This window comes from Paramisgurnus dabryanus, chromosome 5 (genome assembly GCF_030506205.2).
Source record: "Paramisgurnus dabryanus chromosome 5, PD_genome_1.1, whole genome shotgun sequence".
In the NCBI taxonomy this organism is placed as follows: Eukaryota; Metazoa; Chordata; class Actinopteri; order Cypriniformes; family Cobitidae; genus Paramisgurnus; species Paramisgurnus dabryanus.
Window position 1 is genome coordinate 51,009,046 of NC_133341.1, and position 72,089 is coordinate 51,081,134.

The window sequence follows — 72,089 nt, forward strand, 5'->3', positions numbered from 1 at the left end:
ACTAGTGGATGCCATTTTTTTCCCTAGCAACCAAATACAGTACCCTAGCAACAGAGTATACAAAGCCTTATATCTCCGCATCAGAACATCGTAGAGACACGGGGGTTGGACCATTTTACTTGTGACTCGGCATGTAATCACTAGTGGGTGCCATTTTTTCCCCTAGCAACCAAATACAGTACCCTAGCAACAGAGTAAACAAAGCCTTATATCTCCACATCAGAACATCATAGAGACACAGGGTTTGGACCGTTTGACTCGTGACTCGGAGGGTAATCACTAGTGGATGCCATTTTTTCCCCTAGCAACCAAATACAGTACCCTAGCAACAGAGTAAACAAATCCTTATATCTCTGCTTCAGAACATCGTAGAGACACGGGGGTTGGACCATTTTACTTTTGGCTTGGAGTATAATCATAAATTGTCCCCTGAAATTTGCCACGGCAAGCACCACTCACATTTTCTTCAGGAAATGTACCTATCTAGTTATTATTATTCTTTTTCTGGACACTTTTTCGGCGCGTAACTCGTCCCGCACGCTTTGTCGTAGACCCATAAATTAGGGCTCAAATCGACCGGCTTATTGATGAGAAGTCTGCTATGACTTTTATAAGCGATCGGGTGCAGGATTTCCGAAAGGGGGGCGAAAAACCACCCAAAAAATCCCATTGACTTAACATTGCGCCCAACTTTGACGAGTCATAGCTCCGCTCGAGGATTTTGTAGAAACATGTGGGTTATAACATTTGAAGAGGGTGGTAGGCTCTGTAAGAACATGGATCACAATGGGGTGTAAGTTGTACCCCTGGGGTGTAAGAGGTGCCCAAAAGTGCCCCAATGAAAAGTCAATGGGGCAAAATCCCATAGACTTACCATTGCAAAAATTTTGACGGGTCATAGGTCCGAGCCAGGATTTCATAGAAACATGTGGGTTACTACATTTGAAGAGGGTGCTAGACTCTGTCAGGACGTCCCCCACAATGGGGTGTAAGGTTACCATAGCAACCATTTTGGGCACCCTAGCAACCTATACCATAGACTGCCATTATAAAATGCCCGGATGGATATCTTTGCACCACAGTGTCATAGAGACATGGGGGTGGGCTCATTTTACTCAGGCATCCAATCAGTCTCTCAGGATCCTTACAGACTTACTAAGCCACGCCCCTAGCAACCACTTTTGAGCACCCTAGCAACATAAAATACAAACAGTTATATCTCGGCATCAGAACATCGTAGAGACACGGGGGTTGGACCGTTTAACTTGTGACTAGGGGTGTAACAATTGGGCACATCATTGGCCACTCCCAAGCCACTCCCCTAGCAACCAAATTTGAGCACCCTAGCAACCGAATAAACAAAGCCTTATATCTCCGCATCAGAACATCGTAGAGACACGGGGTTTGGACCGTTTTACTTGTGACTCGGAGTGTAATCACTGGACACATCATTGGCCACTCACAAGCCACGCCCCTAGCAACCAAATACAGTACCCTAGCAACAGAGTAAACAAAGCCTTATATCTCCGCATCAGAACATCGTAGAGACACGGGGGTTGGACTGTTTTACTTGTGACTCGGGGTGTAATCACTGGGCACATAATTGGCCACTCCCAAGCCACGCCCCTAGCAACCAAATACAGTACCCTAGCAACAGAGTAAACAAAGCCTTATATCTCCGCATCAGAACATCGTAGAGACACGGGGGTTGGACCGTTTTACTTGTGACTCGGAGTGTAATCACTGGGCACATCATTGGCCACTCCCAAGCCACGCCCCTAGCAACCAAATACAGTACCCTAGCAACAGAGTAAACAAAGCCTTATATCTCCACATCAGAACATCGTAGACACATGGGGGTTGGACCGTTTGACTCATGACTCGGAGGGTAATCACTAGTGGATGCAATTTTTTTCCCTAGCAACCAAATACAGTACCCTAGCAACAGAGTAAACAAAGCCTTATATATCTGCATCAGAACATCGTAGAGACACGGGGGTTGGACCGTTTGACTCGTGACTCGGAGGGTAATCACTAGTGGATGCCATTTTTTTCCCTAGCAACCAAATACAGTACCCTAGCAACAGAGTAAACAAAGCCTTATATCTCCGCATCAGAACATCGTAGAGACACGGGGTTTGGACCGTTTGACTCGTGACTCGGAGGGTAATCACTAGTGGATGCCATTTTTTCCCTAGCAACCAAATACAGTACCTTAGCAACAGAGTAAACAAAGCCTTATATCTCCGCATCAGAACATCGTAGAGACACGGGGGTTGGATCGTTTGACTCGTGACTCGGAGGGTAATCACTAGTGGATGCCAATTTTCTCCCTAGCAACCAAATACAGTACCCTAGCAACCGAATAAACAAAGCCTTATATCTTCGCATCAGAATATCGTAGAGACATGTGGGTTGAATTGTTTTACTTTTGGCTTGGAGTATAATCATATATTGTCCCCCGAAATTTGCCACGGCAAGCACCACTTCACATTTTCTTCAGGAAATGTACCTATCTAGTTATTATTAGTGGTGCTTGCATTTATGCAAAGCATCACTATTATTATTGCTCAAAGATATTATTATTATTCTTCTTTTTCTGGACACTTTTTCGGCGCGTAACTCGTCCCGCATGCTTTGTCGTAGACCCATAAATTAGGGCTCAAATCGACCGGCTTATTGAGGAGAGGTGTGCTATGACTTTTATAAGCGATCGGGTGCAGGATTTCCGAAAGGGGGGCGAAAAACCACCCAAAAAATCCCATTGACTTAACATTGCGCCCAACTTTGACGAGTCATAGCTCCGCTCGAGGATTTTGTAGAAACATGTGGGTTACAACATTTGAAGAGGGTGGTAGGCTCTGTAAGAACATGGATCACAATGGGGTGTAAGTTGTACCCCTGGGGTGTAAGAGGTGCCCAAAAGTGCCCCAATGAAAAGTCAATGGGGCAAAATCCCATAGACTTACATTGCAAAAATTTTGACGGGTCATAGGTCCGAGCCAGGATTTCATAGAAACATGTGGGTTACTAAATTTGAAGAGGGTGCTAGACTCTGTCAGGACGTCCCCCACAATGGGGTGTAAGGTTACCATAGCAACCATTTTGGGCAACCTATACCATAGACTGCCATTATAAAATGCCCGGATGGATATCTTTGCACCACAGTGTCATAGAGACATGGGGGTGGGCTCATTTTACTCAGGCATCCAATCAGTCTCTCAGGATCCTTACAGACTTACTAAGCCACGCCCCTAGCAACCACTTTTGAGCACCCTAGCAACATAAAATACAAACAGTTATATCTCGGCATCAGAACATCGTAGAGACACGGGGGTTGGACCGTTTTACTTGTGACTAGGGGTGTAACAATTGGGCACATCATTGGCCACTCCCAAGCCACGCCCCTAGCAACCAAATTTGAGCACCCTAGCAACCGAATAAACAAAGCCTTATATCTCCGCATCAGAACATCGTAGAGACACGGGGTTTGGACCGTTTTACTTGTGACTCGGAGTGTAATCACTGGGCACATAATTGGCCACTCCCAAGCCACGCCCCTAGCAACCAAATACAGTACCCTAGCAACAGAGTAAACAAAGCCTTATATCTCCGCATCAGAACATCGTAGAGACACGGGGGTTGGACCGTTTTACTTGTGACTCGGAGTGTAATCACTGGGCACATCATTGGCCACTCCCAAGCCACGCCCCTAGCAACCAAATACAGTACCTTAGCAACAGAGTAAACAAAGCCTTATATCTCCACATCAGAACATCGTAGTGACACGGGGGTTGGACCGTTTGACTCATGACTCGGAGGGTAATCACTAGTGGATGCAATTTTTTTCCCTAGCAACCAAATACAGTACCCTAGCAACAGAGTAAACAAAGCCTTATATCTCCGCATCAGAACATCGTAGAGACACGGGGGTTGGACCGTTTGACTCGTGACTCGGAGGGTAATCACTAGTGGATGCCATTTTTTTCCCTAGCAACCAAATACAGTACCCTAGCAACAGAGTAAACAAAGCCTTATATCTCCGCATCAGAACATCGTAGAGACACGGGGTTTGGACCGTTTGACTCGTGACTCGGAGGGTAATCACTAGTGGATGCCATTTTTTTCCCTAGCAACCAAATACAGTACCCTAGCAACAGAGTAAACAAAGCCTTATATCTCCGCATCAGAACATCGTAGAGACATGGGGGTTGGACCGTTTGACTCGTGACTCGGAGTGTAATCATTATGGGATGCCAATTTTTCCCTAGCAACCAAATACAGTACCCTAGCAACAGAGTAAACAAAGCCTTATATCTCCGCATCAGAACATCGTAGAGACATGGGGGTTGGACCGTTTGACTCGTGACTCAGAGTGTAATCATTATGGGATGCCAATTTTTTCCCTAGCAACCAAATATAGTACCCTAGCAACAGAGTAAACAAAGCCTTATATCTCAGCATCAGAACATCGTAGAGACACGGGGGTTGGACCGTTTGACTCGTTACTCAGATTGTAATCATTATGGGATGCCAATTTTTTCCCTAGCAACCAAATATAGTACCCTAGCAACAGAGTAAACAAAGCCTTATATCTCAGCATCAGAACATCGTAGAGACATGGGGGTTGGACCGTTTGACTCGTGACTCAGAGTGTAATCATTATGGGATGCCAATTTTTTCCCTAGCAACCAAATACAGTACCCTAGCAACAGGGTAAACAAAGCCTTATATCTCCGCATCAGAACATCGTAGAGACACGGGGGTTGGACCGTTTGACTCGTGACTCAGAGTGTAATCATTATGGGATGTCAAAATTTTCCCTAGCAACCAAATACAGTACCCTAGCAACCGAATAAACAAAGCCTTATATCTCTGCACCAGAACATCGTTGAGACACGGGGGTTGGACCGTATGACTCGTGACTCAGAGTGTAATCATTATGGGATGCCAAATTTTTCCCTAGCAACCAAATACAGTACCCTAGCAACCGGATAAACACAGCCTTATATCTCCACATCAGAACATCGTACAGACACGGGAGTTGGATCGTTTAACTTTTGGCTTGGAGTATAATCATATATGGTCCCCAGAATTTTGCCACGGCAAGCACCACTCACATTTTCTTCAGGAAATGTACCTATCTAGTTATTATTATTCTTTTTCTGGACACTTTTTCGGCGCGTAACTCGTCCCGCACGCTTTGTCGTAGACCCATAAATTAGGGCTCAAATCGACCGGCTTATTGAGGAGAAGTCTGCTATGACTTTTATAAGCGATCGGGTGCAGGATTTCCGAAAGGGGGGCGAAAAACCACCCAAAAAATCCCATTGACTTAACATTGCGCCCAACTTTGACGACACATAGCTCCGCTCGAGGATTTTGTAGAAACATGTGGGTTATAACATTTGAAGAGGGTGGTAGGCTCTGTAAGAACATGGATCACAATGGGGTGTAAGTTGTACCCCTGGGGTGTAAGAGGTGCCCAAAAGTGCCCCAATGAAAAGTCAATGGGGCAAAATCCCATAGACTTACCATTGCAAAAATTTTGACGGGTCATAGGTCCGAGCCAGGATTTCATAGAAACATGTGGGTTACTACATTTGAAGAGGGTGCTAGACTCTGTCAGGACGTCCCCCACAATGTGGTGTAAGGTTACCATAGCAACCATTTTGGGCACCCTAGCAACCTATACCATAGACTGCCATTATAAAATGCCCGGATGGATATCTTTGCACCACAGTGTCATAGAGACATGGGGGTGGGCTCATTTTACTCAGGCATCCAATCAGTCTCTCAGGATCCTTACAGACTTACTAAGCCACGCCCCTAGCAACCACTTTTGAGCACCCTAGCAACATAAAATACAAACAGTTATATCTCGGCATCAGAACATCGTAGAGACACGGGGGTTGGACCGTTTTACTTGTGACTCGGGGTGTAATCACTGGGCACATAATTGGCCACTCCCAAGCCACGCCCCTAGCAACCAAATACAGTACCCTAGCAACAGAGTAAACAAAGCCTTATATCTCCGCATCAGAACATCGTAGAGACACGGGGGTTGGACCGTTTTACTTGTGACTCGGAGTGTAATCACTGGGCACATAATTGGCCACTCCCAAGCCACGCCCCTAGCAACCAAATACAGTACCCTAGCAACAGAGTAAACAAAGCCTTATATCTCCGCATCAGAACATCGTAGAGACACGGGGGTTGGACCGTTTTACTTGTGACTCGGAGTGTAATCACTGGGCACATCATTGGCCACTCCCAAGCCACGCCCCTAGCAACCAAATACAGTACCCTAGCAACAGAGTAAACAAAGCCTTATATCTCCGCATCAGAACATCGTAGAGACACGGGGGTTGGACCGTTTGACTCGTGACTCGGAGGGTAATCACTAGTGGATGCCATTTTTTCCCCTAGCAACCAAATACAGTACCCTAGCAACAGAGTAAACAAAGCCTTATATCTCCGCATCAGAACATCGTAGAGACACGGGGGTTGGACCGTTTGACTCGTGACTCGGAGGGTAATCACTAGTGGATGCAATTTTTTTCCCTAGCAACCAAATACAGTACCCTAGCAACAGAGTAAACAAAGCCTTATATCTCCGCATCAGAACATCGTAGAGACACGGGGGTTGGACCGTTTGACTCATGACTCGGAGGGTAATCACTAGTGGATGCCATTTTTTCCCCTAGCAACCAAATACAGTACCCTAGCAACAGAGTAAACAAAGCCTTATATCTCCGCATCAGAACATCGTAGAGACACGGGGTTTGGACCGTTTGACTCGTGACTCAGAGAGTAATCACTAGTGGATGCCATTTTTTTCCCTAGCAACCAAATACAGTACCCTAGCAACAGAGTAAACAAAGCCTTATATCTCCGCACCAGAATATCGTAGAGACATGGGGGTTGGACCGTTTGACTAGTGACTCAAAGTGTAATCATTATGGGATGCCAATTTTTTTCCCTAGCAACCAAATACAGTACCCTAGCAACAGAGTAAACAAAGCCTTATATCTCTGCATCAGAACATCGTAGAGACACGGGGGTTGGACCGTTTGACTCGTGACTCAGAGTGTAATCATTATGGGATGCCAATTTTTTCCCTAGCAACCAAATACAGTACCCTAGCAACAGAGTAAACAAAGCCTTATATCTCCGCATCAGAACATCGTAGAGACACGGGGGTTGGACCGTTTGACTCGTGACTCAGTGTGTAATCATTATGGGATGCCATTTTTTCCCTAGCAACCAAATACAGTACCCTAGCAACAGAGTAAACAAAGCCTTATATCTCCGCATCAGAACATCGTAGAGACACGGGGGTTGGACCATTTTACTTTTGGGTTGGAGTATAATCATATATTGTCCCGGGAATTTTGCCACGGCAAGCACCACTTCACATTTTCTTCAGGAAATGTACCTATCTAGTTATTATTATTCTTCTTCTTTTTCTGGACACTTTTTCGGCGCGTAACTCGTCCCGCACGCTTTGTCGTAGACCCATAAATTAGGGCTCAAATCGACCGGCTTATTGAGGAGAGGTCTGCTATGACTTTTATAAGCGATCGGGTGCAGGATTTCCGAAAGGGGGGCGAAAAACCACCCAAAAAATCCCATTGACTTAACATTGCGCCCAACTTTGACGAGTCATAGCTCCGCTCGAGGATTTTGTAGAAACATGTGGGTTATAACATTTGAAGAGGGTGGTAGGCTCTGTAAGAACATGGATCACAATGGGGTGTAAGTTGTACCCCTGGGGTGTAAGAGGTGCCCAAAAGTGCCCCAATGAAAAGTCAATGGGGCAAAATCCCATAGACTTACCATTGCAAAAATTTTGACGGGTCATAGGTCCGAGCCCGGATTTCATAGAAACATGTGGGTTACTAAATTTGAAGAGGGTGCTAGACTCTGTCAGGACGTCCCCCAGAATGGGGTGTAAGGTTACCATAGCAACCATTTTGGGCACCCTAGCAACCTATACCATAGACTGCCATTATAAAATGCCCGGATGGATATCTTTGCACCACAGTGTCATAGAGACATGGGGGTGGGCTCATTTTACTCAGGCATCCAATCAGTCTCTCAGGATCCTTACAGACTTACTAAGCCACGCCCCTAGCAACCACTTTTGAGCACCCTAGCAACATAAAATACAAACAGTTATATCTCGGCATCAGAACATCGTAGAGACACGGGGGTTGGACCGTTTTACTTATGACTAGGGGTGTAACAATTGGGCACATCATTGGCCACTCCCAAGCCACGCCCCTAGCAACCAAATTTGAGCACCCTAGCAACCGAATAAACAAAGCCTTATATCTCCGCAACAGAACATCGTAGAAACACGGGGTTTGGACCGTTTTACTTGTGACTCGGAGTGTAATCACTGGGCACATCATTGGCCACTCCCAAGCCACGCCCCTAGCAACCAAATACAGTACCCTAGCAACAGAGTAAACAAAGCCTTATATCTCCACATCAGAACATCGTAGAGACACGGGGGTTGGACCGTTTTACTTGTGACTCGGAGTGTAATCACTGGGCACATAATTGGCCACTCCCAAGCCACGCCCCTAGCAACCAAATACAGTACCCTAGCAACAGAGTAAACAAAGCCTTATATCTCCGCATCAGAACATCGTAGAGACACGGGGGTTGGACCGTTTTACTTGTGACTCGGAGTGTAATCACTGGGCACATCATTGGCCACTCCCAAGCCACGCCCCTAGCAACCAAATACAGTACCCTAGCAACAGAGTAAACAAAGCCTTATATCTCCACATCAGAACATCGTAGAGACATGGGGGTTGGACCGTTTGACTCGTGACTCGGAGGGTAATCACTAGTGGATGCCATTTTTTCCCTAGCAACCAAATACAGTACCCTAGCAACAGAGTAAACAAAGCCTTATATCTCCGCATCAGAACATCGTAGAGACATGGGGTTTGGACCGTTTGACTCGTGACTCGGAGGGTAATCACTAGTGGATGCCATTTTTTTCCCTAGCAACCAAATACAGTACCCTAGCAACAGAGTAAACAAAGCCTTATATCTCCGCATCAGAACATCGTAGAGACACGGGGTTTGGACCATTTGACTCGTGACTCGGAGGGTAATCACTAGTGGATGCCATTTTTTCCCCTAGCAACCAAATACAGTACCCTAGCAACAGAGTAAACAAAGCCTTATATCTCCGCATCAGAACATCGTAGAGACACGGGGGTTGGATCGTTTGACTCGTGACTCGGAGGGTAATCACTAGTGGATGCCATTTTTTTCCTTAGCAACCAAATACAGTACCCTAGCAACAGAGTAAACAAAGCCTTATATCTCCGCATCAGAACATCGTAGAGACACGGGGGTTGGACTGTTGACTCATGACTCGGAGGGTAATCACTAGTGGATGCCATTTTTTCCCTAGCAACCAAATACAGTACCCTAGCAACAGAGTAAACAAACCCTTATATCTCCGCATCAGAACATCGTAGAGACACGGGGTTTGGACCGTTTGACTCGTGACTCGGAGTGTAATCACTAGTGGATGCCAATTTTCTCCCTAGCAACCAAATACATTACCCTAGCAACAGGGTAAACAAAGCCTTTTATCTCCACATCAGAACATCGCAGAGACACGGGGGTTGGACCGTTTGACTCGTATCTCGGAGTGTAATCACTAGTGGATGCCAATTTTTTCCCTAGCAACCAAATACAGTACCCTAGCAACAGAGTAAACAAAGCCTTATATCTCCGCATCAGAACATCGTAGAGACACGGGGGTTTGACAGTTTGACTCGTGACTCGGAGTGTAATCACTAGTGGATGCCAATTTTCTCCCTAGCAACCAAATACATTACCCTAGCAACAGAGTAAACAAAGCCTTTTATCTCCACATCAGAACATCGCAGAGACACGGGGGTTGGACCGTTTGACTCGTATCTCGGAGTGTAATCACTAGTGGATGCCAATTTTTTCCCTAGCAACCAAATACAGTACCCTAGCAACAGAGTAAACAAAGCCTTATATCTCCGCATCAGAACATTGTAGAGACACGGGGGTTTGACCGTTTGACTCGTGACTCGGAGTGTAATCACTAGTGGATGCCAATTTTCTCCCTAGCAACCAAATACAGTACCCTAGCAACCGAATAAACAAAGCCTTATATCTTCGCATCAGAATATCGTAGAGACATGTGGGTTGAATTGTTTTACTTTTGGCTCGGAGTATAATCATATATTGTCCCCCGAAATTTGCCACGGCAAGCACCACTTCACATTTTCTTCAGGAAATGTACCTATCTAGTCTTATTATTATTATTCTTCTTCTGATCCCTACTTTTTCTGACTGTAACTCCTCCTAGAGCTTTCAAGCTACACCCACAAAACTTTACAAAACTTTTAAGACTGGTCCGTAGATTTATGCTATGACTTTTCTAACTGATGGGACCTTCCGAATTCCTAAACGGGGGGCTCAAACACCCCAAAATTTCCATTGACTTAACATTGAGACAAACTTTGACGAGTCATAGCTGCGAGTGAGAAACTTGTAGAAACTTGTGGGTTACCACATTTAAGGAGGCTGACAGGCTCTGTAAGAACATACATCACAATGGGGTGTAAGCTGTACCCCTGGGGTGTAAGAGGCCCCCAAAATTTCCCATTGACTTATAATGGGGCAGGAAACATGCCCATATAAAGGAATAAAAGCGTCCCAGATGGAATATCTTCACTTTAGAGTGTCATAGAGACACGGGGGTTGGACCGTTTTACTTGTGGCTTGAAGGTTGATCATTATGGGATGCCATTTTTCTCCCTAGCAACCAAACTTAGTACCCTAGCAACGGAATAAACAAAGCCTTATTTCTCCGCTTCAGAACATCTTAGAGACACGGGGGTTGGACCGTTTTACTTGTGGCTTGAAGGTTGATTATTATGGGATGCCAATTTCCTCCCTAGCAACCAAACTTAGTACCCTAGCAACGGAATAAACAAAGCCTTATATCTCAGCATCAGAACATTGTAGAGACACGGGGGTTGGACCGTTTTACTTGTGGCTTTAAGTGTCATCATTATGGGATGCCATTTTTCTCCCTAGCAACCAAACTTAGTACCCTAGCAACGGAATAAACAAAGCCTTATATCTCCGCTTCAGAACATCATAGAGACACGGGGGTTGGACCGTTTTACTTGTGGCTTGAAGGTTGATCATTATGGGATGCCATTTTCCTCCCTAGCAACCAAACTTAGTACCCTAGCAACGGAATAAACAAAGCCTTATTTCTCCGCTTCAGAACATCTTAGAGACACGGGGGTTGGACCGTTTTACTTGTGGCTTGAAGGTTGATTATTATGGGATGCCAATTTCCTCCCTAGCAACCAAACTTAGTACCCTAGCAACGAAATAAACAAAGCCTTATATCTCAGCATCAGAACATTGTAGAGACACGGGGGTTGGACCGTTTTACTTGTGGCTTTAAGTGTGATCATTATGGGATGCCATTTTTCTCCCTAGCAACCAAACTTAGTACCCTAGCAACGGAATAAACAAAGCCTTATATCTCCGCTTCAGAACATCATAGAGACACGGGGGTTGGACCGTTTTACTTGTGGCTTGAAGGTTGATCATTATGGGATGCCAATTTTCTCCCTAGCAACCAAACTTAGTACCCTAGCGACGGAATAAACAAAGCCTTATATCTCCGCTTCAGAACATCATAGAGACACGGGGGTTGGACCGTTTTACTTGTGGCTTGAAGGTTGATCATTATGGGATGCCAATTTTCTCCCTAGCAACCGAACTAAGTACCCTAGCAACGGAATAAACAAAGCCTTATATCTCCGCTTCAGAACATCATAGACACGGGGGTTGGACCGTTTTACTTGTGGCTTGAAGGTTGATCATTATGGGATGCCAATTTTCTCCCTAGCAACCAAACTTAGTACCCTAGCAACGGAATAAACAAAGCCTTATATCTCCGCTTCAGAACATCATAGAGACACGGGGGTTGGACCGTTTTACTTGTGGCTTGAAGGTTGATCATTATGGGATGCCATTTTTCTCCCTAGCAACCAAACCTAGTACCCTAGCAACGGAATAAACAAAGCCTTATTTCTCCGCTTCAGAACATCTTAGAGACACGGGGGTTGGACCGTTTTACTTGTGGCTTGAAGGTTGATTATTATGGGATGCCAATTTCCTCCCTAGCAACCAAACTTAGTACCCTAGCAACGGAATAAACAAAGCCTTATATCTCAGCATCAGAACATTGTAGAGACACGGGGGTTGGACCGTTTTACTTGTGGCTTTAAGTGTGATCATTATGGGATGCCATTTTTCTCCCTAGCAACCAAACTTAGTACCCTAGCAACGGAATAAACAAAGCCTTATATCTCCGCTTCAGAACATCATAGAGACACGGGGGTTGGACCGTTTTACTTGTGGCTTGAAGGTTGATCATTATGGGATGCCATTTTCCTCCCTAGCAACCAAACTTAGTACCCTAGCAACGGAATAAACAAAGCCTTATTTCTCCGCTTCAGAACATCTTAGAGACACGGGGGTTGGACCGTTTTACTTGTGGCTTGAAGGTTGATTATTATGGGATGCCAATTTCCTCCCTAGCAACCAAACTTAGTACCCTAGCAACGAAATAAACAAAGCCTTATATCTCAGCATCAGAATATTGTAGAGACACGGGGGTTGGACCGTTTTACTTGTGGCTTTAAGTGTGATCATTATGGGATGCCATTTTTCTCCCTAGCAACCAAACTTAGTACCCTAGCAACGGAATAAACAAAGCCTTATATCTCCGCTTCAGAACATCATAGAGACACGGGGGTTGGACCGTTTTACTTGTGGCTTGAAGGTTGATCATTATGGGATGCCAATTTTCTCCCTAGCAACCAAACTTAGTACCCTAGCGACGGAATAAACAAAGCCTTATATCTCCGCTTCAGAACATCATAGAGACACGGGGGTTGGACCGTTTTACTTGTGGCTTGAAGGTTGATCATTATGGGATGCCAATTTTCTCCCTAGCAACCGAACTAAGTACCCTAGCAACGGAATAAACAAAGCCTTATATCTCCGCTTCAGAACATCATAGAGACACGGGGGTTGGACCGTTTTACTTGTGGCTTGAAGGTTGATCATTATGGGATGCCAATTTTCTCCCTAGCAACCAAACTTAGTACCCTAGCAACAGAATAAACAAAGCCTTATATCTCCGCTTCAGAACATCATAGAGACACGGGGGTTGGACCGTTTTACTTGTGGCTTGAAGGTTGATCATTATGGGATGCCAATTTTCTCCCTAGCAACCAAACTTAGTACCCTAGCAATGGAATAAATGTTAGCTTCATTATAGCTTCATGCTAATCATGTTAGCTTCATGCTAGCTTCATGCTAATCATGCTAGCATCATGCTAGCTTCATGCTAATCATGTTAGCTTCATGTTAGCTTTATGCTAATCATGTTAGCTTCATGCTAGCTTCATACTGATCATGCTAACATCGTGCTAGCTTCATGCTAATCATGCTAACTTCATGCTAATCATGCTAACAGCCAGATAGCCTACTAAAATAAACTTCTGTCAAACCATTTTAAATGTTCAGGCTACGCTTTTTCAAGCCAACATAAAGTTTGTCCTCAAACTTTAAAATCTAGTTGAGACAAATGAAATTGTGTAGTTTTAGATTATGCAGGAAAATGAAATGACACTTTGGTAATAACATGTTATTAAGTAATCTTGATTGGGTCAACTTGAACAAAAGAGCTTGCCATAGGCCATATAATTGTAATAAGGACAATAGGCTTTAAAATGTCCTTTTTTTTGGTTTAATGTGGAAAACTTGAATGTGTGATCCTATAAAACATTTGTTATTTCACATGAAATAGAAGAAATTATTTTTAGGTAAAATGAAAGTCAAGATGTGAACAATTATGTCTATTCTAATGCAATATGAACAGTTGAAAATAGAAAAAGTTAGTTGCTGTGTAAACAGAAAATTTTGTTTGCACCAAATGTGTAAATGAATCTTATTTACGCATTATTTCCCTTGGTGTTTTTTTATAGGTTTTGTTTTTTGGTTTTGGGGTGATGTCACATTTTGACAGGTTGCTGTACTGAGCCACTGCTTTTGGCATTATGTCAGTTGTTCCTTCTGTGTTCACTTGATTTTCTGTACTTGCATTGTTTATCATATTTGTTATGTTCTCTTCTGAATCTACTGCAGTATCATTTGCAGAGTTGAACAATTGTTCGAGCATGGGCTCATTTGGCATGTCAGTCGTTTCTTGAACGTTGGTCACATCTGTTGAACGTTGCTCTGAAGAAACCTCAGAATTTGGCAAGAAGTACGCTTCAGTTACTCTATTTTTTCTATGTTTAACTTGGAAAGTGTCTGATTCCAGTATTTTTGCAGCCCAAACTTCCTCTTTAACGTTACTATCTTGCTGTATTTTGAGAAGGTTGCGCAGGATATTATCATCGATCATGAAGTCAGACATTTTACCGTCATTTCCTTTGATTGTTATTTTAGCCTTAAACACTTTCGTGATTGATTGTGTTTTACAATATGCGGAACATTTTTGACATCTGGTGATAGATGTGGTCATGTTTACATTTTCTAGCAAATGCTGCTTTGGGCAAAGGTAGTTACTTTGCACCTCGGCAGTCATGACCTGTCCCTCCGTTGTCCTGGTATCGTCTACAACTTTTGCGACTTCACATTTCTGATCTGGCATAAGGGTAATTGTAGTTTGAGAAGTTGTGCTCAAACATGTTGTAGACAGAATTTGTCTTACTGACGCATTGCTGATTGTGTACCACTTGCCAATTTCTAAATGTGTTTCACCCCAGACACAAAGGGACATGCTTGCAGTATCATCTGCAATGGCGTACGTTCTTTTTCTAAGGTTATATCCAGATCTTGTTACACCGGGACAATCCTCTGTCAGCATGATAACTTTTGCAGTTATGTTGACCTAAACAGAAAGAAATTTAATTAATTAGCAAAATTATTTCAATGTATGCGTAATAGTATGAACTTTGTTATAAATGTCAAAAGGAAAAAAATAGCAAATTGTTCAAATTGTTTGATTATGTTTTTTTATAACATTCCAGCATTTATGGCTGTAGTCATGAGAACTAGCTTGGCTGCCAACTGAACTTTGCTCCATCTACAATGTTTCAGGATGGGAAGTTTTGTCTGGTGTTGCTCCATTGTGGCTCAAGTATGTTTAACCCAGGGCTGGTTGAACCAATGAAATTGTCGTTGTTGGTTTTATACGATTATGAACAGATGATCAAAAGTAACATAATCAACCACTTCACCAAAGATTGCGTTTTTTCAAACTGTTGAATTTAAACTCTGTTGTTCTGATTGATTGTAGGTTTATCAAATTAAGTGAAGAGGCATTTTTTCTTGTTTTGGTTGAAACATACCCCATAATTACAGCCCAATTGAGCGGTATCAGACTCAAATTTTGACTACAATTGAGTATGACTATGTTAGGCTAGGTGAGAACTGGTTAAAATGTAAACAGGTTGATTTAGACAAAGTAATTAATACAGTGTTTGTGATGTTTTTTTATTTTATTTGCTTGTTTTGGGCTTTTGTTATGAAATGTGTATCTGGATTAAACTCACGTTGATAGAGGGACAAAATGCATAATTTGCATAGAGAACAAAATGTAAAGTTGTTAAATATGTAAATGATAGGGATGTAATGGTATTAAAATTCCACGGTATGGTAGAACCTCGGTTAAGAGGCCATGGTTGAACAGTTTATTGAAATTATTGAAATGTTAAAAGGGAAAAACAAAAAAATGAAGACTTGGGGAAAACGTGCTGTAACAGTATTAAACAATGACTGGAGATGAACAATTAACTATTTTATCATGTCATCTTTGTTTAATCATAACTGTAGAGGTATGAGGTGGGTTAAGTGACCGAAAAATCTCTTTAATAAAATAATTGCAGCAGATGGACTTTTTTTATTTCTTTTTTTATTTTATTTTTCATTTTGTTAATTTTCACACCATAGCACAAGTTACATTCAGAATGCCATTTTTACTAGATTTATTTCACATTATTTAACAATGATTTTTTTAAAGATTCCAGCAGTCATTATAGAGTCTTAACCCTGTTTACTTCTCTGATCAGATAGCTATAAGATAGGCTTGTTTAAACTGTTTCAGTTACATTTGACCACATAAATGAGTCTTGACTAAATAGATGTTAATATAATCTTCTATTTCATGACTAAAGTGTGATCCAGTAATAAGCAAAGCACGGTAGTTCTCTTTTTAGAGGTATGCTCATGAAACAGTCTTGGCATCTATCACAGATTAGTTCTACCATATTTTAAATTAATTTAATTATATTGTTTTCTTTGGACAATGGTTTTCGTGAATGAATGGAGGTAAGAGATTTAAAAATTGGGTACATTTAATTTAAGATCTCTGTAAAAATCTGGCTGTTTTTAAGGGTTTTTAATGCTTTAAATTTAACTTTCTGAATGTTAGGGTGGGTTGCATCAACAAGGATTAAACTAATTCGAGTTTAGAACTAATCTAGGATTTGTTGATCTCAGTTTAATTTTAATTCGAGTTCTGTTGCACCACTTAAATTTAAATGCAGATTAACAAATATTGGATTAAAACTTTAACCTTTATTATCTGCTATTTATTTTGTTCACCATGATGAATTTGCAGGTGTAATTAAACAGCAACAATGTTGATGTTATCATTCAAAAAGGAAATAAATTTATACAGGTAAAAGTAATGTAATTTTTGTAGATAAATTACTACATACATCGGTAATCTAAAGGGCCGATTCAAATAAAAACATTTGACAATCTTTTCAAACAATTTATTGTATTGATTAACAAATGAATGTTGCAATAAATTTTGCGAAGCTCAGATATTGTGATATAATAAACTATATGTGCCGACACATTTGTCATGTAGCGCCATGGTGTGTCTGTTCATTGTCTGCCTTTCAGTTTCTGACTGGAGCACCACGTGTCACCACTCACTGATGCTGTCAATAATCTTTTTGAGCTGTCAAACTCACTTTGTGAGATGTTATAATAAACGCATCTTTAAATAGCCCTATCACAGTCGCGGTGTCTGTTTTTCAATTCAATTCAATTCAATTTTATTTATATAGCGCTTTTCACAATTTGTGATTGTTTCAAAGCAGCTTTACAATAATAGAAGCAGTGGAAAGCATAGAAAAACGACAGATAGCACAACATAATACACGATAGCAGCTAAATTTGCTGCGGCTATGAATCAACATTATAAGCGTGCGTATTGCTAATGTAACGTAAAGAAGAGGGTGCTAAGTAAAGCCCAAGAAGGCTGCCTCCCCGGGTTGAAAAACCCCCTATGAAAAAAAAAAAAAAACCCCAGACTCAGCAGGGGAAGTAAAAAAAAGTCTTAGGAGGAAAAAACCCTTGGGAGATATATTTATATATACATTGAAACGATTAAGGAGATTAGGCGGAGGTAAAGCGGGTTCTGCTGGTGGTTGTTGGTCATGCATCAGCTGGGCATCACGTTGACGGTCTGCCGGTGAGTCAGAGGTGTGCCAACTTTCACATTTACCGGAACTGGGTCTGTTTGTCTCAAGTGTCCTCGGAGACGAGGACGAGACATGAAGAAAGAAAAACAAAACCCAAATAGCGTAGGGGCCATTCATATGTATACACATGTACATATACACAAACATACATATATATATATATACATACATACATATACATATACATACACACATATACATATATACATATATATACTCATATACACATACATACATACACACACACATACATATACGTATTGAAGATACGTCATCCCAGTGACAGACTCTGCACAGTTCGGTTTAGGGAGAACGAGAAAAATGCACGGGACGGCGAATGTTTTTAGGAAATTGTTTTTGATGATTTAGCCACATATTTAATTGTAAAAAAAAAATATTTAAACCTCCTCTTATGCAAGTTTAAAGTTAATCTCAACAGATTTAAAACAGAGTTTAAAGTAATGGATCAATTATTAAAAATAATCTAGGTTTAATGTAAAAATTTAAACCTGGATCAAAATGACAGTTTAAATTTAATCCTGATTATTTTTAAACAGGTTTAAAGTTTGGGACAACAGAATTATTAAATAAGCAATTCAATTCAATTCAATTTTATTTATATAGCGCTTTTCACAAAAGTCAATTGTTTCAAAGCAGCTTTACATAAATAGAAGCAGTGAAAAGCACAGAAAACGACAGATAGCACAACAGAATACATGATAGCATGAGCAGTTAAATTTGCTGCGGCTATGACTCAATATTATAATTGCACGTATTACTAAAGCAACGTATAGAAGAGGAAGCTAGGTAAAGCCCAAAAAGGCTGCCTCCCCGGGGTGAAAAACCCCCTAGGAGAAAAAAAAACCCCGGGCTTTTATCCGAGGAAAAATAAGTCCTAGGAGGGAAAAACCCTTGGGAGAACGGAAATGGAGATTTAGCGGAGATTAAGCGGTTCTGCCGGTGATCGTTGGTCAGGTATCAGCTGGGCATAACGTTGAAGGACGGCCAGTAGATCAGAGGTGTGCCGACTTTCACATCTACCGGGACTGGGTCTGTTTGTCTCGTCCTCGGGTCGAGGACGAGACAGGGAGAGAAAAACAAAATCGTATTAGCGTAGCAGCCGTTCATATGTATTGAAGTGTCACACAGTGATGTGGTTTAACTCAGCTTAGTTCCAGACAGACTAAATATTGCGGCATAATTATGTTATCCACAGTTGAGGATTTAGCAAATTGGGGGCCCAATGCGAGGGTATATATGGTAAATAAGGGTCACCTTCCGATCTTTAAGAGAAAATGAAACCTGACGACCCGTTTGACTAAGGCCTAAAGCCCCACTGTCGTCGTTAATGCAGGTTCAGTGGCAAACGGGTCTATATTGTATACCATTTACAGGACCAGGAGAAGACGCCAAAAACATCGCAACCCGACCATACGTGTTAACCCGTTTGACTAAGGCCGGAAGCCCCACTGTCGTCGTTAATGCAGGTTCAGTGGCAAACGGGTCTGTATGGCATACTATTCATAAGACTTACGATAGCGCCAAAATCGCAACCCGACCATACGTGCCAACCCGTTTGACTAAGGCTGGAGGCCCCACTGTCGTCGTTAATGCAGGTTCAGTGGCAAACGGGTCTGTATGGCATACTATTCACAAGACACACGAAAGCGCGAAAAACGCAACCCGACCATACATACCAACCCGTTTGACTAAGGCTGGAGGCCCCACTGTCTTCGTTAATGCAGGTTCAGTGGCAAACGGGTCTGTATGGCATACTATTCACAAGACACACGAAAGCACCAAAATCGCAACCCTACCATACGTGCCAAACCGTTTGACTAAGGCCGAAAGCCCCACTGTCGTCGTTAATGCAGGTTCAGTGGCAAACGGTGGCAAACTATTTAATGCAATTCATTTTAAGTGTTCATGTAGAAAAGGTTTTTATTTATTTATTTGGTTGGTCTGTGTTATGACCGTGAGTGCTTTGTTCCGTGAAAATAACTATTGCGAGTTAAGAACCTTTACTAGACAAATTATGCGAATGCTTTGTTGAAGAGAAAAGTTTTAAGTCTAGATTTAAAATGATCGACTGTGTCTGATTCTCGGACATCGGTTGGTAAATCATTCCAGAGCTTAGGGGCTAAGTAGGAAAAGGATCTTCCACTTTTAGACACTTTTGATAGTCTAGGGATAATCAATAGGCCAGAATTTTGCGACCGTAGTGTGCGTGATGGATTGTATTCTGATAGTAATTCTCTAAGATATGAGGGTGCTAAGCCATTTAAAGCTTTGTAGGTGATTAATGATATTTTAAATTGGATGCGATATTTAACTGGTAGCCAGTGTAAAGATGCCAGAATTGGGCTTATGTGGTCATACTTCTTAGATCGAGTAAGTACCCTTGCAGAAGCGTTTTGAACTAGCTGAAGCTTGTTGACCTGATTTGAATGGCATCCCCCGAGTAGCGAGTTACAATAGTCTATTCTAGAGGTCATAAAAGCATGAATAAGCTTCTCTGCGTCAGATGTAGACAGTATATGGCGTATTTTTGAGATATTTCTAAGATGGAAGAATGCTGTGCGGCAGACGTTGGCGATATGACTATCAAAGGATAAGTTGCTGTCGAACATCACACCTAAGTTCCTAACCGTGGAAGATGGCACCACAGTACAGCCATCTATGTGCAATTTGTAATCTGACATATTATGTTTGTAGCGATTTGGTTCAATAATAAGTACCTCTGTCTTATTGGAGTTGAGCTTAAGAAAGTTATGTGCCATCCAGTCACTAACATCGCTAATGCAGTCTTTTAGCTTAGAAAACGTGTGTGTTTCGCTGGGATGCGAGGAGATGTAAAGCTGGGTATCATCCGCATAGCAGTGAAAACTTATGTTGTGTTTCCTGATAATGTCTCCTAGGGGTAACATGTATAACGAGAACAGGATAGGACCTAAAACTGATCCCTGCGGTACACCGTATTTAACCAGGGAGTGATATGACTCTTCCTCATTTACATAAACAAAGTGATAGCGATTGGTTAGATATGACCTAAACCAGGCTAGCGCCTGACCACTGATACCAACATAGTTTTCTAGTCTATTGAGTAGGATTCTGTGGTCTATTGTGTCAAATGCTGCACTAAGGTCTAGTAATATAAGAATTGAGATTTCACCACGATCGGATGTTAATAGGAGGTCATTTGTAACTCTAAGCAACGCTGTCTCTGTGCTATGGTGGGGCCTGAATCCTGATTGGAACTTTTCATATGTACTATTATTTGTCAAGAATGTGCGTAACTGGCTTGCCACTACCTTTTCTAATATTTTCGAAAGAAAAGGGAGATTTGAGATTGGTCTAAAGTTATTAAGTTCTCCTTGGTCAAGCTGTGGTTTTTTAATCAGCGGTTTAATAACTGCTAGTTTGAAAGCTGTTGGAACGTATCCTATTTCTAGCGATGAGTTAAAGATATTTAGAACCGGGGTTGACACTACAGGGAATACTTCTTTAAGTAGTTTTGTGGGAACGGGGTCTAATATACAGGACGATGATTTGGATGATGTGACTAGTTTAGAGAGCTCATCTATTGTAGTAGGTTTAAATGAATCAAGATGTTCGTATGGTAGTCTAGTGTTAAGTGAAATAATGGGTAGAGTGGTGGCTGCCTGGGTAGCTACGATGTTTTCCCTAATAGCCGAAATTTTGTTAGAAAAGAAGTTCATGAAGTCGTTACTATTGTGTTGAAGTTTACTATTGGTTTCTGTTTGTTCTTTGTTTCTAGTCAGTTTCGCAACTGTGCTAAAGAGGAAACGAGGGTTATTATGATTCTCATTTATAAGCTTGCTAAGATATGTAGATCTGGCGGTTTTAATAGCCTGTCTGTAGTGTTTAACACTCTGTTTCCATGCTGCGCGCCATACTTCTAACTTTGTGCTTCTATAATTTCTTTCCATTTTTCTAGCTGCCTTTTTAAGGGCTGCTGTGTGATGGTCATACCATGGAGCTGGTGGTTTTTCTTTGAATCTCTTTTTTCGAATGGGAGCAACGGCATCCAATGTGTTAGAACAGACATTGTTTAGGTTTTCTATTTCAATATCTAGATCGTCACAGTTATCTGCTACATGTTTCATTTGGGACAGGTCTGGAAGAGTGCTAATAAAGCTATCTTTAGTGGTGGAAATTATTGTTCTGGCTAGTCGGTAGCATGTTGTAGATTGAGTGATCCTATCTAGAAGTACAGTGTATGACACAAGGTAATGGTCAGAAACTGCATCACTCTGAGGTGATATTTCGACGTCATTAATATTGAGTCCGAGTGACAGAATTAAGTCTAATGTGTGATTACGAGTATGCGTTGGCCCTGTCACGTTTTGTCTAATATTGAGAGAATTTAGAACATCTATAAACGCACGTCCTAATGCGTCTTTTGGGTTGTCCACATGGACATTAAAATCACCAACAATAAGAGCTTTATCTACAGTGACTACAAGCTCAGATAGGAAATCTGCTATTTCATTAAGGAAATCTGCATGGTGGCCCGGTGGTCTATAGATTGTCGCTAAAGCAAAAGAAAGCTGTTTGTGGTTACGATCAGTTATTTCCATATTTAACAACATTACTTCAAATGATTTAAATTTTAGCTCAGATTTTTGGTTTACTTTAAACATTGTGTTGTATATTGTAGCTACACCACCCCCTCTCCCCTTTAATCGAGGTTCGTGTTTATAATAATAGTCTTGTGGGGTGGATTCATTTAAACTAATGTAGTCGTCTGCTTTAAGCCAGGTTTCTGTTAAACAGAGTACATCTAAGTTTTGGTCTGTAATTATTTCATTGACAATAGGTTCTTTATTGGTAAGCGATCTAATCTTAAGAAGGCCGAATTTTAAGATTCGAGATTCATCTGTTAATGTATTGTTTTCTAATTTTATTTGAATCAGATTTGTACCAGATGTAACAAGCGGTGCCCTGTATTTATTTGTTCGGGGAACAGATACAGTTGAAATGTGCTGATATTTCGGTAAGATTGACTCGAAGTGCTGGGATATAAGTGGTCTTGACATATCACGGCAGCTAACAGATGGACGGTTAAGCCGATCCATCTGTTTCCTGACCTGGGCCCTGGATAGTCATACTATATCAGAATTAAGACTATTGATCAGATTTTTAGTGAGTATAGCACTTCCTTCCGATGACGGATGAAGGCCATCTCGGGTTAGGAGAAATGGTCTTCCCCAGAAATGCTTCCAAGTGTCTATAAACCCTACATTATGCTGAGGGCACCACTTTAACATCCATCCATTGAGAGACACTAATCTACTATGTGTTTCATCTCCCCGGTAGGCGGGGAGGGGACCAGAGCATATTACATTGTCTGACATTGTTTTTGCAATTTCACACATCTCCTTAATATTATCTTTGGTGATTTCCGACTGGCGGAGCCTAGTGTCATTCGTGCCGGCGTGAATAACAATCTTAGAAAACTTCCGCTTAGCATTAGCCAGCACTTTAAGTTTGGATCTAATGTCAGACGTTCTGGCTCCCGGTATACAGTCGACTATGGTGTTTGGAGCCTCAATGTTAGTGTTCCTGAGTATAGAATCTCCAATGACCAGGGCACTTTTTAAAGGTGTTTCAGCTGGTATACTCCTTAGGGGATCGAATCTGTTAGAAATTGTCGTTACGTTATGGGTCTTAGAAGGACGCCTTATATGACTATGCCGCCTAACAGTCACCCAGTTTGACCGCCGACTTGACTCTGATGACGGAACCGAGCCATGTGTATTTTGATAAACACTATGCGCGCTCGATACAGTATTTGTAATATTTATATTAGCATCTGATGTCGGAACCGAGCCATTAGTCTTTTCGCTCGATAGATTATTTGCGACAGTAACATTAGCGGTTTTGCTATCCTCAACTAGCGTTCGGATGCGCGATTCTAGTTCAGCAACCTTCTCAGTTAACCTTAATACTTCAATACACTTAGTGCATGTAAACCCCTCTATGCTAACAGCAGAAGCTAAACTATACATGTGGCAAGTAGTACATGTTACAATAACAAGCGGAGTCTTACCGTTTTCATGCTGGGCGATGGCGTCTTCGTTTACCCGAACACGGTCCCCGGAGCTGCATCGCGTGGGGTGTTCGGTTGTGACACCCCTCGGGTGCCTGCGAATGTCTGGGGCCAGGGTGATGTTTGGCTTGCCGAATCTGCGAAGGCCGGGCAGCGGTTCCTCCACAGCTTCCCGATCGCTTTCATGTCGTTCACGGTCCGTGAAGCTGCATCGAGTGGAATGCATGTTTGTTGCTCGCTTGTGGACGTCGGAAAACAGGGTGAAGTGGGCGCTGTACCTCGCCTTGGATCTGCTAAAACCGGGAAACAACTCCTCCACAGCTTCCCGCTCAGGTGAGGATAGGTCAGAAAAGCATATATCAGATGAATCCGCCATTAGATCGGAAAATGCTAGCTTCAGCCTCCACCGTGTGGATGCTAGCGGGCTATATGCTAACAACACTGGGTGTTTATTAGTGATAAATAGTTTCACGTGGTAGTACTGCTCAATAATCGTCACGGTAAAGTATTCCTATGTAAAACTAATAAGTTATATTATATAAATAGGAATAAGATGGTAAAAAAAAAGCTTTTAGATGATGAACTCGACGGAGCTACGATGCACGATCTGTTCAGCGTGACGTCACAAACCGGAAACTCAAGCCAGATCAACTCGGGACACACGAGTGTGTCTTCATTTGAACCAGATTTAGGCTTAATCGTTGTTGGTGCAACCCACCCAAAGACTTTTTGAGAATCCTTAGGAACCTTGGGAAATATTGTTAAGTAGGATTATGTAATGTAACTAGGGGTGTGATGAGACACTTATTCCACGAGACGAGATGAGACGAGACATGACATTGGGTTCACGAGAATGAAATTAGGTTTTTCCTCAATAAGAAATTCTCAATGATAAAATAAATGGGAAACAGAAATCATATTATTTTGAAATGTTTTAAGTAATTTAAGATTGTACCTAACAATTATTTTGCTAATTATTAAGTAATTTAAAATTTATGGTTATTGAACCCAATTCAACAATAACTTTAAAAATCACATAATAATGATGATGCAATAATAATTCATTTAAATTTAAATTTTAAAATAAGTAAATAAACACACTGCAGTAATGTGGCTTTTGTTTAAAAAAATTGCATTATGTATTATAACAAATGCCTGCAGGTGGACCAATGAACCTGTTTTTACTTTCAGTTTGTTTAAGCCAGTGGTTCTCCAAGTTATCCCTGGAGGCCCAGTGCCCTGTACATTTTATGTTGCCTTTATTAAATACAGCTGATTGTGTCAAATGAGAGAAACATACAAAATGTCTAGGGCAATGAACCTCCAGGAATAACTTTGAGAACCACTGATTTAAGCCAAATTAAGTTTAAATCATTTTGAATCTTAAATATTTGTCCAATTCTTTACAATCGAATTTATACATTGTTATGCTTGAGTAAGAACACGCAAAGATAAAATCACGTAGTCAGAGTAAGGGTTTAATCTGCTAAAATGCTTTACATCTGACTCTGATCAACAAACATAGCAAACATTATTGGAAATGCAAACAAAAAACCACATGCAGTAAAAGACAGAATATAATGCATACACTGTAAATGGTTTATACAGAATCTTATCTTAATGCTGATTAGGGATGTTAACAATTAATCGATCTTTGATTAATTGTCGATGAGAATTAAATTGATAAAACTTAACGTTTGTCGAAAAAGTAAGCACGTGTGTCCAACGCCTGCACAAAGCACATACACAGCTGGTGAAAAAACTAACCAAGCGCAAAGAAGTTAAACTAGCCATGATCACAACAATGCTCGATGCTAAACACACACTTGGGCTTTTTGTCCTCATTCGAGACGAGGCTGGCTACTAACACAACAAAATGGCATCCGCAGAGGATCTAAGAGGGTCCGATGCCAAAAATCTAAACACAGTTAGGATACTGAAAGCAAAGACCCTCTTCAGGGAAGCCTGCAAGATTAGCATAGCAACGCTGCTAACGCTGCTTTACTCAGGGAAGGAGTGCATTAGCCATTTTTAATAAACAGATTAAATTGAAAAACTTAAATTCTGGCAAGAAACTGTTAAATGTAAACTGTAACTGACTTTTGTTACACTCCGAATGCCCGCAACATATATCATTGATCATCATCATGACTGGCTGAGGCGCTACACCCAGGGTTCTTGCAGGTTTCAGCAAGTAAAATTTAAGACCTTTTAAGACCATTATGAGTAAAATTTAAGACCAACAAGTCACATAGAAATTCTCAAAATATTCTATTTTTATTGATTCAGTTATAGAAAAATATAAAAGAAACACAATATTAAAACAAATACTCAAAATACACAGAAATACATTATGCTTAAACCTATTAGACCACAAGTGTTTGCGCCGACAAATTATATCCATAGCCTACTAATAAGAGATCACTTAAACTAAGGCCTACTCCTGGCTTAAGCTAATCCCTGTCCAGGAAACCCCATAACGTTTATGCATGTTTATCTGCATTAAGAAAACTAAATGGACCATTAAAAGGCTGTTCGTGGTTTATTATGTGTTGCTAACGTTATCCACGAAGACTGTTTCTCAATCCGAAGGCTATAGTCAGAGGTCGCACTTCTAGGTCTTATTTCAGAATATTAACATTAAAATTAACTTTTAAATATTGATTATTATTTTTAGTTAATTGTAAATGGTTGTAATATGCTTAATATGACTTACGAATGTAATGCTCAGTTAACTTATCTAATAAACCAGGCTTGATAATGTATGCAGCAGCCTTCCTATTCGACCTCCGGAAGATAGAGCCTTCAGATTAAGAAACGCTCTGATTGTAACACTATTCATTTAACCGTAACTCCTAAAGCATTTGCGTTATGAAAATGTGTGAATTGTTCCTAAAAGAAGACAATTGTGCTTTTTTGCAATATATGGTTTATTTCGGTACTTTCTTACTTTCCGTCCGCCAATCGCTGCTGTTTGTTGAGAGCTGAAGGGAAGCGCAGAGAGAGCATTATTAAAGTCAAAGAAGTAAACGTGGTTTGAGCAGTGAGGTAAACAAAATCGTCCAAAGTGAAAACTGTGTAACACTTAAGTTGATTTGTTGTTGGTGGCTCGTGACTCAACGGTCCGACTGTATAAGTTGATTTTACATAAAGTTGATTTTTTTCCTGCTGCTGGGTCCTCTATGTTTCAGAACCTGGCAAATACTCAGATAAGCCACTGGCTAGTTGGTTAAATTAACCCAGAAAAGATTTTTGCTTACACAAAACTAAGTTTAAGGTTTGTTTCTTGCCTAGCCCACAGTATACAGTTAGACAACAATACCTCTAATATAGCTAATGGCACGATTTGCATGGATTATGACAAAGTGCGGACGGCGGTTTCTTTTTTAGAGACCCACCCATCTTTCTGCCTCCGCCACTGATTAGTTCTTCAGCGTTTTAAATTACCATTTTATTTTCCGCGGACAACGCTTTTCGAGAATGAACATTTAAGACTTTGGTAAATTAAATTTAAGACCTAGCATAAAAATCTGGGCGTTTTTAAGAGTTTTTAAGGCCTTAAATTTAACATTCTGAATTTTAGACTTTTTAAGACCCCGTGGGAACCCTGTACACGCTAAACACTGTTGCGGGTTTTCTAATGGAAGGTTGAAGTCTTCATAAAATAAGCATCTTTGCTGAAAGTACGCCGCAGGTCTAAAGCTGAGGTAACGACGGGAAAAGTGCCCTTTCGTGTGTTTCTTGGATATAATTACAACAAGTGGTGTATTGACGACTTAGAAAGCGAGGTGAACAACTAGAAAATAACACTTGATGATAATGAAACTTTTATTTTGTTATGGATGCATGCGACTATGCGGAGTGCCCGTTATGAGGCGGAGTTTACTGTGTCTATTAGTCATTATATTTCATTACGAGATTAAATTGATGATTTTTATCAAAACACCAACTTTATTAACTCATTTTACAATCCCACTAGCATATTATTTAGACAAAATAAAATCTTTTAATTTGCGTGAGGAATCTGGCGTTTTTATGCACACTTTCATGTCATTGGCTATATGCCACTGCTGTAATGGCTTATTGCACTATTATTACAGTGGCCGTGTGTCAAACAGATGAAGCCTCTGGTGTGCTGCCAACTTCATCTGCATCATCAACTTAACTGAGTATTATGTTCGGAAGTCATTATCATATTACAACAACTTACAATTAACTAAATATAATAGTGAAATATATAATTGTATATATTTTCTAAGGAGACATTCTTTATGACGTATGCAGTCTACAAATGGGACATCTAAAGGATGCAGCCTTTTGTTAAGGAAAAGGCCAGCAGATCAAATCTCGTGACATAATTAATTTCGCGTTACATATTTAATCTTGCAAGATCTTTGCACGAGATCTCGTCACACCTCTAAATGTAACCATGTCAAAGAACCTAATTAGATATAAATAAATTCCAAATTGTTTAGTAAAGGGTTTACAGATCAGCATGCAACATAATTGATTTTTTAATTTTGTTTTTCAGTTTCTGACACAAATTACGTAACAATAAAGTGACAATTTATTTACTTGCTTAATCTGACTTGTTGATGATAGGAGCTGTACATCAGTAATGTATTAAGTTGTTAAAGTTTACGTAAAAATAGTGTGAAAATTGTGTTCCTTAAAATAAAATTGTTTATATATATAAAATTAGTTTTTGTTGACATTGGGGATGAGTCAATTAGTGGTTTCATCATTAACCACAATAAAATGTCCTGAAAGTTAGTATTATTGTTAAAAATATAATTATCATTTTAATCGTGTTTGATTATGGTGATTTGGAAAAATCGCACAAATCCTATTCAGACAGAATTAATTTGACCCAGATGTGGATTTACACATTGTTTTTGCAAAAGGAGGCAGTGAAAGTGATTGGGATGTTTTTTAGCAATCCAAGAGGACTATTTATTTGTTTGTTGATTTTTAAAAATAAAACTAGTTAAAATGTTTTCAAGTCTGTGTGTCAGTTAACATTTCTATTTCATTTTAGTAAAAGCATGATAATATTGATAACCATGATAACTTTGGTGTTATCCGTGATAACTTGTGGATTAAGCACATGCCTTTGGTGTGAGAGACCCGTGTTTGAATCCATTGTGACACGCCAAAGTGTCCCTGAGCAAGACACTTAACATCTTATTTCACCAGAGGTGTGCAACCTCTGACATAAATAGCAATTGTAATTGACGTTGGATAAAAGTGTCAGCTAAATAACTAAATAAATATAAACTTTGGTCACTATAACAGTGTTATGAAATTTTCATATTATCCCATCCCTAGTTGACAGCAATACAAATATCTATTTTAACAAAAGATGTAAATGGAAAATATTAATATAAACAACAATTTTACCCTTTGATATTCTCTGGGGTCTTCTTGGATATTTTTCAGTTTCTGGTGTTGAATGGTCTCCTGCAGCTTTTCTTCAAAGGCAAATGACAGCCGACGGACACATTTTAATGATGAACTGTTATTGACCATTATGTCCATGTCTCCTAAAAATGAGTAACACAGATAACATAAATGTTTGTGTAAAACTTGGCTTAACCAAAGTACATTTTATTTGCATAATAACAATTGTAATACTAATTAAAAATTATATCTATATTGTAAAAGAACAATTATGTTTTATTTTGAAATATGACGTTTATACAGCAAATTATTAATTAGGGTTGGGTGATATCTTGATATTTATAAGTATATCTATGCATTTTTAAAACACAAAAGGGATTTTGATGTATTATATATTTATATAATGTTAACATTTAATTGTGATGTTTCCACTTTGTTTGTTTGCCTTCTTTGTAGGGGTGTCACTTTTCTCCAAATCCTTGATTCGATTACATTTTCAAATCTTAGGTCACAATTCAATTCTCGATTTTTACATATTTTTTGAAAGACAAAAATGATATGCCATTAAATATTATTATTATTATTATAGTTTTACATTAACATGCACATTGCAAAACTCGCATGGGAGTTTGTGGGCTTCACTTAACGCGAGAGCTTGTAGAGAGAGGATTCCTTCTTGCATGCACATGGACTTAATGTGTGCGTCTTGTACTCCTAGCATCTGAAATAAATCTAGTGTCATAACCAGCTGTGTTGCTTTCTGTCTCACGTGCACATGCTCTCGCATCTGTCCGAAGTCTAAACATAAACTAAAGTAGTAATCCTTACGTATTTGTTCAGTTTTATGCGTTTCATGCGAATTGAGGCAAACTATCCCTTTTGTTTAAAATATAACTTGCTGCATCTTTGCACCTCTCTGACTATCGCGCACATGCAGAGAGCTGCGCTACGTCCAAAGTCAGATCACTAGGTAGTAATCCTGTTTATGATATGCATTTTAAGGAGTTGTAGCAATACATCCTTCGTGTTTAAAATATGATCGCGTTTTGCTGGACCAATGTTTTTAAGGTATCTTTGAGAGTTTTTCCTTTGTTTGGCAAGCTGGCCGGATGTGACATGGGGGTAAGGCAGCATTGATGATCGCATTTTTTTATTTGAAGTTCGAAGTTGTTACTTCATTTCGATCGATTTCTATTTTCAATCGAAATTGTGACACGTTTACTTTTTGGGTGCTGTGCTCCTTCCTGCTTTATTGGTTTGTATTTTGGTAGCACCCACAACTAGCATGGAGGCTACAGAACTTGTTTAAAATAAAGGAGAAATAGACGCATTATATGGAGATACTTTGATTTTAGTCATTGGACGAACAGCAGACAGATGTGAATGTGAACCAAAGCTTCTAGGAAAAATGATTAATCTGCTGAATGTATAAGAACGAAGAACGAAAGACTTGCACGTTAGGTCTTCATGTCATGTTATAGAGCGTCAGTGGTCATCAAAGTCCTTCAATGACAAAGCCAGTTATATTAAACGAGAAATAAAATGTTTAACAATAAGCTTTTTGTTAGACTTTAGCAGAGGTGGAAAGTAACGAATTACATTTACTCACGTTACTGTAATTGAGTAGTTTTTTTGTGTACTTTTACTTTTTTGAGTAGTTTTTAAAATCTGTACTTTCACTTTTACTTAAGTATGTTCTGTTTAAAGTATTGTACTTTGCTACATTTTAAATCATGTCCGTTACGGAGTAAATGTTTTTTTTTAAAGCAAGGCGATAAAGACGCACAACGGATGATTGATGGGCGGGGGAACACGCAAAAATAACCATGTAGACAGACGAGACAGGTGCGCTCTAATGCAGACCTGCCTCAGTTCAAATCTTATGAAAGAAACACCTGGTCATATTTTAATGACCACTTTCCACTGACACTAAGCAAGTGTTTCATTCCTATGAAAGGTAGGATTCATGCTCTTGAGTTCGAAATTGCCGACTGGGTTTTTACAGCTCATTTGCATGACGTGTTTTAATACCATGAGCATTATCTTCCGAGATCTAGCAGCTTCGCGTCAAGTCAAACACAACTTCAGAATGTCCTCGAGAATGCGCAGGTCATTAGACTTTGCAGAGAGAGAGAGAGAGAGAGAGAGAGAGAGAGAGAGAGAGAGAGAGAGAGAGAGAGAGAGAGAGAGAGAGCGTGAAAGGAGTATAAAGGTCTGACATCAGGTACCCAGGTCAGGGAAGCTAGAAGACAATAAACGTGTCAAAAGTATATAGCCATGGCAGTCATCTCATTATAAGCTCATTTAAACTATATATAGTTTAATAAAATGATGTATGTTACCAGCAATACATCAATTACAACCTTACTATTGTTTGTACCTTATAGTGATTGTATTTACTAGCTGCTGACCACCTTCAAAAGTGCATAACTTGCATGTAAAAATCATTAAACAATTCCATAAATGTTTCTTAGTTTAAAAAAAGCTTTTTATTTTATAATTTTTTCGTTATTGCACTTTATTTGTAAAGATGTTCCTACAATTTAAAAACAACTAGTTTGAGATTTATAATCCTTTGTCGTTTTTGAACTATACTAGAATTGTCTACCTCTCCACACTGTAAAAAAGCAAAGTTAAAATGATTTACTTTTTACTTGAGGAGATTTTTAGATCAGTAACTTTAATAATATTTTACTTAAGTAAAAGTAAAGTAACTTTACTTTTACTTGAGTACAATACTTTATTACTCTTTCCACCTCTGGACTTCAGTTTTTTTTCTTTGTCAATCTTGGCACAATGTTTATCTCTGTTTCTCTCTCTGCTCATGCACGCATGTGTGTGTGGTGACTGCTCAACATACACTGCTGTTGCAAATTTCTTAAGGCATAATGATAAATAGGTTATTTGCATTTTTCATGGTAAAAGAATATCAGGCTTCTGTAAAGTTAATGCAAAGGTTAGTTTGGGTCAAGTTGTTTAAGGAATGAAAATGAGGCAATTTTTTACAGTAAATTATTATTATTAATGTAATCAGGGATTTTTTTTAATGTTAAATGTAGTCGAAGCACTTTGTTCCTGTATGCAATGCCTTCACTGAGTTCTTTTATTTTTGTCTATAAAAAATTTTAGTCCAATGTAGATAAAGATAAATCATTAACCATACAATATCTATACATTAATATCCAAAAGTAATTTTGTCCAATATTTGTAATTTATGATGTGATAACATGCAAATATTTAATAATTTGTGTGTTTTTTCTAATTTTGTGCAATATATTTATATGCAGCAGTGTCTCCCAAGTAAACCATGCATTTTTATTATGCAACATTTTATAACAGTATAAAATTCATAACTTAAGCATAATGTTACCTTTAATTTGTCGAGATGGTGAAAAGCTGATGTTACATAATTTGACTGGAGTTCTGTATAAAAAATGTGAGTTTTAAATTATTATGGGCATAACAAGTAAGTAATATTTAAACACAATAATGTGATATGTATTAGTAAAAATGCTTCCACATACCTGTCTTTTTCTGCATTCACAAAAATGTTGTGCTGGCGTGTTTTAAAGATTACTACACGGCTGTTCTTTTCAGCCTCTTGTAATAATCCGGTGAAATACTGTTGATCATCTCTTGATTGGCATATTTCAGAGATGTTGTGCAGATAACCTTCAACTTCAGACTTAGCTTTTTTTTCCATATTTGAAGGACCTGTTATGAACTTAGAGAGAAAATATATTAATTTTTTTTAAATATGGCGTAACATACATTGTTGTATAAGAAACAAATTATTAAAATATTATTTGATCCAAAAATAGTAACACTGTCTTTATTGCTTAAATTAAGCATAGTTGTATTTTTTCAGATCTACAGAAATGATATATTGTTTGTCTTACTTTGCATTCAGACCGCCACCAGCGAGAGTGTCAAAGTGGCCGGAAGTCATTCATTTTCAATGACAGCCGGCGGCGAGCTCCGGCGCAGCGCGTCACGTACAGAGTAAGCATCGAGGAGAGTTGAAATCAGCTCAACTTTATGGTAATGACATATGACGCGGTTTGGCAGCAACCAATCGGAAGGCAAAAATGTTCACCGGCAACCAATCGGAAGGCGGAAACCTCCGCCTGAGAGGAGTTCAGAGAATGCATTCGAGCATCCAAGCGTCCATTACAACTTTTCTTTAGCGTCGTTGTCAAGGCAGCCAGAGCTTTTATTGACGCTCTTTCCGGTGGTGGTCTGAATGCACAATTAGGCTGTTGTATTAACATACATGACACAGACTTTAATTTAGGTGAATTTAGATTATTGTGTCTTTAAGTTAAATAGGATTCCCTTTTTTGCTTAATTTAGACAAACTTGAGACATAAACAACAAAACAAAACAAAACAAGCATCTTGCAAACAATAAATAACAAGAAGGATTTGAGAGTGGGGTTTGGTGCAAATGAAAAACTGGAGGTCTCCCAAACCCCACCTCCAAATCTTTGTTGTTGTTTATTGGCTGGAACACATGTGTTTTGTTTTGTTGTTGTAAGCTGGACCACTTTGTTTTTGTTGCTATTTGTAGAGCCTGGGTCTACAGAGACTGCGTTTTCTTAGTGTGTTCAGGGGACGAGTAGCTAGTAGATAGTGAGGAGATGTGTTGAGTGTGTATAGGTCTGGAACGGTTGTAATTACCACCGTACCGCTGCCGTGGTGGAGTGCGACTGGTGGTCGGGAAGTGCGCTGTGCGGTGGTGTTCACGTCACAAATTATGAAAAATATAAAGTACAATCTTGCCCAGTGAGATGTCTTGAGGTTCGTGTTAACACAAACAGCCAGCACAGGCGGAGTTAAGCGCTAATTTGCAAGAGAAGGCAACTGATATCAGTGATGATCTGATGGCTTGGGGGTGGAACAATGAGAAAAGATATATTATCCATTTCTCCATCCAAAGACTGTAGCCTCCAGAGGGCACATTTAAAAGCTGCATACGTCATCAAGTCTTATAACATTAACAATTATAAAGTGGACTATTATTCTTTGTTAATCATACATTGTTGTAATATGCTTATTATTTGCAAATATCTGAAAATAATAAACTAGGCTTGATGACATATACAGCCGCGACCTTCGGAGGCTGCAGCCTTCAGATTGAGAAACGTCTGTTCTCTCTTGGTCATGGAAAAGTATCAATCTGTGCTACCAGTACACCTTCAGAATGCGTTTTTAGTAGAGATTAGGGGTGGGAATCGCTTGGACCCTCATGAATCGATTCAGAATCGATTCTTAGGGTCCCAATTCGATTCAGAATCGATTCTTGACGTACTAATTTGCATATATGTGACGTCATTACGTCGCATTTGCTTTCAAAGCCAGGTTAATGTTTGCGCTTTTGCTAGTCTCTGAACTGTCATATACTGTACTTTAATGCAACTAGGGATAAATAATGTCATTCTTATATACATACATGTGTTGTTTCTGTTGTAAGACATTAAAACCAGTAAAAATATTAATTTAACGTGACATATTAATTCTATATGTTAACCGGCATTAACTTCCATGAACGTTAAGCGTCTAATCATCATTATTATGAGCCATTCTACCGAATTGGTGCAAATTGACACTTCAAAACTTCTTGAAAAAAGTGTGTTTTTTCCTGAAAGCTTTGTAGCCATAAACATAGTAGAACATCTAAGGAACACTAATCTACTGATTGGACACTTTAGTTTCTTAGCATGTTTTTATACAGTTTCGAAATGTTTTCTCTCTCCCAAAATGTGTCACTACCGAAACACAACAACATTTGATATAAAAAATAGGTTTTTAATAGCCTATTCTGATTTTCTGTACATTAACCTTCTAAATATATTTTTTATTTTTTTTAAAGACAGTTTCATGGTTATATTGATTGGAAATATAATTTTAACAAAACTATAAGAGTGGTTTATCAAATGAAATGCATTTTGAAAGCAATATTTCTCTGTAATTGCCATACATGCACTGATACAGATTTGAAATTCAAGGATTCATTAGTTTAAATTTTTATCTAACTAAATAAAATTATGTCATCTTTTCTGATAACAAAACCTATTTTATTTTTCTGTCAGTAATGTTTCGGTAGTGACATCCATATTGGATTGTCCATATTTTGTGTAAAAAAAGTCATTAGTTAGTCAAAAATGATTGGCATTATGAAGTCAAAACATACAGCACAAAAAATATCTAAAGCAACACCATATAAAAGCACTTTGCACTGACATTACGCTGAAGAGATGGCGGATAGTTCAGACCTTAAAGGGATGCAAGATAGCCGATTTTTGCGAGTTTTATGTGTATCGTGTATATTTTATGTGTTTATGTGTATATTGGCCAATATGTGGCTGCTGTTTTCACCGACATTATCACTGGCATTATTTACAGACAGAGTGCTGGAAGCCACAAGCGATTGCAGGTCATGTGACTTAAAACAAACAACCTTTCCGTGACAACATTGAAAGCTCAGCCTAACAGCTGATCATAACTGGACAAAGCGGGTTTTTATTTCTATATAATTTTTTTAATTATATATATTTGTAGTAGTAAAGTGCTAGAAATCAATATCCTTTGCTGATAGTTTCTCATCATTGTGGAGAGTGCAGTTCATGGTTCCGTAGAACCATCACCTGTTTTTACTATTTGTTAAATATAGTTTTTTTAAGTTCAATAAATGTTACTTTTTTAAATTGAGACATTTATAATGTAAACTGAGTAAGCAAAAGCAGTATCGGCTCCAAGTATCGGCTCAAGAAAATCGGCAGCCTGTATCGGTATCGGCATTGGCACAAAAAAATCCATATGGGTTGATCCCTAAAAAGAACTATAAAAACAGAACTGTCTTTTAACCATCTTCCTGGGTTTGTCCTTTCTTTTCCTCCATTCTTTTCTGACATTTCTTTGCTCCCTGTCAGATAATTTTTTGATACTTTTCAGCATCCCTTCTTCCCTGCGTTTCTGATTTTGTTATCTTTCCTTTTTTTAAGTATTCTTGGTACCTTTCTGGGTCCTCCCTCAATCTTTGTATGTATTTTCTCAGTCTGTCCGCTCTACTTTCATCTTTCTGTCTATGCATATTGGCAATTCCTCTCTCTCTGTAGCTATCTCTACAAATTAACCAAAGATATTTACATTTACATTATTAGTGTGAGCCTCTCCTGTCTACACTTAACAATGACATGTCAATTTACTATGATACTGATAAGTGCTATCTGTTATATCAATTATATAAAGCAATCAGTCAAAGTCCCGCTAAATTAGCGCAGAAAGTTTTCCTAGAGACCAGAGGTAGAATCATATAGCCTTCATTTATCTTAGTTTGTAGTCCTAGTCAAATCACATACAACATTACAGAAATATGACTGACAAATTATTTGCACTGAAAAAGAATATATGTGCACTTGAAAGTTTCTATTTATTTATTAAAATAAAGAAATAAGTGTCATTTTGTCACTACCGAAACAATCACGTCACAACCGAAAAGTCAACACATGTTTCGGTAGTGACTGTTTCGGTAGTGACAATTTAAGATAACTTTCATCCTACTGCTAAGATGCTAATTAGTACGTAGTTAGCCAGCACAGTTCTCGACATTGAAACATGATTAAAACCTAAATGACCAGTAGAAAAATTTTTAAAAAATTAATTAATCATTGAAAATGTGTGATCGGTAGTGACATTCATAAATGTCACACACTGATTTCCAAACTTTTGATCACATTTACTTCAAAACCATGGGACTGATCTCATCGCCATGCCACCACGAGGGAGCGAGGCACAGACAAATTTTCTGGTTCAAAATTGAGGGGAGTGGCTTAAAGCAGTATTATATTATTGACCAAACTATGCAATGTTTCGGTAGTGACGTGAAAATGCGGGACAGTGTTTTTTTACATGATTATTCATGTTTTTTACTGAAAATATCCAATAGATATATTTTTGGTTTTAATTTACAAAAGTATTCAAAATGATACTTCTTTAAAAAATTATAAAAAAGTATAAAAAAATTATTTCATATTTTTTTTTCTATGGTGAAATTCAGACCTTGGGGTTTGGGACAACCACCTCTCAATTGAAAGCACCATATAAATGATGATATTTTATATATAAAGCCTGCAGCTACCTCAAATATTACTTTGGGTTTTGATTGCTATTTGCTTATATTTTTTTATTATCAAAAATTTTCCTACGTTAATGCTTTTTAAATTAGTTTTTTGGTTCCGGGACAGCAATTTGCACGAATTCGGTAGAATGGCCCTTATACACAGTGATTGGCAGTATTACTGTATTTATATAATGCAGCGCACCCAGCGACTGAATAACAAACTATGTGCATATTTTTACAGAAGTATATTCATGTTATATCTAAACAGTCTGCGGATGGTTTAGGGCAGGGGTGTACAATACGTCGATCGCAAAGGCAATGCCGGTAGATCGCACAACTGCTGCTCCACGCGCAAAATTGTCATTATGGTCTTTTGGAGTAATTGTGAAACATGCAGGTCTTTTTGAGTTGCTGCGCCTTTCTTCTCAAATGTGTTTTGCCAGGCCACTGCAGCTCAGTCGTCTTTAACTTCCAAAATTCACATGGATGCGCATTCTTGCCTCACGCAGTTCCTGATTCACACGCACGGTGTGTGTGAGCGAGCAAACGAGAGGGAGAGAGAGGCAGCGTAGCGCTGATTTGTATGCTTCTAATACTGTTAGTTTCACTAAACCGCATCTCTGCTTTTTTAAGGAGTACTCGACATGTACTCAAGGATTTTTTTTAAAACTCCTCAAAAAGAATAGAGTAATGGTGACAGCCCTAAATTCAATGTAGAGATATATGCAGTATAGTCCTACAAGCATTTAAAGTGTTCTTTCTCTTCTGCTCTTGTAAGCTCGGCTATGCGCTCTTGCAAGCTCGGCTATGCGCTCTTGCGAGCTCGGCTATGCGCTCTTGCAGGGCGCGCTCTCTTAAGTTGTCCGTGTGCATCACCGCTCCCCCAGTTGAGTTCCGCCTTTTGGTTCTGATAACGTGACGTTATTTTGTAAACTAACATTTAAGAATCGATTCTTGACATTTGTGAATCGATTCAGAATCGGCCCACGTCCGAATCGCGATTCATCTAAGAATCGATTTTTTTGCCCACCCCTAGTAGGGATGCTCCGACTGATCGGCCGCCAATGGGTATTGGCCGATAATGGCATTAAATGACTTGATCGGTACTCGCTAAATCTGCCGATCTCAATTAAAGAAATTTTTTACGTAGCGTGAGCATTTTTACAACCTGTTGCTCATGTGCGATGTGCAGATCTGTATGTCTTGCTCTGCCTTTACAGAGATATGCGTATTTTCTATGAGGATGCTCTTTGGTCAACAGCACGAGGCATCTTCACATCCCCATCAAACAGTATACAACACATATCTATCACTGACAATTGCATCCTCATGCCAAAAGTTTATTATTTGCATGCGTTTTAAAGTTTTGAGCGTTTAAACTTTTATTTTCCTCACAGCTGTTTGTCTGAGTTGAGCCGCCGCCCACACACAGCAGCCTGTCATCAGTGCACGTGAACAAAGCGATCTCTCTCTCACGTCTTAAAGCTGCAGTAACCTAGTTCAACTCTCAATAAAATCACTCTCTGCTCTTGACTAAAGAACTTTTATACTTCATACGAATGCATGTATATTTAATTAATACAGTAAAGACTGTGAAGTGTTTTATTTTCAGTACTTTTAGGAGACAAGCCTTTTTAAAGCCATGTTAAATTTCTCTTTGCAGTATAAATATTTGTTGTGCTTATTTATTTGAGTCTCTATTAAAACAATAATATACCTAATTTACGCAAGTAATATAACAAAGGCAACATGCGTGGTAATATTTTATCTAGAAAAAATATAACAGTTACAGTCATCAAAGAGCTTGCATATCAGCTTAAAAAAAAAATGGATATCGGCAGATCATGAAGATTACAAATCGGTGATTGGTATCGGCTGCAAAAATCCTGATCGGAGCATCCCTAGTTTTTAGCGCAGCTGGAAATATTATAACCGCAAAAAAGGTTTCTCACTTGTTCTTTCATGAGTGGAAGTGCTACAATAAACACGCAGAAATGTGCCGATCTCCTGTGTGCTCCAGGGCTTGGCTCAAGCAGCCACCGAAATTGTCAAGCACATACGCACAGTTGCTTCGCGTGACAGTGCCGCTTTCCTCCTCTTTAAAGTGTGTGGACGTTTTTAGAGCGTCTTTCTTTGCTAAGTAACCTAAGCATTGCTTCACATTGTGGCAAGCAGCCACACGCGGAGAAAGAATTTTTAAAATACTGGTTTCAAAATATATGTATTCATTATGTGTAAGACCTATATGCATTAATGTGCATGTGCGCATGCCCCCCCACACACAGACACAATAAATCTATAACCACCGCACCACCGGGGTGAATTTGTGCATGACCACCGCGGTGGTAAAAAACTGCCACTATCACAGCCCTAAGGTGTTTATGTAACAAAAAATTGTTTATGGCCTAAAATGCTTCAGTTTAGTATTGTATTGGAGTTGATATGTCAATGAGATTTGAATGTGCAGTTCTTTCGATGTTTGTGGGTATTGTTTGATACTAAATTGTTGAAAGTAGACTATTTGGACAGATACATAGGATCATAGCTCAGTTGCATACTCTTGTAGTCATGTTGATTTCAGTAAGACAAATATTTCAGATTGGTTCAATACAAAGTTTATATTCATAGGTACTTTTAATGGGTCACCATTTCATACTTATTTCGTTGATTCTCAACAGATGTGGAGAATATAGAAATGAAAGTTCTTTAAGGCTTTATTAAAATCTAGTTTGATACACTAGCTTCAGAGACATTTAAGTGCTAATGTAGTACAAATGCAAATCCTACAGAGTGATGTCAGTGATATTCTTATGACTTTTACAGCAGAGTTTAGCTACTTTCTAAATAACTTTAGGTGTTAACATTACTGTGGTGTGCTAAAGAAGATTGATTCTGAAGTGGCCAGAATATACAATTGTTCCAATGTGCCCTTTAACTGAGTACAGTATCAGTAGCATCTGTAAAAACAGAAAATTTATCATTTTATCTGCATTTACTGGTTAATATGTTTAATCAGTTTATTAATAGTATTTGTAAACATTTGAAATATGTGGAATTTATAAAATTTTTGCTCATTAATCCTCAAATCGCAAGCGAAGTGAATAGTCGGTCTTGAACAGCACGTGTCATGGATGGTCGTTAACAGCACGTGTCATGAGCTGTGTCCCAATTCAGGGGCTGCGACCTTCTAAGGACGTATTTTAAGACCGATTGCGTCACAGCAGCGCGACTTCAGGCTGGTAAGGCCGTCCCAATTCGAAGGATGCTTAGAATGAAGCCTCAAAATGCGTCCTCATTTCTCCGCGCTGTTAAGGATAGAACGAATGGATCCTTAACAGCCGAGGATATCCCAAGATTCATTGCGCGCCTGCAACGGCAGCTGGATATTCTAAAATAAACAATTAAAACCTTCATTAAATAAAAGTGTGTATTTATCAAAAAAAGTTTGTCACTGTTTTAGTATTATAAGTTATGTTTTGTGTTAATATTATTATTTTTATGATGCATATATTTCTAAGGTTGATTAATTTAATTTAATATACTGTTGAATAGTTTAATCTACATCAACGTGTCATATTTTCTAAACTAAATTAATATTTTTCTGATTTCATATTTATTTTAATAAGTCAGAAACGTTTCCGCTATGTCCTGCTGACAGGCGCAGCAGGTGACGCCAATTATGGGTCGTCCGAAGGTTAGACCGTCTCATTTCAGTTCTCTTCGCGGATTTCTGAGGCTGCCACCTTGAAAGACCGAGTGCTCATATTTAAGGTCGCATGCTTAGAAGGTCGCAGCCCCTGAATTGGGACACAGCTATGGATTCGTTTACGGCACGTGTCAAGGATGGTCGTGAACAGTATGTGTCTCATGAACTGCAATCAAAGCAGTAATTAATTTAATAATTATGTTAAACGTTACAATTACCCTAGATAGACGGTCGATATAGTTATTTGATATATGGTAATGAAATGGACGTGTTCTTTCATAAGTGGTCGAGAATGACTTTTAATAAAGTAACAATCTAACAACGTCTTTTCAACGTAATTTAAAATTGATTAAATATTTTGCTTGTATTGTCAATTTAGCCCTATTATACCTTTATGACCATTAAGACTCATGTCGCAATAACACAGACTATATTCATCACCCAAATCATCTGGAGTATAATAAAAGAAGCCTTGTAACAAAAAATATAGACAGAAACCTATGAATCAATGTCAAATAAAATGATCTAATGTCAAAAATATGACAGTTGATCATAAATAATTCACCGATTACTTAGATTATAAAACAATTAAGCTACTTACCTTTAATAACGAAATGCACCGTCGTGAAACACGAGAAAGATGTTACATAGAACTGCAAGAAGAATGCATTACAGCTCCCCCAGTGGAATGGAGTTTACAAATTTATTACGTTGATGAAAAATATCAATAAAAAAGTTATTTTAAAACTTTACACATTAATACACCGACAAAACTAATTGTACTAATAATAAAAAAAAATACTGATATAAGAAACAAATTATTTTTATTTAAAAAAATGAGTGATTTAAATTTTTATGTGTTTTAAAATTGATTAGATTTTTTAAACTTAAAACATTGTAAAACTGCTATGTAATCCGGTGTGCTGATATTTGTAAAAAAAAAAAATTAAGATGTTGTATTACATATTATGACAAGATTATTTGCATCCTGAAACGTAATTAATATATGTTTGTAAAATGTATAAATAATTTGATTTATAGTTAACTTTAGAAGTGCATCAAGTGTTCATCAAAGTTGTCCCAAGGTAAAAATGGGTATTGGGTGTGGTGTTGTAGACAACTTTGAGGAGAGGTTATGATACACTTTAAATTCTGACTATTGTATAAAAAAAAAAATATTGATGTTTCTTACTTTTCAGAAAATTAATCATATATTTTAGCAGGTAACAAACCTATAAAGTGGTTACTATAGTTAAACAATGCTGTTACACAAAATAACCATAATTTTGCTGCAAAGATATTATGAAAACATGTTTGGAGCAGTAAAAAATTGTCAATGTTAATTAATGTAACATTGTTTATTTCTGCAAAGGTTATTTCTGCATTTAATTATGGGGAAATTAAATATAAAATAATTAATAAGTAGGCCAACTTATTTTTTATTGAGCTGGTATGCGTGTTTTGCAGTTATGCTATTTTAATAGTGTATTATAAGGCAATATCATGTTGACAAGGTTTTTTATTTGCAGGCGTGTTAAAATGATCTCAGCAAATAATTCATAAGCTAACAGGCTAAAATATACTGTTTTAAGGTCCGTGTACCTTCGGATAATTCGTTTATTCGTTTATTTTTTTTAAATGGAAAAATGAATAAGGTTAAACAGTTCATTTATCACATATTCCACTCTACTCATAACATAAAACACTAGTTTTAGAGCTGTTTTGGGGTTTGTTTTTGTCATAATTTGTTCAAATGTATCAAATAAATATACAATAAAACCAATATGAATAATCAAACATTTTATGATCAACGTTCGTTTTGGTCCACCGGAAGTTCTCCTCTTCTGAGCGCTTTCTAAAAAGTAGTATTATAAATATTAACATTAAATAGCATCAAGGGGAACACTATCGCAGTACATAATTTTAGGGAGCGAAGGACACAAAAACATACCATAATGATAATATACTATATAATAGGCAATTAATATAATAATAAATAATACACAGACTTGAAGACAATTTTATAGGAGTTAAGTTGAACAGCATCTTCATAGTAGCTTACCTTATTATTATCATTATTATTATCATTATTATTTTCTGTTTAATTTGTTTTACTAATTAATACAATATATTTAGTTAAATTATTTATTTTTTTACAGTCAGTAAGAAACTCAATTCGAAAGCTTCAGCCTCCGGTGGTCATATTTCTAGGCTGCATACGTCATCAACAATGTCTTATTTCAGAATATTAACATTTCTAAAGTTGACTATTATTCTTAGTTAATCGTAAATTGTTGTAATGTGCGTATGATTTGCGAATGTAATGTTCAGTTAACTGAAATAAACCAGGCTTGATGACGTATGCAGCCAGCATATGCGAACAGTCTGCAGCTTTTTGTTTGAGAAACGGCCAAAATGTTTAATGTTTTTTAAAAATGTGCAATTTGTGTAGCAACGGTTCCATTTGGTCAATATGTGTTGATTTTCCAAACCGCGTTTTAAAAACGTCACGTAACAATTTTATCATGGGTCATTTTTATCAGCAATAATAGTATGGCAGGCTATAGCATCATGAAGCACCAGTAGGTGTCAGTGTAAGCAAGTACTACTGCGGGCAGAGTTTTTTAGAAACTATACAGAGTTTTCTACTAACTGTAAGAAATAAATGATCAAAATATTATGTAATAATAAGTATAAATCTAAATTAAAAGAATACTAATAATAATAATAATAATTATTATTATTATTATTAAACTATCATGATATATACAGTATGAAGAAGCACATGGGCTGTTCTACAACTTAACTCCTATAAAGTTGTCTTCAAGCCTGTGTATTATGTATTATTACAGTAAATGCCTATTATGTAGTATAATATTATTATAGTATATTTTTTGTGTCCTTCGCTATCTAAACTGATATACTGCGACATAGTGTTATCCTTAAGATGCTATTTAATGTTAATATCTATCATGCTATTCACAAGCGCTCAAAACAAGAGAACTTCCGGTGGACCGAAACGACCTTTGATCATAAAATGCTTGATGTTTCGTTTTGGTTTTAATGTATATTTATTCGATCCATTAGATCAAATTCTGACAAAAACAAACCCAAAACTACTGTTTTATGCTTACGAGTAGAGTGGAATATGTGAGTCGTTTTTCCGTTCTGAAGACAGAAACGAATAAACCAATTATCCGAAGGTACACGGACCTTTTAAGAAAATGTCAAATATTTATTATATAAAATTTATAATTAATATTTTATAGAATATGTTGTTTATCTTGTTATCTGGCACTTTTATTCTTGAGAAGTTTCTGAAAAATGACAGTTTCAAACAAAATTGTGTGCATGTCTTAAATCTATGGTTTATAGTTATAATCAGTGCTGGGCAAGCTACTTGGAAAATGTAGTGAGCTAAGCTACCAGTTACTTCACATTAAATGAAGCTTCACTACACTGAAGCTACCCCCCTGGGAAATGTAGTAAGCTAAGTTACATCAATAGTAGCTTGCTACATCCAAGCTACTTTTTTATTTTTAACCAGTTTTATTATGTAATTATTTATTCAGTTTCAAGTTATCATTTTGGTAATTATAGGCAATACAAGCATAATGTAGGCCTAGGTATTTCCCATTTTGGGGCTGTTTGCTGGACTTATCCTACTCCCAGAATAAAATGCATGTTTGAGCTGCCTTTATTCAAAAATACCTGGCCCTGACATATTTTAACACAAGGGTCTCTAACGTGGGCCCGCAGGCAGCAGGTAGCTTGCACAGAGTCTGTGAGGTGCCCGCTAAAGCATATTCTATTAATAGTTTCAATTGTAATATTTATTACATGTTTTTATATTAGCTTGGCTTGGTGACATGTGGGTGTCTAAAACTGGAGTGGAATGCACCCTAAGCATTCTTTGATTGGGACGGCCTTGAGTGCGTTCCACTGCAGTTTTAGACCCACACTCGCAAACTTCTCTAAGCACTTCCCCTCGGGGGAATCCCTGTCGCCATTTTGAAGTGCGTTCCACTTTGTCAAGTGGACGAGGGAAGTTTGTATGGACAGACCCTCGCTCCCTCTATTTTGACCGAAGGAGTGAGTCTGCTTCATATTTACACTTCATGCAGCTTCATATCCCACAATGCAACACGATTGTGACATCACTTCAGCAACTCGCGCTTTGCACATGGAGGGGACAGTCTCCACTTTCCATGTGATCAATGGCTTAGGGCGATCTATTTGAACCCTCTTCGGCCCTGTCCCAAATGGCGCACTTCATGTGGACTTTCGGTCTCGTGGCCTTAAATTGCGCGTTCTCGCTTAGTCTACGAGTTTGTAGGGTGTCCCATTTGTCATTTTTACACTTTGAAGTGTGCTCATCAGTGCCTCCTTTGCCCCCTTGATGCGGTCTTTAGCGAAGCCCGCACTGAAGCAGGCTTCGCGCACTTTGGTCCTTGCGAAAGGGCAATCAGACCAATCAGACGACGGAAGGGAGGAGTTCACACTGACGGGCAACTTCTCTACCTATTTCCGGTGTGATGCTCGAGTCTGTCCCAAAATACGACTCCGGTGCACCCACGTGGACTCGCATCAAGGGTCCCTAAAGTCTGGACTACGTGATGTCATCAAAGTGTGGACTCTGAGGAGGACCACAAGTCCGGAGTGTTCCATTTGGGACAGGGCGTTCAAGTGTTTCAGCAGTAGTGGGCACTCGCACAACGTAAGCAATGACGTACATCCGAGTGAACGAGACTGAGGGAAGTTCATAAAAAAACGAACTGGAACGCAGGGCTTATTAGCCTCAAGTTGCGCTGCTGTGACGCAATCGGTCTTAAAATACGTCCTTAGAAGGTCGCAGCCCTTGAATTGGGACACAACTATGTTTGGAATGTGCCACATGGAAGATGGCTGATTAGTTGAATCAGGTGTTTTAAATAAGGACACATCTAAAACTTTTTGGAAAGGGACCTTGAGGACCAAGATTGGGAAGCACTGGTATGTAGGATCAATGTTAAACAGAGTAAAATCTACATGATTTGATTTCATATTTTTTATGATATTCTATGGCAATAAAATCTATGAAGTTGGCATATCAGCAACCTTGGCACACTATATAAGGAATTTTAATGTAAAAAATTATATAAAAAAAAAAACAATTGGAATGTAGTCTTACAGATATCGCTATGTTTCTGCTTTTCGGTTACTCCCACAGCAGGGTTGGGATCCCACAGCTGAAATTTTTGATTTAGGTGCTTTCTTAGTAGCCATAATATACCTGCCTGTGAAGCCATTTTTATGTAACACAATAATGGCTCCATGCGTCTCTTTGCAGGTCACATGGTTAACAATTGAAGAACATTTCAGGCATCATCCTCCTTTTAACATGTCAAATCTGCCATTCTAACCCAATCAGCCTGACATAATAAACTGCACTTTTGTGGTTGTCAACATTCTCATGTGAGTTATCAAGAAAGTTACTGAAATGATCTCAACAGGTCCTTTAATGACAGCAATGAAATGCAGTGGAAAGGTTTTTTTGGATTAAGTTAATGTTCATGACAAAGAAGGATTATGCAATCGATCTCTTTTCATAACATTCTGGAGTATTTGCAAATTGTTATTATAAAACCTTAAGCAGCAACTTTTCCTATTTCCAATTTTTATGTAATTCTCAAAACTTTAGGCCATGACTTTAGGACATGTGCTGAGAGGTATGTAAGGGGTTTAAAGATGTGTGGTGTACATAAGAATAAGGTAAAAAAAAGTAACAAAATATTGCTCTATATCAGTAGTAATTAATTGCCTATATATGGCATAGGGGTCAGCTTTACTCCTAATATGCAAGTTTTTCTGGGTTGTCGCTTGTAAATCTTTTTATTTTTACTAAATTTGGATTATAGCATAATATTTTTTTTCTAATCCAAATAAAGAATTTAAATGTGCGTCATAAATAATTGTACATTTTTTCTTCAACATATTATAATATGTTACTTTTCTGCAACTATCTGTTTCTGCATCTTTATCATATTTATAGCCTATAATGTGTAATTTGTAAAAATGACTTATATGTTACATAAAAAATATTGATTGTGAACATCTGGGGCCGGATTCACGAAAACATTCTTAAGACAAAGAATAAGAAAGTTCTTAAGATAAATAAAGTGCAATTCTCAAACATTTCTTAAGAAGTTCTCAATTTTTTTCTTAAGAATATCTTAAGTTTGTGTCTTAAGAACAAAATGACAAGCTTTTATATGTATTAAGGTACTCTGCTAATGAGGTAACAATACACTTATCCATTAATCTTTTGACTACCTTGCGATCATTAACGCGATACAAACGATGCATTAAGAGTACTACAGGATGTTATTCGCTGTTGTAACAGAGGCCAGCTACTATTAAGGCGATGTGGTGCGTAAATATAATTCCATAATGTCCCAATCGGTCCGTCATGCGTGTTGAGCGCTTTGTGTGCGTGCTTCACTCTCCGTGCCCACGGCTTCGTCTCCCGCGACACGGGCTTACAAAAATGATTCATTGGATCAACTCAATTAAATTGTGGGCAGGATTTCCATCCAATATGAATGTGTACCCCTAACTCATAAAAAACTGCTTCATACAATTAAAATATAGTGAGTTTGACCAACTCAATTTAAAGTAGATGGCAGAACTCAATTTAGTTTGGTTGGATTGACTCAATTTAGTTTGGTTGGATTGACTCAATTTAGTGTGGTTGGATTGACTCAATTTAGTGTGGCTAGAGTGTGCTTAAATGCATACATTTAAGTAAAGTGATTTAAGCACTTCAAACTCAGGTTAAAACATTTACTTGTAATATACATTTTAAGGTAATTTGTGATCTCTGTAAAAACAAGACAAATTGATTGCAACCCTTAAAAACTTTTTTTAATCCATATGTTAAAGTCCAAGTCAAAAATGAACTCAACTGTAACATTTCAGTTCAAATAAATGCATAAAGTTTAACTTTTTCCAAAATAGTAAAAACATTCAAATACTTTAGTACCCTAAAAAGTAAAAAATACTCACTGTAAATATAAAATCTAACTTTACAAGGTTGTGGCCTTGAACTTTTTTAAATTACCTGTCTAGATGTCAAAGTCAAAAATTAACTTAACTGTAACATACAGTTCATATAAATGCATACATTTACATTTTTTCCAAAAAGGTAAAAACATTTAAACACTTTAGTACCCTAAAAAGTACAAAATACTCACTGTAAATATAAAATCTACTTTACCAGATTGTGGCCTTGAACCTTTTTTAAACCTGTCTATTCCTGGTTAAAGTGAACTTGACTGTAAATAAAACAAATGTAACTTTTTACTTCACTTTCAAATATTCAAATACTTTTTTGTACTATGCACAGTACAAAATATCAGTTGCTGTTGTGTTTTTGTGCATGTCAATATGTAAAGTACAATACAATACATTACAGAAACAAAAATCAAATGCATATAACAGGAGATAAAACATCAATGTCCCAATGTGGTGATTATGCATGTTTATCTGTAGCCTGACTACGTCAGACTTTGTACTTCCGCTAAATTTCATTACGCTTCTGTACTCAGTCTGAGATACCTCCCATTCAAACCGTTTTCCTCAGGTCTCAAAACAACCGGCGAATCAATGAACAGAGGGCGGGCTGAGAGCCGTGACGTAGACGCTAAGCGCCGAATGTACGGTTGTAGTTTGTAGTGGACATGGAGGCACAGAAAGCTATTTGCTCTGTTGTGGAGAACCGGCACTTGCCAACTTAATCCCTGTTGTATTTGATATCCCGCCTGTATTCACTAAAATACCCCACCTCAATATAATTCAGCAATTCATCATCCGCATCACTCTACAAATGTACATTCAGATAAACCAAACCAACACTGCAAAATGATTGACTTTATCTCACCTCTCAATTGAGTGCGTTGTTAGGTATTTAGTAACCTTGGGCGGTGTCCGGGCCGGGCTCAGCTGGATCCGGCTCTAGGGCGCTGGTCTATGATTTGTCCAAAAGCAAACTATCTCGTTTCAATAAATAAACTCACTCAGAGACTTATTTAAAAGAAAGTTTACGAATCGCCATAGACAGATGGCTTCGGTTTAATGAACAAAGTTTTTCAGAACAAACAATATCAGCTACAGAAATAAAATACGAGTAGTCTTCACCACGAGGAACGGCCCAGATCTAACTGTGCCTCCCACATTTATAGTGCTCAAACCCCCGATGATGACACCAGGGGACTTTCAGCCTCTTTCCTTATCTGGACACAAATCCGTTGACTTCTTCTTTTAATCATGCACAGACTTCCTTTCTTAAGCAAGTAAAACGTTCGTAACATGAAGCAACCCAAAAACATACTATCACATAAAAAGAAAAATCAACTTAATTCCTTTTAGAACAGATTTGTTACCTTTTCTCTTTAACAAGGAAAACATATACTTATATCTATGGCCACCCTATAGAATAGGTGGCCTTCATTTCTCGATAGATTAATAAAGAAAGAAAAATCACAAGTTGCTCAGGCACGGTGTTACAAAACCACCTGGTACCTCTTTCTGCATGCACGCGAGTCCTGCGTGACACAGGTTACAAAACACATCAAAAATCACACATATAGTTGGACGGCGCTGAATCCTTAAATTATTAAAGATTCAACCTCGTCCATCATATTTCTTAAATTTGTCCTTTCATCGGATTCGGTTGCGGCCCTTTCCATTTCCCGTATTAATTTTATTAACATCTTATTTGTCCGTTCTTGATCCTTAATCATTTCAATCATTACTGTGGTAATTCTGATGAACTCTGCTTTGCTTATGCGAGCGTTTCTTCCGTCTTCTTTTTTGCTCCTCCTTCTTCTCTTTGCCTTTTTCTTTCTGTAAACCTTGATTAATTAAATCATTGGGATTAACTTTAATTCACTGAGGCGTGTATATTGCATTTCATCTCTTTGGCCATCTGGCCCATCTGACACAACCTTTTTGACCCAACACTTGTGCTTCCACTTCCTCTTTTCCCAACTTGTGGTCGCACGCTATCTCTTGCAAAAATCGTGAAACTTTGGTTGAATAGTAGATTGCACCTAATATCTCTGGGTCATATGGCACATCTGACACAACACCCTCTCTTGCAATCATACTATCAACTCCTTCAGTTATATTTCAATTTATACTTTTACAATTTCATCAATGCACACATCAAATACGTTTCACTTGTTCTTTTCCAATATGGCTTCCCGGTACTTCTTTGCTTTTAATTAGCCCCATTGAGCTTTCATTTCTATGATATTCATGAGTTGTGGCAAACTGTGGTTCGATTCATGGCTACAAAGATCTTAATGAGTCTCAGAAAAGCTAACACCTTTTCGATCCCTTCTAGGTGGAGTTTAGGCCAACCGAGAAACCGTCTGAGTGTTTTTCCGACTGGGTTGTCAGCGCCTTCCGATTCCCGCGACCATTTGTCACACATACCCGAACTCTTAATGGTTGCCATTCTCATAATATCTTGTACCTTTAGCCGTTTTTTCTTTTCTTATACTCATTGTTCCAAATTGTATTCTTGTTCCTACACAATTTCATCGTTCTTTGGAAAACAAACGTATTTTCAGTAGTGCATTGTGTTATTCGCTTTGGCTTAACACTAGCAGCTTAATTGGGTATTATTCACTCTTCCCCAACCTCTTATATTGGTCTGTTTTAGTCATATTTAATTTTTCCAAAATTATACATACATATACCTTCATCGATTTAAACATTCATGTTCTTATGACTGATTGTCCCAAAATACATACAAATAAACAAAATGAAAAACCAAAAATTTGTTCACTTCTTGATTAATTATAACAGCCTGGTTTACATTCTTTAGTTTTCTTCTTAAATCGATCCCACCTGCTCATTAATATCAAAATTGCTAATAGAACAATGTTTCCGTTGTTCATTAAAAATCCTAACACGAAAATTTCCATAGTCATAATTCCTATAACGATCCAGAGGCTTGCATATTCTTTGTATCTTGATATCATTACCCCTGTGAGACTTAGTGTCTCAATTATCATTAATGCCACTTCACACCAGTACATTATATCCTCAACCTTGAATATTTTCCATGTTACATCTATAGCAAATTTACACAAACTTGTGGAAATCAAAACCATTTTGCCTCCAGTTCCCAGTATATTGCTCCATCCATCAGACACGATCATTATACTACATACTAATATCGTTTTGCTTATTTTTCCAATAATCAATACTCTTACAATTTGAACAAATCCCAAAAACAAGTGCCAACAGAGGTTTTTTGTAAAAAACTGAATCATCATCCAAGTAATAAAAACCCCAATTTCACTGACCTGTTCGGAATTGATTATTTCAATCCCAGAACCTCCAGCATCAGCCGTGGTCGTATTAGCATCTGTATTATTGGTTTCCCCGATGGATGACATTCTACTCCTTATTACTATTTCTTTTGGACCTCTGTTGGTCTTATCCGGAACAATTGGTTTCTGTTGTTGTCTCTTTTTTTCAATTTTCTTGCTTGTTAATTCTCCCCATTAATTCTTTGTGAGCTTTTCAGTCCGAGTCGGTCTTTTTTATCTCATATCTTTCTGGTTTAGGCACTCCTGCCTTCCATAGCTCCACCCACTCGAACACCTTTTTATCTTAAATTTTTAACAATGGTCTCTCATTGGCGTTCTGTCCCTTCCTGTTTCTATAGCGTTTACGCCCTTTTTCTTGCACATCTATTATCTTTTCTATCAGGCTCAATTCGTCTGCTGGTTCTTCTCTCTTTGAACAAATCCGCCTTCCTGCTTCTCTGCACAGACATTTGATTGTGATAAACAAGAGTACTAGTCCTAGTACTGTTAGGGCCCCATATAGAACGTACCATCCTACATTAATGAAAAAATTTACTAATCCATGCCATATGTCTTTAGTAATGAAATTTCCAACCGCTATGGCAGCTTTTTTGACATGCTTTACCCCATGCTCGAGGAACTTCACAGGTTCATTATACCATCTGGGCCCCCCTTCATTGTCTCCTTTTAGTTCAATACTTGTATTACAAGTTATATTTCTCATCCATCCTAGGCCCAAATAGTAAGTTTCATCTTTTCCCATACACCAATTTACCTTCCAGTTTTTCCTTTCTATGGTGTCACTTAAATCGTCGATAGCGATCGCATCTAAGTTAGGCACTATTCCTGCTTCTCTCCCATGAGTGAAATTATACCTCACTCTACTGTTATCCCCGATACGCGCTGGTCCGTGGAATAACTTCCATTGTTGGTTCTTATCTATTATTCTCACTACTCCCCCGGGACCGTAAGTCATCTCATACCTATGTGGTAACTTACTCTCCCTGAATGTCCAGGGTAACGGGACTATTCCCTTACTCCAGTAACATAACACTGCAGACATTTGATTAATCGTCACGGAATCTTGCTCTTCCGAACACTCTTTTATCAATTCTCCGCATTCTTTCCCATTCAATCCGTATACTATATCTTCATGAAAAATTAAACTTTGTCTGTACACTCCGTCATTCTCTTGCTGCTGCCTTGAACTTACCCGTTTAATACGCAGCCTCCTTTTTACACTTAATGTTTCCTCTGTTTGATTTCCTGTTAAAGGATCCGTACCATTTACAAGGTCACTACAATCCATTTTTTCTTCATTTTTATCACATAGGTTAGTATACGAAAAATCATTATAATCATTCTTTATGTACCAATATCTCTTTTCATGCCTTTTGCCAATCTGCTCTCTCACGCATTGATCCATTTCCTTAACTTTTCCCTCATAATAGCTTCGAAATTCTGACTCTGTGTTCAAGGTCTCGTTTAATTTCATTTTGATTAGATATATATCCGCGTCCTTTTTATTTTCATCTATTTCCCAGAATCCGACTTTATGGTTAAATTTTACTCTGGGTAAGTCCAGCCTTTCTCTCCATATCCATGGTATTGTTTTGTTCAACTCTAAACTTATTGAGGTAGCAAAGTATCTCTCATACTCTTTATATTCCCACCCGTCGAATCCTAAATATCGATCTCTAGCGGTGGTTAATAATACAAAATCCCCTTCCGGATTTAAAATACTGCTGGACTTAATCCACTTGTCTATATTTCTACGCAAATCTCCTGCGTGTTTTTGTCTTCTTTCATACTCGCTTCTTTTATGTCTTTTAATACCATTTTTATTCTCACACCCTTCTATCTCCCACGGGTTGAACTTCTTACTTGATCTGAATATCCAACAGCCTTCTACTTCTTCGTTCACCCCTATACGGTAAGTGTTTCCAATGAAGAAATTTTCAGTCTTATTTTTGTTAGTTTGTTGGATACAACTGTTGCTTTCATAGATCTCAATTTTTTCGCTATGCCAGTGTCTGATTGATACTTTCTTTCTCAATTTCACCCTTGGCTCCTTTATCACATAATACATCACATTATGGTTTTTATCTCTACTTGGGGTGTTAACTTTTAACCACTTCCAGAAATTTGTGCTATTCTTCTCCACTTCTGCTTTTCTCTCTTTAGTTGTAGCCCATACCGTTACATCATAACCTGACACGTTTTCTTTTTCTACGTTTATTTTCGCTAATACTATTTCTCCGGTCATTATTTCCCATTCTAGTTCATAGTTCAATCTCACAGTTGTCAATAACATCATTATTATTCCAAATAAACACCATAAACTTATACTCATCCATTTGGTGCATCGCCTCTGTTTTTTCAGCTTCTGGATTTTTGTTTTGGCTGCCTCTAGCTCTTCCGAGAGGCTTTCCATGGATGCTGATTTCCTCATGTCTGTAATCAGAGGTTAGTCTTAGGCCCTTCTACGAGCCTTGTTTTTCTTTTCAAAAACCCATGCTTTATCATTTTCATCTCAGATTTCTTATCATGTAACTGAACCTCCATTCCCCCGATCCAACTAAAATCAGGATGTGCACATTCTAACACATTCAACTTGATATGCATTATTACTTCAAATTGTGTCTCTGGTTCTTCAGTTATCTGTTCGTCATGATAAGGCATCCCTTTTATGTACTTTTCGTCCACTGGGGACCAGACTTTGTGTTCGCCAGCTTGGTTAGCCTTTGACACCAAAAGTTCAATGAACTTTTCTTTTCGTTCCGACTTCCGCTTCTCTTTTGTCACATTTGACCTTTGTTGATTTCCCCGGAAATCGTTATCATATCTTGGCATGTCTACCCACTGGCCTTCTTGGGCTAACTCTAATGCCAGTGAACCCCAGCTCCTTACCTGCCATTTTTTGTCTCGTTTCACATAAATCCACGCTAGACTTCCCTTATGGCTTAGCTTCGGGTTCACTTCAGGAAAGCATCTCAATATCGGCTCGTGCCACAAATTGAGGTTCCATAACATGCTTTCATACTCAGTTAACGTCAGATCGCTGTCTCGATCCTGACGGTCAATTTCTCGGACCCTGTTCTCCCTCTCTCGGAGGACTTCGTCCCTACCTTCTCTTCTGTCACTTGGAAAAATAGGTATTCTTGCGTCCAAGAATGCCTTTTTCTCATGTTCTCTCATCCCTATGTATGGATGCCTCGAGAACCCGATCAGTATTCCCTCTTGGAATAGGCCTATGGGTTTCATAACTCTTATGCTCTCCCAAACTGATCTAGATGACATTAAGGTTCTATCTTTGCTTTCACACACTGCGCACTGCCACATTTTCCACCGTCCCATGTACAACTACATTTATCACACCCATTTCCAGACACTCTGTATGAGTCTATCCGTACTTTAGGATGATTTGATCTACAACCTCCACATATTAGAACGCCACCAATTTCAATGTGACTTTGTTCTTTCACTAGCCATTCAGCACCCATGTCTTTTTTCTCGAATGGGCTAAGATTGGGCATAGCACGGGCCTCGTTGCATATTATGCAATGATATGGCCGTACTAGAACCCCTACAGGTGTAGTCGGGTCGCCTTTTAGGCCCATCACTCGTTCCAGTTCCGGGCCAAAAGCATTGCTCTCGATCCGTGCTTACCGTGTTCCACCCTGATCAAACCCCTCTTATTACAAATGTCAATGATCTCCTGCATTGTTTACACTTTGATTAGGTCTTTGTTGCTATATATTCCGTTGTTTTCTAACTCGACGGTATTAGATCCTGTTACTGTCTTGACCGTATCTTAGGTGCCTAACCCTTCGCAGAATCTCCCTACCTTCCTCCTCCTAGTGATAATCACTTCATCACCTGGTTGGAACTTCGAGTTGTCTTTTACTTCTTTTTCTCTTGGTTCCACCTTATTGCACCTGTTAAGATTTAAAAGACACTTATCAATGATCGTATCCCATTCGCCTAATCTTTCGTTCTTTTTAAACCATTCTTTCGCTTCGCGGATCGCTCTTTCTGCAATACCATTAGTTTCGGGCCTGTATGCAATACTCTTTCTCAGTATTATTTTATTTTTCTTACAGAATTCCTCGACTAATTTACCGCTTACGTTATGTGCTCCGTCTGCTCTCAGGCTCTGCATTTTTCCTTGCCATTTTATCCACTCTTTTAAACAATTAACCACATTTGTTTCTAATGCTGTGGGCATTGCCCAAATCATTTTCATGCGCGTACAATTGTCTATTGCTAATAAAAAGTAGCAATTCTTGAGTTTTGTTTGTGGACGTAGGGGGCCAGCGAAATCAATGCTTACTTCCTGCCCTTTGTACTCCTTTGGCAACTCACTCTCTGCAGCTGCCTTTGCTGTCATGAACTTCCTGCAAATTTCACATTTGATTTTCACTTCCCTGTATCTCGTCCTCCAATTTGGTACTTTCATACCTCTTAACCTTAATTCCATCTGAATCATATTAAAACTCGGATGGTTCAGGTCATCATGCATTCTTTTGAACAATTCGGTCACTTCGGTTCGTTTTACACTGCCTATAAGCTTGTCTACCTCTCTGTTTCCTGTAGCAGCTTCAGTGTTTTGTTTTGTGTGGCTGACTTGGTGATAACAATGTGTTTTCACCTTTGTTAAGAGCTCTGCAATCTTTCTCCACTGCTCGCCGTGTGCCATTGGCTTACCACGTGCTGTGTGGAAACCATTAACTTTCCACGTCTCTAACTCTTTGTTTATACCGTCTGCCACATATTCTGAATCACATGTCAAAACTATCTCTTCGTGGCCCAATTCGAGGGCTTTTTCTAAAGCTTTCTCGGCTGCCACTACTTCTGCTAACTGAGACGTTCCGGATATTTCACCACTTTGTGATGTTAGTAACTGTCCGTCTCTTTTGACTAAAAATCCCCACTTAATTTTTCCTCCCCTCTCACTCCCGTCTGTGTAATATTTGGGGAGATGTTGATGAGTATCATGGTATTTAGTCATTTTGTCTTTTTTGCTTTGTTTGATCATTCTCCAATCTAACTGATTGTCCCCTAAGATCAAATTCCACTGATCCCACCTATGTGAATGAATCCTTGCCTGGTTCATTACTAGGTTTTTCTTCAATCTTGCTAACTCACCTGCCAGCGAGTAAATGATAATGGGTTGCTCTTTAGCCAGTGCTTTGAGCTGCAGGAGTCGTTTTGAGACTGCTGCTAAAACCCTCTCTGGCCCATTCTCATCATATTTACACATTGCTGGTTCCTGTGTGTGTGTTAAAAATGCAATAGGCACTTTCCCATTGTGGTTGAACAGTGTAATAGTAACTTCCTGTTCTGTCTCTTCAACCTGCACCCTTAGTGCTACATCCTCATCTCTTCTCTCCAGCTGACCACTGTTTAAGGCCATTCTAATCAGTTTTAACCTAGCGGCCTCCATCTGATCTGACCAGTTCCAATCTTTTCCTTTTGTGCCCTGATACAATACTCTGGCTTCTCGAGAATATTTGGGTATCAGCTCTCTAATGTAATTTAGAGTTCCTAACAATGACTGTAGCTGTTTGCGAGATTTTGGGGGACCTGATTTCTCTAGCTCTTCTAACTTTTTCCTTGTGTTAGTTGTCAGAGCCCTTGTGTCTCTTCCTAGCTTAAACCCCAGGAAATCAACTTCCTTCTTTCCTACTTCCATTTTCTTAAGACTAGGTTTCAGGCCTGCCTCTGTCAGCCTGCCTAACGTCATCTCCAACAGCTTCATGTGTTCTTCCTCTGTCTCAGAAGAAATCAATATATCATCAATATACACAATCACCGGAATTCCTTCCAGGATTTCAATCATCATACTTTGGAAAACGTTGCCACTGTTTCGATAACCCTGTGGTAGGCGTTCATATACATATTGTTTACCATTATAAGTAAAAGCAGTTTTCCCTTTACTCTCCTCTGCTAGAGGAACACTCCAATATCCATTGGCTAAATCAATTTTCGATAACCAATTCTTGTCTTTACCAATTTCTCCACTGGCCTCTCCACAGTTAATCAGATATCTAGTATCTGGTACTGTGACTTTGTTTAATGCTTTGTAATTGGTTACTAATCTCCAACCTCCGTCCGGTTTAGCTACGGCCTGTATTGGAGAGTTAGTAATGGCTGTTTCATTTTTCTTCAGTTCTCTTATGATTCCTTGATCATTTAATTCCTTAATAGTTTCACATATGTCCCTTTCTGCTTTGCTATTTATCTTATATTGCCTCTGGGGGGGGTGGTACTCCCCCCTGAATCACATGTTCATATTTTGCCTGTACTGTTCCGCAATCATTTTTGCTCTTAGCATATGACTCCATATATTTACACAACAATTTTTCCAGCCCCTCTTTATCCGACAATTCTGATTCTACCACAATCCTTTTAATTTCTTTTCCTTTATCAATCACTCCCAGTTTTCCAATTAGTATCAAATCTTTAGGACAAAGCAAATTGTCACTTCCCATGATTAGGACACCACTGATGTCTTGTGTAAAATTGATGAACACAAATTTATTGGACCAGAGTCTTTACTTGTTACCATGGATGTTGAGGCCCTTTATACCAATATTGAACATACACAAGGCCTTGATGCACTGAGACATTTTTTGGACAAACGTCCTCTTTCATCAAACTCCTTTCCCCCCACAGATTTTCTTGTTAAACTAACTGAATGGACACTTTATAATAATGTTTTTCTATTTCAGGACAAGATTTTTAAACAAGTTAAGGGTTGTGCCATGGGGGCTTGCTTTAGTCCATCTTATGCAGGTCTCTTTATGGGCAAATGGGAGGAGGACTTTGTTTTTAATGAGACGAATGTGTTCAGAGATAAGATCATCTGGTGGGCAAGGTACATTGATGATGTGATTTTATGGTGGAAGGGTACGGAGGAAGAACTGATGAGTTTCCATGAGTATTTGAATGCGGCTAATCCCAATGTGAGGTTATCTCTTGAATATGATGTACATAAAATCCATTTTCTGGACTTAGAAATTTACAAGGATGAAGAAGGTTTTTTGCATACCACGATATTTAGGAAAGAGTCACATAAAAATACTCTACTTCATGCTAAAAGCTTTCATTCTTCTACATTGATTAAAAATATTCCTTTTGGTCAATTCCAGAGATTACGGAGAATATGTGATGATGATCATGAATTCAACTTGAAAAGTAAAGAGATGTATGGTCGTTTTAGGGAGAGAGGTTATCAGGCGATTACGCTGGATAGGGCACTTGAAAGAGCCACTTCTCTTGAGCGTAGGTCTCTACTACAAAGAAAGCCTGCTGTTTCGAAGAAAGAGAGGGTATACTTTTCTACACGTTATAGTACAGAGGCTGTACGCATACGGCAGGTAATAAGAAAAAACTGGGATCTTTTTCGATGTGATGACATTTTGAGGGATATCTTTGAGGAACCCCCAGTTTTTTCATTTAGAAGAGCGCCCACATTAAATGATCGATTGGTACATAGCCACCTCCCAGCAAGAGAACAGACCACTTGGTTACCTAAAGTTCCGAATGGTACTTTTAAATGTGGCCATTGTAAACAATGTGATATAGTCACCAAGGTTAAAGGGTTTACTCACCCAGGTACACAACGTACATACATCACTAAACATTTCATAAATTGTAAGACAGTGTTTGTTATTTATATTTTGAAGTGTGCTATGTGTGATGCTTTTTATGTAGGGCGGACGAAACGTCGCTTTCAGGACCGACTCGCGGAGCATAGATATGCGGCCAGAGTAGGGAATGGTGATTATGCCATGGTGAAACATTTTAATGAGGTACATGATGGTAACTTGGCTTCTTTCTTTGCCTTGGGGATTGATCATGTCCCTTTATCTTCTAGAAGAGGTGATAGGCAAAGGATTCTTAATCAAAAGGAGAGTCGCTGGATTCACAGACTTAATGCAATGACTTTTCCGGGTCTTAATGATAGTATTGATATGTTAACTTTTCTTTAATTTCCTTCTTCTTCTTTATATATTTTTTATTTATTTATTTATTTTATTTTTTTTGTCTGTTTTTTGATTGCTCTGATACATTGCCTACTTTAGGCCTGTTTGATTTGGAGAGGTTGACCCCACCCACTCTGGAGTGGATCAGCTGGCTAATTACTGTGCTCTTTAACTGTGTTTGTAGCATTTTTGCTACTTGTGCCCTGATGAAGGCCTAGATGTAGGCCGAAACATGTTGGTGGTATTTTTAAGTTCCATTATGAACTAGCACCTTTATTAAAGCGGTTTTATATTTAGAAGAGTGCCTTGGTTTCCTTTTGTTGTTTTTGAAATTTAGTTTATTTCCCAAAGAGCACCTTCGATTTACATATATTTTTTGACATTTTGTATACTGTTTGGAACGCCGTAGCCCTCCAGCCCCTGCTTTGTGGGTGATTGTTTTTGTGGTTGTTTTTTTACTGGAGGTGCTCCACTTAGTGTTGTGCGTCATTTTTTATTACATCGGAAGCCTTCTCCATTTTACTCTTTGGAGCTTAAGAAGATGGACGCGTTTGCATATTCAGAAGAAGAGGGTAAACGGATCATTACCACTGCATCATTGCTGGATGAAGAGAACACAGCTAGTAAGGTACCAGACAATTCTGATCTAAGAAGTTTATCATATGAACTCAAACGACTTAAAGAGAAGGACATTAAATTGGACCTCAATTCCATCACCCTTTCTGACTATTGGAGGAAGGGTTTTATCCCACGTGGCCTTAGAATTAAAAAGTTTCCAGCATATGGCTCAGGAGTGAATGGAGAATTTAAGAAGAAATGGGAGGCTATTTTAAGCAAATGCTCATTTGATTTGATACTTTTGTTAATTGAAGAAGCTAAGAAAGATAGAGAGTTTATCCAACAAGAGATTGAAGAAATCAATAAGAAATTGGAGGAATTTAGGAGTGACCAGTGGACTGATTTACATGCGAAACTCACAGAGAATCTGAAAAAATTTAAAGATCAACTTGTTCAGGATAAACTCCGTAAATTCCAGCGTGATGAAAAGGACTACAAGGAGAATCGGGTCTATTCTTGGCTAGGAACTAAATCTTTCTATCAGGAGCCATATCGGAGGGGAGCTCGTACAGTGTCATTCAACTTCACTAGTGAGGAAGAAGACCAAGACACCTCCAATGGTGGGCGAGGTGATACATCGGGAAACGACCAACCCCCCCTAAGAAAGAGGGGGATAAACAAACAACAGAACAAAGGTCAAATAAACCAAGGACGAGAAGAGGACGTAAGAAAACCACCTTATTATCGCACACGGCACCACCAACGGACACGGTTATAAACCTAACAGGTACCCCCCTCTCTGATATACAGTTGAATGTACTAGCTAAGGGCTTGTCCTTTTCCCCCACTTATTATGCTTCAGATTTTGATGTGAAAATAGACTTGTTTAGGTTTTACAGAAGTCTTCATCTAAAGGCATGGCATAAATTGAATGTTACACAGCCTGCTTTAAGATCAGTTACCCCTTTTAAACCTAAATCTTCCTTTTGCCCTGTGATACAAAACACTACACTTAATACTTTTGAGAAAAAGGTTAACTATGAAATAGAAAACATTTTGTCACTGAAGAATACACATCATCAGAATTTGACAAAAGAGGAGAGAAAGATTTTACAAGACCTTTCAAATAACAAGGACTTTGTAATTAAAAAGGCAGACAAAGGGGGTGCTACAGTTGTGTGGGGTTATGATCAATATACTCAAGAAGCTTTCAAACAGCTGGGGGTTACTACATTTTATATGCCTCTGACCAGCAACCCTATACAAATATTAACACAGGATGTTCACAAAATGCTTCTTCAAGCCGTAGAGGATAATTTGATTTCTACACAAGAATTTGATTTTTTATTTAAACCTGACCCTCGGATGGCGACATTTTACCTTTTACCCAAAGTACATAAGGACATGATTAATCCACCTGGAAGGCCTGTGATTTCGGGCAATGAGACACTCATGGAACCGATCTCTAAATATGTGGACTATTTTATTAAGCCATTACTTCCAACTTTACCGGCTTATATACAGGACACCACTGATGTCTTGTGTAAAATTGATGAACACAAATTTATTGGACCAGAGTCTTTACTTTTTACCATGGATGTTGAGGCCCTTTATACCAATATTGAACATACACAAGGCCTTGATGCACTGAGACATTTTTTGGACAAACGTCCTCTTTCATCAAACTCCTTTCCCCCCACAGATTTTCTTGTTAAACTAACTGAATGGACACTTTATAATAATGTTTTTCTATTTCAGGACAAGATTTTTAAACAAGTTAAGGGTTGTGCCATGGGGGCTTGCTTTAGTCCATCTTATGCAGGTCTCTTTATGGGCAAATGGGAGGAGGACTTTGTTTTTAATGAGACGAATGTGTTCAGAGATAAGATCATCTGGTGGGCAAGGTACATTGATGATGTGATTTTATGGTGGAAGGGTACGGAGGAAGAACTGATGAGTTTCCATGAGTATTTGAATGCGGCTAATCCCAATGTGAGGTTATCTCTTGAATATGATGTACATAAAATCCATTTTCTGGACTTAGAAATTTACAAGGATGAAGAAGGTTTTTTGCATACCACGATATTTAGGAAAGAGTCACATAAAAATACTCTACTTCATGCTAAAAGCTTTCATTCTTCTACATTGATTAAAAATATTCCTTTTGGTCAATTCCAGAGATTACGGAGAATATGTGATGATGATCATGAATTCAACTTGAAAAGTAAAGAGATGTATGGTCGTTTTAGGGAGAGAGGTTATCAGGCGATTACGCTGGATAGGGCACTTGAAAGAGCCACTTCTCTTGAGCGTAGGTCTCTACTACAAAGAAAGCCTGCTGTTTCGAAGAAAGAGAGGGTATACTTTTCTACACGTTATAGTACAGAGGCTGTACGCATACGGCAGGTAATAAGAAAAAACTGGGATCTTTTTCGATGTGATGACATTTTGAGGGATATCTTTGAGGAACCCCCAGTTTTTTCATTTAGAAGAGCGCCCACATTAAATGATCGATTGGTACATAGCCACCTCCCAGCAAGAGAACAGACCACTTGGTTACCTAAAGTTCCGAATGGTACTTTTAAATGTGGCCATTGTAAACAATGTGATATAGTCACCAAGGTTAAAGGGTTTACTCACCCAGGTACACAACGTACATACATCACTAAACATTTCATAAATTGTAAGACAGTGTTTGTTATTTATATTTTGAAGTGTGCTATGTGTGATGCTTTTTATGTAGGGCGGACGAAACGTCGCTTTCAGGACCGACTCGCGGAGCATAGATATGCGGCCAGAGTAGGGAATGGTGATTATGCCATGGTGAAACATTTTAATGAGGTACATGATGGTAACTTGGCTTCTTTCTTTGCCTTGGGGATTGATCATGTCCCTTTATCTTCTAGAAGAGGTGATAGGCAAAGGATTCTTAATCAGAAGGAGAGTCGCTGGATTCACAGACTTAATGCAATGACTTTTCCGGGTCTTAATGATAGTATTGATATGTTAACTTTTCTTTAATTTCCTTCTTCTTCTTTATATATTTTTTATTTATTTATTTATTTTATTTTTTTTGTCTGTTTTTTGATTGCTCTGATACATTGCCTACTTTAGGCCTGTTTGATTTGGAGAGGTTGACCCCACCCACTCTGGAGTGGATCAGCTGGCTAATTACTGTGCTCTTTAACTGTGTTTGTAGCATTTTTGCTACTTGTGCCCTGATGAAGGCCTAGATGTAGGCCGAAACATGTTGGTGGTATTTTTAAGTTCCATTATGAACTAGCACCTTTATTAAAGCGGTTTTATATTTAGAAGAGTGCCTTGGTTTCCTTTTGTTGTTTTTGAAATTTAGTTTATTTCCCAAAGAGCACCTTCGATTTACATATATTTTTTGACATTTTGTATACTGTTTGGAACGCCGTAGCCCTCCAGCCCCTGCTTTGTGGGTGATTGTTTTTGTGGACTTCCCATGATTACTTCGATGTCTCCTTTTTTCCAAACATCTTTTTCTCTAGCTTTGCCTTCAAAATCTTCTACTATCACCGAGTCTGTTAATTCACCATGTTTTTCTGTTTGTTTGATTACAGAGAAATCAGCCCCGGTATCGACTTGAAATGTGGTTTCATCATATGTTTTGAACAGTTTGTTGTTTCTTTTACAGATTCTATGGCTTTCTTCAGAGGAGCCGCAAATCCCTATTCATTATCGGGACACGCCTGTTGTTTCCTAGGCCTTTTTACTTTTGTTTTAGTCACTTCTTTCTCTCCTCTGTCGTGTGTTTTTACCCTGCCTACACGAGCATCGGGTCTGTGTTTCTCTCTATTTGCAACAATCCTTGCCCTCTCTTCAGATGAAAGTTTACTCCACTTTTCAGGGCTGATGTAACTTCCTTTTTCTCTGCTATTGTCTCGTCTTTCAAACCTGGGCTTTGACTGAAATCTCTCTCTACTACTTCCTTTGCTTTGGCCCTTGAATGATTTCCTTCCTCTATTTCTATCCTCTCTGTGCTCTGTTCGCCACGAGCGCCTGCTCTCAGGTTCATAGCGGCTGTTTGGCTTTCTCTCCCTCTCTGACTTCCTAATCGGGTTCTTAACCTGATGGGTCTTACCTTGGGATCTTTCTTTTTCTGACTGAATTATCTCAGTTTTCCTGTCATACCTTATTAAGACCTTACCTAATTCCTCAGGTGTCGTCTCTGGGCCAAGAAGTAAAAATTCTTTTGCTCCCACAATAGCATTTCTTTTCACAGCTCGAAATATTAATTTGAGCAGTTTCTCCAATTCTATATCTCTATCTGCTAATACCTGGCATGCGGTGACCGCGCCCATAGTATTCCATTTTTCTTCAAACTGCTTCTGTTCTATTTCCTCTGTATCTGTGGGTAACACTGAATCCAAATGTTCTGCCATTTTCTTACCTCCTTCCATTCCATATTCTGATAAAATATGCGTATCAATTGCTTCTGTGGATATTCCTATCCTTTCTGCGTAGCGTACTATTTCTCTAACTTTACCTTTTACTGTGGTATTTCTCAACTTGGTTTCTTGTAACATTTTTATCTCACGGTCTAGTCTCATGATATTTTCTAACGTGTTACTAGTCCTTGATGCTGTTGTTCCGGTCCCATTAAACCCGCTACCTTGGTTTACAGGGATTCTCACATCTTGCGCCGGTGTACTTAACCGTATCGCACTTAATCGTCTGCTTAACTCGCCGCTTTCTAACGCTCGGTTTCTACTCAGGGTCTCCTGGTAAATAGCCTCGGGGACCCTTTCTACAAAATGTAATTTTCTGGGTGGCCGTGCTGTTTGCACAGGAGTTGAGGCCCTTGCAGGCCTCGTCACCACCAATCTTTCATACTCTGAGTCTGTTTCCTCTTCGCCCTCTGACTCATCATCCGAGCTTTCACTCTCGTCGGCTGTATCAGAATAATATTCATCGTATACAGTTTTACCTACGGCTGCTTGAATTATTCTCCTTAATGCGGCCTGGTTAGTTAGGTCTTTTTGTGCGAGGATCGCTTTTTTAGCTCTTTGAGTCAACGTGGTATCAGCTAAAATTTTAATCGCGTCTCCTCCATTTAACAAACTCCACACTTGACCACATGTTATACCTGGTGCGTATTCTGCATCCTACTTATCCTCTCTGTCTAAAGCAGTTTCTTTCTTCCTACTTTTAGCATGCGTGGGTTTGTACCACCCTTTATCTAACCTAAATGCTTCATAACTCGCGCCATGTTTAAGTTTGGGAAAAGGGTTTTCTACAAACTCTTTCCTTCCTCGCGAGGTTTTTGTTCTGCTTAACACCGGCCATTCAGGATCCGGTTCATATTCTGCGGCCTCTGCTCTGAGATTACCTCTCACTCGCCTTAAGCTTGCTTCCTCATTTGATCTGCCCTCCCCAGCTGTTTCCTCTTGATTAACCAACTGCCTGATTTTGTTTAAGACTGTGGCATCTGGGTGACAGATCATCCACATTGTGGGCCAGCCTGTTCTATCAGCCTTTTTTTGGAGTGCCATTACGAGGTATTTTCCCATTTTGGTTTCTTCAAACCCAAATATCCCTCCCGATATTATTGGCATCGCTATGGACTGATATCTATTATCTCTAGCTGATTCGCAAATTTTATCTATCAGTGCATCCAATATGATAATTGCTTTCAACTCTTCTAATTCGGACCCTTGACCTTTCTGGTGTCCTACTGCATGAATTACTGGCTTTCCGTTTGGCCCATACCTTTTTTGCAAAACAATTTCGCCTTCATTTAGTGTATATGGCCTCTGTCGCATTAGCCTGTATGATTCATTCTGAAATTCCTGTCCTGCTCTTTCGCTAAGACTCGCAGCTACCCCCGCCCCGTGGGTGAGGTATCTATTAGCTGCATTTACAAGTGCATCGGCTTCTTCTTCATCTTCCAATAACCCTTGTTTTAGAACAACTAAATTAGCCCCTTTACCAAAATACATCCTGACTGGTACTTCTCCTCCCTGCGAGAATTCATTGTGCGGGCTACTGGGGTTATCAGGTCTCGGGGCACTTGGATCGAGAGCATTTTCATATCCCTCTCTCTGGGGAATGAATTCGGGTGCCATCGACCCCCTTTCCGATCCCTCTTCCGGATCGCTTTCGACTATAGTTGTCCAACTCTTCGTTGGTATATGGTCAAGTTCAGCCCCAGCGTCATCAAACACTCTTACTCGGGGATATCCCTGTCTGCTTCCTTTATCAGAATATATGAAGGGGGGTGCCTCTGCCCCTTCCTTCACAAACAGACTCACTACTGGGGCGATCCTTTTTCTGATCTCTCCCCAGGGCATATTTTTAAACCCACATCTGCCTCTCGTGGGGGTTTGCCATTCTAGTTTTCCCCCTGTATCTTCAGGAACTAGTTCAATGGTAACCATCTGAGCCATCTTTTCTCTTAAACCGGTTTGCTATAAAAGAGAACTCACTCTTTGCCTCGAGAGTATTGAGCTTCCTCTTTGTTACAGGTCTGTACAAGCCTGCGCGCGCGTATGCTCAGATTCTCAGTCTCTAAACTGAGTCTGTGGCTGCAGTGTGTGAAGCTTCGCTCGTTCCAACTCTTTATTCTGCCTGAATTGTCTCATAAACCACTACGCCCCGCAGTTGGGCGCCATGTTGTATTTGATATCCCGCCTGTATTCCCTAAAATACCCCACCTCAATATAATTCAGCAATTCATCATCCGCATCACTCTACAAATGTACATTCAGATAAACCAAACCAACACTGCAAAATGATTGACTTTATCTCACCTCTCAATTGAGTGCGTTGTTAGGTATTTAGTAACCTTGGGCGGTGTCCGGGCCGGGCTCAGCTGGATCCGGCTCTAGGGCGCTGGTCTATGATTTGTCCAAAAGCAAACTATCTCGTTTCAATAAATAAACTCACTCAGAGACTTATTTAAAAGAAAGTTTACGAATCGCCATAGACAGATGGCTTCGGTTTAATGAACAAAGTTTTTCAGAACAAACAATATCAGCTACAGAAATAAAATACGAGTAGTCTTCACCACGAGGAACGGCCCAGATCTAACTGTGCCTCCCACATTTATAGTGCTCAAACCCCCCATGATGACACCAGGGGACTTTCAGCCTCTTTCCTTATCTGGACACAAATCCGTTGACTTCTTCTTTTAATCATGCACAGACTTCCTTTCTTAAGCAAGTAAAACATTCGTAACATGCACTCAAAAAAATGAACAAGGAAGGTTGTGGACTTTACATTATATATTTATATTCAATTTACTTATAATAATTATATTTGTTGACTTGAAATGTTTTTTTCTATTAAGGTCAACGTAATTATGTCTCAAATTAACTGTACAAAATCCTAAGGGGTTATTTAAACACAAACTATTTATGTGAACTTAAAAATTCTTACATCCAGAGGGTGGCAGTATAGTGCGATGCGAACTGCCATAAACCCCAAATAAGAAGAAGAAGAGCATGACTCGCCAGACTACACGTGCACAAAGATAATTCACAGCAATTCTCTGCAAACCTGCTTGACTCCTGCAAAGTTTTTCGTCGATTGGTTTGGACAGAGGGACGTCTTACCTCTTCAACGGCTGGTAAAGGTATGAGTATATTTGTTTTTCCACCAGTTTTGATATATTTATTTTTAATAAGATATATTTTCTTTATTTTTGACCTGTGGCTGATTACATAAACTGCTTAGTCTTACAAAGTCAGTCATCTAATTTTTTTTCAAGACATGAAGAAAAAAAACATCATACGTTTTATAAAAAAAATGTAAAATGGTCTAATGTTAATTTAAAGCAGAAAAGTAAGACTGTCCTAACTAATTTCAAGACACAGTCTTAACTTAGTGGCTTATGTTTATGCAACTGGCCAAACTGTTTTATAGAGTTCTAGTGTTTTAATTTTAGTTCTAGCTCTGAAGCTCGCATGCTTGCTTAGGCACGTGGCGCAGGTTAGTTCATCAGAGTTCTCCGTGCTATGATGGATTTTTGTTAACTGGAGCAAGTCTACAACGGATTTTTCATGCTAATTGCAGGGTTTCTGCCTGCCTTTCATGTCATATTTTCTTAATTTTAAGGCGCAAACATTTTTCAAATAACGTTAGTGTGATAAATATATTTATTTTAATGTGAAAAATGTGTATTCCGCCTGCTGAGGGAATCAAACGTGGTTTGAAAGTAGGGATGTGCACATCGATGTCTGTAAGCTAATAATTTGTTATCCATGTTTTCTAGATATCTTATATTAATAATTTTAGCATAAATAAGTGTTCCTTTGTGTTTGACAATACACATCAATGGGTCTGCGACTGCGCAGCGCGACTGCCGTGCACTCCTGAATTTAAAGTGTTTGACTCTACTAAAGCAAAAAAATACACGGGGTGGTTTCCTGGACAGGGATTATCAAGTTGTTTTCAGTTTAGACAGCGCTTGCATTTATTTTAGTCCAGGACTAGTCTAATCCCTGTCTGGGAAACCGCTCCTATATGTTTTTCAGATATATTTAAGAAATGTACGCAGTTAACATACTACTTAATTTAAAAACACTGCTACAGTTATTCTCATCTTGAAACTGCAAAGTTCATCCATCCGACTAAAAATAACTAAAATCCACTGTCAAAATAAACATTGGTTAATACAAAATTAGTTTAAAACCATTTTTTACTTTAAAAATAACAAAGCATGACTATTTTATTGTTAATTCAATTTCACAAAGTCCTTATTAAATTGTTTTGTTTGTTTATCCTTTGCAATTTTCCAGGTCCTTAATAAAGGGTGTGTTTTGTGTTCCTGACAAGGTGCTTTACTCATAGTAGGTAAGATCTGCAACAACTAAAATCTGAAAAAACAGTAAATATTATTTCTTGCGTGACCTTTTCATTTGTTGTTTCTGTTTGTATCCTGTTTACTTTACAGTAGCAATTAATAATTTCATTTTTTAAAATATTATTTTATTGAATTATTGAACAAGACTATTGAACAAGACCTTTGCATACAGGAGACGGGAGGTAGTCAGAGATCAACCCATGATATCAGAGTTCAAGACTCGATGGCCAGGACTGTTCACTGTGCCTGAGGTATAAACTGCTGCTTAAAACATCAATGAACAATGTTTTATAATGCATTATTACACGGCTCTCTGGAATGCTTGATTCTGATTGGTCAGTTGAGACATTTGCAGGTTCGTTCTTTTCGAATAATAACCGCTCCAAAATAATAACGCATAGCCGGTACTCCTTTTACGAGTAAGATCGCTCCGCGCCAATAAAGATCAATAAAGATTACTGTCTGTTTGGCGCCATCTTGTGACAAACACTGGACAACCACGACAAGACACAGAGAGCTTACTGAGACTGAACTTGACAAAATAGAGCATGACAGCTACGAAGCCAACACACAAAAAAATACAGAATGGGCATTAAAACTTCTCAAAGACTGGCTAAAAGAGAAAAAAATGGAGACAGACAAGTATGAAGCAGAGGATCTTAATAAGGTATTACGATCATTTTATGCATCTGTGCAAAGTTTCGCGGAAGGATAAAAATGTTAATTTAAAACAAATATGCCAATAAAATGTTTCAAATTCATATTCATGTCCAGTTTTTTTTCTTATGTGACAAGTAGCCGTGTAATAAGCGGGATAATGTAGAGTCAGCCGGTAGTTATCGGGAAATAAGCCCCTTCAGTGTGATACAAGACCCTCCGCTTCGCGTCGGGTCCTGATCACACTGTCGGGGCTTATTTCCCGATAACTACCGGCTGCCTCTACATTATCCCTTACTTAAATGACCATGTGAAAGAATTAAAGAATACAGTAACAAAGGGTCTTTCAGTAAAGTTGTAGTAATATTTTGTTTTTGGACATTATTCAAAGGTGCAAGCCGAATTTCTGAGGATTACCACTGTTCCCCTCATCACAAAGTTTTTTGCACAACTTGATTACCACGCTGATCAGCTCATCAGATTGCTGAAGAAGGCAGGTGGATCTAAAGGAAGGCAAATTGACCTCATCTTTGCCCCGACTGCACAGGTATAGTTAACTCTTTTGTAGAACACATTTAGGAATAAGTACATTTTGTCTAGTTTGTGTTGTCATTTGGCAGAAACTAATAACATCTGCAAATGCACCCCATATGAATAAATTTTTATTGTATTTTTTCAAAGATTTTTGAGGTTAAATGCGCAAAAGAGGATGTTTTTCGCCGACTGAGAATCCAAAAACCGTTACTGAGTTTTTTAAGTGAGCGCATGCGTAAGAACAGCCTACCTCCTTCACAGCTCATTTCTAGGGAACGCCTTCCAAAACTCGTGCACGAATATTTGAACACAAGTGTTTGTTTACCACCGGCATATGTTGTGTCGCGTGAGTCGCGTCAGTGGATTCATTATGTGAAATGATTTGATAATAAACACATAAGACGTTAAAACGTTAGATCAGTCGACGCATGCTTACTCCCATTTCAACTAGCATGTAGCAGACTGGTCACTGCCTTACAATTACAGTACAAAAACAACATCAATATACCTGAATAACAGTACAACAATAATTAAGTAATCAAGTAATATTGCAAAAATGTATAAAACAAACATCCTCTTTTGTGCCTTTAACATGATCCCCCCCCTTAAAAGAATGCTATTTTGTATTTACACTACACCCTATGGATAAATGACCAGAATTTGAGGAAACGGATATACTGATGTAATATGTGTAGTATATTGATGCTGTTTTTCTTCTTATTTAGAATGAAATCGCTGAAAAGAAGAGGGAGTGCCTCCTCACAGCACTCCATATCCATCTAAATGAAAAACCGAGCAGTCTCTTCAAAGAGTATATGGTAGGTAATGCTAACAATTACTGCAGCAGTAACAGTGTTCTAGGGCTTTTACCAATATCACATTATCCATTTAACATTGGGTGCGTTTACATGCACAGAATAAGCGGATAAGTATCAAAAATCTGTTTATTATAGAAACCTGTTTTCTTGCATTTACATGCAAATCAATAAACTGCTATGCAGAAAACTGTGTTTACATGTAGAGAAGTGTCAGCTTTCTCGCAGTCCATATTGTCACTGCCTAAAAGCTGATGGGAAATCTGTCATAAAGGAGTAGTCTACTCATTTTCAATATTAAAATGTTATTACCTTAACTAAGAAGAGTTGATACATCCCTCTATCATCTGTGTGCGTGCACATAAACGCTGGGGCGCGCTGCGACACTTCGATAGCATTTAGCTTAGCCCCATTCATTCAATGGTACCACTCAGAGATAAAGTTAGAAGTGACCAAACACATCAACGTTTCTCCTATTTAAGACGAGTAGTTATACGAGCAAGTTTGGTGGTACAAAATAAAACGTAGCGCTTTTCTAAACGGATTTAAAAGAGTAACTATATTTTATGGCGTAATAGCACTTATGGGAGTACTTCGACTCGGCGCAGTAACACCCTCCCTCTCCCATTATGAGAGGGAGAAGGGGAGCGGATTTTTCAGGCGAGTCGAAGTACTCCCAAAAGTGCTGTTCCGCCATACAATACAGTTCCTCTTTTAAATCCGCATAGAAAAGCGCTACGTTTTATTTTGTACCACCAAACTTGCTCGTATAACTACTCGTCTTAAATAGGAAAAACGTTGATGTGTTTGGTCACTTCTAACTTTATCTCTGAGTGGTACCATTGAATGAATGGGGCTAAGCTAAATGCTATCGAAGTGTCGCAGCGCGCCCCAGCGTTTACGTGCACGCACACAGATGACAGAGGGATGTATCAACTCTTCTTAGTTAAGGTAATAACATATTTTAATATTGAAAATGAGTAGACTATTCCTTTAAGCTATACTGTCATATCTCTTCTCATGTACTTGTAAATGTAACATTAGCTTTTCTTTCCACAGTTTCTCTGTCAATTGCTTAAGTTAAGCTAAGACTTCTATGTGTTACTTTGCGCTTTAACGTGTGACGTTTATCTTTCACAAGCGGAGACATGCACAGGTGAACCAAACTGCGTAAAGGCTGGTTAAGGTGTTTACTTTGCTTGTGCAACTTATGGGCTTTTCCCTATACAAGAAAAAAACATTTTATGTGTTTACATGCCCTGCTGAAAATTAGCATAGACCAGCATCATTCCCGTGCTGGTGGTCACCAGCATACCAGCACCAAAACACAAAATATGCTGCTCTTGCTGGTTTTTCCAGCAGGGTGAACCCACATGTTATCAGGAATGGCAATTTTGGTCCAGACTAAATCATGTTTATGATCATTTAATCTTAAAA

General features: G+C 38.7%; 1 protein-coding gene across 1 annotated transcript; it reads right to left on the bottom strand.

Moving 5' to 3' along the window:
• Positions 1-13,745: 13,745 nt before the first annotated feature.
• LOC135774511 (uncharacterized) lies at positions 13,746-57,109 on the bottom strand. Its single transcript, XM_065284641.2, has 6 exons — positions 56,416-57,109; positions 55,975-56,229; positions 32,604-32,793; positions 32,450-32,502; positions 29,080-29,222; positions 13,746-15,001 (listed from the first exon to the last, which is right to left on the bottom strand). The coding sequence occupies exons 1-6, from the start codon at positions 57,107-57,109 to the stop codon at positions 14,054-14,056; spliced, it is 2,283 nt and encodes a 760-aa protein (XP_065140713.1). The 3' UTR covers positions 13,746-14,053.
• Positions 57,110-72,089: the final 14,980 nt, after the last annotated feature.

Excerpts from the sequence above, each read along its gene's own strand:
- LOC135774511 (XM_065284641.2), bottom strand. The coding sequence starts at position 57,109 with ATGATTGAAATCCTGGAAGGAATTCCGGTGATTGTGTATATTGATGAT. Across the intron at positions 29,223-32,449 it reads ACCATCTCGACAAATTAAAG|GAGACATGGACATAATGGTC; the intron begins GTAACATTATGC and ends ACTCATTTTTAG. Across the intron at positions 15,002-29,079 it reads ACCCCAGAGAATATCAAAGG|GTCAACATAACTGCAAAAGT; the intron begins GTAAAATTGTTG and ends CTTTCTGTTTAG.